Source organism: Procambarus clarkii, chromosome 9 (genome assembly GCF_040958095.1).
Source record: "Procambarus clarkii isolate CNS0578487 chromosome 9, FALCON_Pclarkii_2.0, whole genome shotgun sequence".
NCBI classification, from domain to species: Eukaryota; Metazoa; Arthropoda; class Malacostraca; order Decapoda; family Cambaridae; genus Procambarus; species Procambarus clarkii.
The window spans coordinates 3,112,335-3,182,262 of NC_091158.1; the positions used below are offsets into that span (position 1 = coordinate 3,112,335).

Consider the following 69,928-nt stretch of genomic DNA (forward strand, 5'->3'; position numbering starts at 1 on the left):
AAGAGAAAAAGTAAATTGGTTAGAGAGGCGGGACCCAAGCGCTCGTAGCTCCATTCTGCAGATAAACATTTTTTTTAATTTTGCCCCGAGGGGCGAGTATATTGGGCAGCGCCACTCATCCTGTGAGTGGACACACCGCCATGGTGACAGTATTGGGCAGCACCACTCATCCTGTGAGTGGACACACCGCCATAGTGACAGTATTGGGCAGCGCCACTCATCCTGTGAGTGGACACACCGCCATGGTGACAGTATTGGGCAGCACCACTCATCCTGTGAGTGGACACACCGCCATAGTGACAGTATTGGGCAGCACCACTCATCTTGTGAGAGGACACACCGCCATAGTGACAGTATTGGGCAGCACCACTCATCCTGTGAGTGGACACACCGCCATAGTGACAGTATTGGGCAGCACCACTCATCCTGTGAGTGGACACACCGCCATAGTGACAGTATTGGGCAGCGTCACTCATCCTGTGAGTGGACACACCGCCATAGTGACAGTATTGGGCAGCACCACTCATCCTGTGAGTGGACACACCGCCATAGTGACAGTATTGGGCAGCACCACTCATCCCGTGAGTGGACACACCGCCATAGTGACAGTATTGGGCAGCGCCACTCATCCTGTGAGTGGACACACCGCCATAGTGACAGTATTGGGCAGCGCCACTCATCCCGTGAGTGGACACACCGCCATAGTGACAGTATTGGGCAGCGCCACTCATCCTGTGAGTGGACACACCGCCATAGTGACAGTATTGGGCAGCGCCACTCATCCTGTGAGTGGACACACCGCCATAGTGACAGTATTGGGCAGCGCCACTCATCCTGTGAGTGGACACACCGCCATAGTGACAGTATTGGGCAGCATCACTCATCCTGTGAGTGGACACATCGCCATAGTGACAGTATTGGGCAGCACCACTCATCCTGTGAGTGGACACACCGCCATAGTGACAGTATTGGGCAGCACCACTCATCCTGTGAGTGGACACATTGCCATAGTGACAGTATTGGGCAGCGCCACTCATCCTGTGAGTGGACACACCACCATAGTGACAGTATTGGGCAGCGTCATTCATCCTGTGAGTGGACACACCGCCATTGTGACAGTATTGGGAAGCGCCACTCATCCTGTGAATGGACAACGCCACAGTGACAGTATTGGGAAGCGCCACTCATCCTGTGAATGGACAACGCCATAGTGACAGTATTGTGCAGCACCACTCATCCTGTGAGTGGACACACCGCCATAGTGACAGTATTGGGCAGCGCCACTCATCCTGTGAGTAAACACACCGCCATAGTGACAGTATTGGGCAGCGTCACTCATCCTGTGAGTGGACACACCGCCATAGTGACAGTATTGGGCAGCATTACTCATCCTGTGAGTGGACACACCGCCATAGTGACAGTATTGGGCAGCGCCACTCATCCTGTGAGTGGACACACCGCCATAGCAGCATGTACAACACTCCCCAATAGGAAGAAAACTACTTAGTGGGTTGTTCATCCTGTCACTTGTACCCAGACACAGCTGGGACTTGCTTAACTGTCTCAAGTGAACAGCTCCTCAAACAAGAAGATTAACATTCTTCAACCCTTAAAATATTACGTTATCATGCTGGTGCAAAATGGGGAAATCTTTTAAGAACAGTATCAATATTTGACAAATAGTGTTTTCCTAACTCAAACAATGTGGGGTTTATTATTCTACACATATTTATATGTGTAGAATAGATGTCTCTTAGATGTCCACATTCTCTCAGGTAATGATCAAGGCGGTGTCCATCACTCTCACCACTTATTCTCCAACTCCTCTGCTCCACTGTTGTTTCCATTCCGAATCTCCAAGGATATTTGTATCCAAGACGGATTCTCGCTATTACTGATTCTCTCCCTCGGCCATCTCCTCTTTGTCCATAATGACTGGGATTGCCAGCTGCAACCATGTTGCACCAGTGTACAGCTTCGCTGATTTGTTCTTCTATCCTCCTTTCCTCAGTTACCTTGTCATGGTGATGTTGCCTGACAATACCTCTAATTTGTAGTAGTCTTGGGTATGAAGTATTCAATATGGTCTCCTTCAGCGCCTTCAGCAGCCAGTACATCTGCTCGTTCATTCCCACATATTCCAACATGGGAGGGGATCCACAGAAACTTGACGACTCTTCCCTGATTGGTAAGTACTCTCACAGCTCTCTTAATTTAAGGGACTATTGCAAGATGTTCTGTTCGATTTTTACTAAGGCTTTGTAGTGCTGCTTGTGAATCAGTGCAGATCACTGCATGATTAGTGTTTCGTTCAAGGAATCTTAACGACATAACAATGGCATTTAGCTCTGCTTGCGCTGAAGAGTCATAGTTCTCAATACGTGCTGTTTCTTCATTTCCGCGTTGTAAGGCATTATTCCTAATTACAATGTATGCTGCACCAGCCCTGTCAGTGACAGGATTAGATGACCCGTCAGTGTAGATTTGATCTAGTTCATCTCCGGCTTCTTTATAAATTTCCTCGAGATACTTGTGCCTCATTTCTTGTGGTATCATGTTGAACTTTTTCGTTGCCATTTCATTGATGATGATCTTGCATGAGTCATCCTCCCAGGGAGGTAACCTCTCTACAGGCAGGAGCTCACGGGCTTGCTCAAGCAGGTGAAGTTCTTCCAGGTAGCAGACTGATCTGTGATGCCATTTTTTGCTTCTGTTTCCTCCAGTAAGTAACACATAATTCTGTTTTTCTTGGCAATATCATTGTAATGGGGATCTCTGCCTATCTTAATTGCAAGCTTAGCATTCAGTTCCTTAATTCTGCTTTTAAGACCGGGGAGGGACGACTCATCTCGCTGATTAGACGTTTTGGCAGTTCTTGGGACTCCAAGAATGATTGCCATGGCTTAATTTTGGATGCGTTCAAGTTTTTTCATATCGCTTTGGGAATAAGTGCTCAAAACTGGTGCGGCATTAATTTGTAGTTCTTCATTTTCTCCCCTCTTGTGATGGGAGTATGCCTTTGTCTTGTTTGTGGAGAGAGTGAAACCGAGCTCAATACATTTCCTTCCGAGGAGTTCAATGAACTGTTTAATTTTTCCCAAGGTGGGAGCTTGTATTAGGACATCATCTGCATATTCCACTTGTCGCGTTGCTTCCGGAAGTTCAATATTTGCATTGGCGTTCACAAGTATGTTAAATAGTGTTGGGCTTAAGACCCCTCCTTGCGGGAGCCCTGTGTTCCATACTCATTGTTCTCGAGATTGTTGAAGCAGATCTTGGCTTCCCTCCCTGTGAGGTTGTCTTAAAGCCATTTAAGGAGGAGAGGGGGAGAGGCTGGTTCAGTGGTCCAGAATATATATCTCTCGTTCTGTCGTAACCTGATACATCTGGGAAAGAAAGAGGACTCCGGAAGGCGCGAGAGAGAAGGGGAAAGATGGAAGAGAGGGAGAAAGAAGAAAGATGGAAGGGAGAATAAGGGAAAGAGTAATACAGAAATATCTATAGCCGTTTCAATGGTGGGGGTGGAAAGGGTAATGGCTGGTGGAGGTGGTAATGGCTTCAGAAACAGATCATCTAGATAAGCACAGTTTTTTTCGTAATCTAGAACTATTTACTCCTTGTTGTCTATGAAGGGGATGGAAAGAAGGTTGTCCCACCTTGAGTACTGCTCGGTGCTCTCTTCCCCTTTCACAGCAGGAGAGATTGCTGAAATAGAGGGAGTACAGAGAACATGAAGCGTTATACGGCATACAGAGACCACCTAAATTATTGGAACCATCTGGAAGGAGACGACAGAGGTATCAATTAATATATACATAGAAGATATTGGAGGACCAGGCCATAAATTTGCACAGAAGAATAACAACATATTGGAGTGAATGATATGGAAGGAAGTGCAGAATAGAACTAGTGAGTAGAGGTGCCATAGGCACAATCAGAGAACACTGTCTGAGCATCAGAGGTCCACGGCTGTTCAGCACCCTCGCAGCAAGTATAAGAAATATTGCCGGTAAAATGGTGGAAATCTTCAAGAAATAATTAGATAAGTTATTACAAGAAATGCAGACCGCTCCAAGCAACAGCCTGTTGGACCACGTCATAACAAGTCAAGCTTCGTCCCAGAAAGTGCTTGGGGAGTAGAAGAACTCCTGGAACTCACTCCAGGTAAACTCCAGGTGTGAGTATGGCTGAGCGAGGAGTGAAAGGGTTGCAAGGGGCTTCTGGCCACTTCGTACCCCCTACCACAATTAATTTAAATTTATTCGATTACTTTATTGTGGACATGTATGTACGAAGCGTCCCCATGTATCCTGGGAACCTACCTTCAACTGAGGCACATCACAGCCAATATTTACATTAAACTGGCGTGAGAATTTACTTACAAAATATGCACACATCAAAGTAAAATAGTAAAGATAATTACATTTTCTTACTCTTACGTTGCATTTTATTGATTCTTCCACAAATAACCGAGTTTGGGAATTAGTAAGTAATAGTGTCTTCATAACGTCTTTCTTGTTCTCACCTGTCTGACTTGACACTCATTGACTGTCTTAATGTGTCTTGTGAGTAACTCTGTATCTTGTGAGTAACTGTGTCTTGTGAGTAACTGTGTCTTGTGAGTAACTCTGTATCTTGTGAGTAACTGTGTCTTGTGAGTTACTCTGTGTCTAGTAACTGTGTGTCTAGTGAGTACCTGTGTGTCTAGTGAGTAACTGTGTGTCTAGTGAGTAACTGTGTGTCTAGTGAGTACCTGTGTGTCTAGTGAGTAACTGTGTGTCTAGTGAGTAACTGTGTGTCTAGTGAGTAACTGTGTGTCTAGTGAGTACCTGTGTGTCTAGTGAGTAACTGTGTGTCTAGTGAGTAACTGTGTGTCTCTATTTACAGGTAAGGACCGGAGAGGAGGCCGTGGTGACCCAAGGTGACAGTAAGTGTTGTGGTCATGGGAAGGTTCTGCTTTAATTATGTCAACACTCACCAAATATATGTGGTATATATTACATATGAATTATATGAGGGAACCAGATTAGAACAAAGGCAGAGAGGGAGGGAGAGAGTGGAGGGGAAGAGGTAGAAGTGGGAGAGAGGGAGAGTGGAGTGGGAGAGGGAGAGTGGAAGGGGGAGAGGGATAGTGGAAGGGGGAGAGAGAGGGAGAGTGAGGGACAGGAAGGAAGGACTGAGAAGTGACTCAGAGCGCCAAGTACCGTATATAGAGCTTAGTGGGGTTACCTGTGTGCAGTATATGCTTATCTCATCTGTGCTGTAGTCTGACTCACTCATGCCTCGCTTTTGGTGGGGGGGGGGGAGCAAAGAGGATGGAGAGGCATACCTTACCTTGAGGTGCTTATCTTGTTATCTTGAGATGATTTCGGGGCTTTAGTGTTCCCGTGGCCCGGTCCTCGACCAGGCCTCCTGGTTGCTGGACTGATCAACCAGGCTGTTGAACGCGGCTGCTCGCAGCCTGACGTATGAGTCACAGCGTGGTTAATCAGGAATCCTTTGGAGGTGTTTATGAAGTTCTCTCTTGAGCACTGTGAGGGGTCGACCAGTTATGTCTCTTATGTGTAGTGGAAGCGTGTTGAACAGTCTCGGGCCTCTGATGTTGATAGTTCTCTCTCAGAGTACCTGTTGCACCTCTGCTCTTCAACGGGGGTATTCTGCACATCCTGCCATGCCTTCTGGTCTCATGTGATGTTATTTCTGTGTGCAGGTTTAGGACCAGCCCCATAGGTGAAGGGAAAGTTTAGAAGTGGGGAAATGGAGGGAAGCGGGAGGAGAGACAGGTGTACAGGTGACGGGAAGAGGAACAGGTATACAGGTGACGGGAGGAAGGACAGGTACCACTAGCCCTCCAGGTACACCAGCTATGGGTCTGGAGAGTCCTCATCTTGGAGTAATCCTTCTACTATTGGGTCCTCTAACATTAGGATGGTGTTCCACACCCTGATGGCCTGGTGCTGTAGTCTGATGTTTAGTGGCTGTGTTCAGAGCTTGTATGGGGTTGCTGTATTGTTTGGTCCTATAGTGGACGGTGTTTTCCTCTTTTTCCTAGAGACTTCTTGTGCACTGCTGGTAATGTTTGCATGTTTGTTTCCTTGAAGGTGTGTAGTGGTGCTGGATGGTATAAGACTGGAGCATTATGTTAGCGAAGCTCTATGATGAAATTCAAAACTTATGTTTTAATGTATTTTATGTGAAGATTTGAACTACACAAGTCTATCGCACTCACCTGAGTGCGTTACCAAGGTCTGAGTATATGGTTAGGATGAAACTCACATTTCAATGATTAATACGGTTTCATAATTTTTTTATAAATGGATGGCTTTGTTACGCTCTTACTAACGTTAGTGTCACCTTGTGGAGTGTGTGTGTGTGTGTGTGTGTGTGTGTGTGTGTGTGTGTGTGTGTGTGTGTGTGTGTGTGTGTGTGTGTGTGTGTGTGTGTGTGTGTGTGTGTGTGTGTGTGTGTGTGTGTGTGTGTGTGTGTGTGTGTGTGACGGTCCGCTTGTTAGTGGTTCGATGCTCCTCATACGCTGGACGGCTTGAGGACTCTTGGTGAAATGTTTGACATTCTTAAGGTATAAACAGTGATCCTGGAGCCGTGGGAGGGCTTCCTGCACCAAGCAACTCGCACGGAAGAATTGATTTCCGTTAGAGTTGCATGATCTGCGGCGGGAGTCTTTTTCTCTTGACAAAAATTAGATTTTTTTTAGGAATCAGCTCAGAGTCCTGGGCTTGTGTGTGTGTCGATTCACCTAGTTGTATTCACGTAGTTGTGTTTGCGGGGGTTGAGCTTTGCTCTTTCGGCCCGCCTCTCAACTGTCAATCAACTGTTTACTAACTACTTTTTTTTCCACACCACACACACCCACCCCAGGAAGCAGCCCGTGACAGCTGACTAACTCCCAGGTACCTGTTTACTGCTAGGTAACAGGGGCATTCAAGGGGAAAGAAACTTTGCCCATTTGTTTCTGCCTGGTGCGGGAATCGAACCCGCGCCACAGAATTACGAGTCCTGCGTGCTATCCACCAGGCTACTGTGTGTGTGTGTACTCACCTAGTTGTACTCATCTAGTTGTGTTTGCGAGGGTTGAGCTCTGGCTCTTTGGTCCCGCCTCTCAACCGTCAATCAACAGGTGTACAGATTCCTGAGCCTATCGGGCTCTATCATATCTACACTTGAAACTGTGTATGGAGTCAGCCTCCACCACATCACCCCTTAATGCATTCCATTTGTCAACCACTCTGACACTAAAAAAGTTCTTTCTAACATCTCTGTGGCTCATTTGGGCACTCAGTTTCCACCTGTGTCCCCTTGTGCGTGTTCCCCTTGTGTTAAATAGACTGTCTTTATCTACCCTATCAATTCCCTTCAGAATCTTGAATGTGGTGGTCATGTCCCCCCTAACTCTTCTGTCTTCCAGCGAAGTGAGGTTTAATTCCCGTAGTCACTCCTCGTAGCTCATACCTCTCAGCTCGGGTACTAGTCTGGTGGCAAACCTTTGAACCTTTTCCAGTTTAGTCTTATGCTTGACTAGATATGGACGCCATGCTGGGGCTGCATACTCCAGGATTGGCCTGACGTATGTGGTATACAAAGTTCTGAATGATTCTTTACACAAGTTTCTGAATGAATGTGTGTGTGGTTAGTTATGTTAGTAGCCTCATTTTCAGGGTCAAACTCACTTTCAGGCGTGATTGTCCAAGGATGGCAGGGGATGAGGGGGTAGGGAATGAGGCAGGGGATGTGGGGGTAGGGAATGAGGCAGGGGATGAGGGGGTGGGGAGTGAGGCAGGGGATGAGGCTGAGTGTGGAGTGATATGAGGCAGAAGTTAATGGAGGGTAGGGGAATGAGGGAGTAGATAAGAAACTGCGGAATGTGAGGAAAAAGAGGGGGGACAGGGGGGGATGAGGGAGAGATGAGAGATGTCGAGCCTGGCCTCAGGTGGGGCTCGGGGATTAGGAGAATTCCCAAGACCCTTCCTAGGAAAGACCCTCCCTGGGTAAGACCTTCTCCAGGTAAGAGATAGATAGGAAACGAAACAGAAAGGGAGGTACAGGGGTGAGGCAGGAGAATGCATAGAGGAAGGAGTGAAAGGGGGAAGAGCATGAGGGAAAATATGAGGAGAAAAGAGGACAAAAAGTGGAAGATAAAGCTGCTGGTAACTGCCACCACCGTCCATTAAGGATTATAGATAAACTGGAATTGTCTTTCAAACTCGTTATCTCTGTGTAGTGATAACATATAAGTGACGCTCCAGCTCCAGGGCCAGGTGGCACAGGTGTCCCACCCTTGTGGTGAGATCAGCGGGTGTGGGTGTACCACACCTGCCCTCCACACCTGCCCACCATACCTGCCCACCACTCTTGCCCTTCACATCTGCCCTCCAAACATCTGCCCACCACACCCTACCTTCACACACCTGCCCTCCACACACCTGTCCTCTACACCTGCTCTCCACACCTGCCCACCATACCTACCCACCACACTTGCCCTTCACACTTGCCCTCCACACACCTGCCCACCACACCCTCTACACTCCCGCCCTCCACACACCTGCCCTCTACACACCTGCCCTCCACACCTGCCCACCATACTTGCCCTTCACACCTGACCTCCACACACCTGCCCACCACCCCCTCCCTCCACACACCTGCACTCCACACACCTGCCCTCCACACACCTGCCTTCCACACACCTGCCCTCCACACCTGCCCTCCACACACCTGCCCTCCATACACCTGCCCTCTACACACCTGCCCTCCACACACCTGCCCACCACTCCCTCCCTCCACAAACCTGGCCTCCACACCTGTGTAATAAGTCTGAACTCTAGTAATAGCTCTGAACGCTACCCCTGTTATAATTCTCTGTCTCTCTTCACTCAATACCCCAGCTTAACACTGTTACAGCCTAGTATGACCCCTCACTGGACTGCCACGAATATAAGAGGAATATTAAATGAGGAAGATACATCAAGGACAAGGGCTATTAATTTATAAATAATAATTAAAATCATTGAAACACTGCCACCACCTTCCCGACCAGCCATACCTGAATGTGTCTATCACTGATCCCTCAGGAAGGCAAGGAATCAGTAATCATGGGACTCCCAGGTAATAGGAACTTCAGTAATAAATTTTGAGAATTACTTTGTTTAATTTACATTACTTATTTAAATCCAAAGGCAACTTTAATATCTATTAACTGTAGGAGAACATGGGGGGGGGGGGGTTTCCAATTCAACACATAAAAATGACAAAGTAGAGAAATATATCAACGGGGGAGTTAAGTGAATACCACTGGACAAGTTATACAATTTCTTTTATGAATCATGTAAATTAAAACAAGTTGAACATTTACCATATTCTATTTCCCTAGGGGCACAATGGGTATCTACTGAGGACATGAAATCAAGTGCACAATACCTTAACAACCGCACTGAGGCCAAGATGTTCATAGCTGCCCTCAGCCCCTTGGACGTGGGCTTGAGTACCCATTCCTAACACACTCCCAAGACACACTACCGAAATATTATTTTACCAGCTTATCGGTGGAAAGGATTGCTCCTCCCACCATCTAATACAGCCCCAGGGTTCCACCCCTTATTTTGGCAATGGCCAACCATTTAACACTAGGCCTGAGGTTTGGCTCTCTAGGGCCAATAAGGACTTGGCACTTATCTACCGCCAATCACCTTCCATGATCTGCCGTGGAAGGATACATGAATTCTTGAAGACTGAGTCAGCTCTCTCCAGCTATTCGAAGGGAACAAGGCGCCTCTATGGAGCCTAGTGCACCTCCTTTACCCAACTGATAAATTATGTTCAAGCCTGTCTCCTCCAAGATAAAGAGTAGGGACATTTGACTCGCCTGGTATGGGGAAGGAACCGGTGAGAGGGGAAGAGAGGGAATGAGAGGTGGATGGAAAGGGAAATCTGAGTGGGGAGAATTGAGTGGGGAAGCAAAAGGTACCACGAGGGCCAGCTAGAAGACCACTCTCAGGTCAACCTCTTGGCCCTTGACAAATAGCCGAAGGGGGGGGTGAAGGGGGGGAGACGAATGACCGGCAAGGGGAGGGGAGAAAGGGAGAAGGAAGAAGGGGAGAGGAGAGAACCAATGATCTGAGCACCAGATCATTACACCTGCCCTCCACACACCTGCCCTCCACACTTGCCCTCCACACACCTGCCCTCCACACACCTGCCCTCCACACTTGCCCTCCACACACCTGCCCTCCACTCACCGGCCCTCCACACCTACCCTCCACACCTGCTATCCACACATCTGCCCACCACACCTGAGTCATGTGTCTAGTACCACAGTCTCTCCCTCCACAACTTCCTGTAGTGCCGCATGCCACTCTGGGCTCATTTATTAATAAGATCACTGACGGTGTTACAGGCGGGGAATGAGGCAACGGGAGGATGAGGAAGGGAGGGGAATGAGGTAGAGGGTTATGAGGAAGGGCGGGGATTGAGGCACGTGGTGGGTGGGTGGGTGAGGGTAAGGTCCCAGGAAGGTGGTGGGTGGGTGGGTGACGGTAAGGTCCCAGGCAGGTGGTGGGTGGGTGGGTGAGGGTAAGGTCCCAGGCAGGTGGTGGGTGAGGGTAAGGTCCCAGGCAGGTGGTGGGTGAGGGTAAGGTCCCAGGCAGGTGGTGGGTGGGTGGGTGAGGGTAAGGTCCCAGGCAGGTGGTGGGTGAGGGTAAGGTCCCAGGCAGGTGGTGGGTGAGGGTAAGGTCCCAGGCAGGTGGTGGGTGAGGGTAAGGTCCCAGGCAGGTGGTGGGTGAGGGTAAGGTCCCAGGCAGGTGGTGGGTGGGTGGGTGAGGGTAAGGTCCCAGGCAGGTGGTGGGTGAGGGTAAGGTCCCAGGCAGGTGGTGGGTGGGTGGTGAGGTGGTCACATTTAGAGCACCAGCTGGCCGACCTCTCCCTCCCTGCTTCCTTCCTCTTCATCTTGTGCTCCCTAGAGTCGGTGTTGTGTGTGGGAGGAAGTCCCGGTGTTGCAACGTGGGGGGTGTGTGTTGGCTGGTAGTGTGTTGGCTGGTAGTGTGTTGGCTGGTAGTGTGTTGGCTGGTAATGTGTTGGCTGGTAGTGTGTTGGCTGGTAGTGTGTTGGCTGGTAATGTGTTGGCTGGTAGTGTGTTGGCTGGTAGTGTGTTGGCTGGTAGTGTGTTGGCTGGTAGTGTGTTGGCTGGTAGTGTGTTGGCTGGTAGTGTGTTGGCTGGTAATGTGTTGGCTGGTAGTGTGTTGGCTGGTAGTGTGTTGGCTGGTAGTGTGTTGGCTGGTAGTGTGTTGGCTGGTAGTGTGTTGGCTGGTAGTGTGTTGGCTGGTAGTGTGTTGGCTGGTAGTGTGTTGGCTGGTAGTGTGTTGGCTGGTAGTGTGTTGGCTGGTAGTGTGTTGGCTGGTAGTGTGTTGGCTGGTAGTGTGTTGGCTGGTAGTGTGTTGGCTGGTAGTGTGTTGACTGGTAGTGTGTTGGCTGGTAGTGTGTTGGCTGGTAGTGTGTTGACTGGTAGTGTGTTGGCTGGTAGTGTGTTGGCTGGTAGTGTGTTGGCTGGTAGTGTGTTGACTGGTAGTGTGTTGGCTGGTAGTGTGTTGGCTGGTAGTGTGTTGGCTGGTAGTGTGTTGGCTGGTAGTGTGTTGGCTGGTAGTGTGTTGGCTGGTAGTGTGTTGGCTGGTAGTGTGTTGGCTGGTAATGTGTTGGCTGGTAGTGTGTTGGCTGGTAGTGTGTTGGCTGGTAGTGTGTTGACTGGTAGTGTGTTGGCTGGTAATGTGTTGGCTGGTAGTGTGTTGGCTGGTAGTGTGTTGACTGGTAGTGTGTTGGCTGGTAGTGTGTTGGCTGGTAGTGTGTTGACTGGTAGTGTGTTGGCTGGTAATGTGTTGGCTGGTAGTGTGTTGGCTGGTAGTGTGTTGACTGGTAGTGTGTTGGCTGGTAGTGTGTTGGCTGGTAGTGTGTTTACTGGTAGTGTGTTGGCTGGTAGTGTGTTGGCTGGTAGTGTGTTGGCTGGTAGTGTGTTGGCTGGTAGTGTGTTGGCTGGTAGTGTGTTGGCTGGTAATGTGTTGGCTGGTAGTGTGTTGGCTGGTAGTGTGTTGGCTGGTAGTGTGTTGGCTGGTAGTGTGTTGGCTGGTAGTGTGTTGGCTGGTAATGTGTTGGCTGGTAGTGTGTTGGCTGGTAGTGTGTTGGCTGGTAGTGTGTTGGCTGGTAGTGTGTTGGCTGGTAGTGTGTTGACTGGTAGTGTGTTGGCTGGTAGTGTGTTGGCTGGTAGTGTGTTGGCTGGTAGTGTGTTGGCTGGTAGTGTGTTGGCTGGTAGTGTGTTGGCTGGTAGTGTGTTGACTGGTAGTGTGTTGGCTGGTAGTGTGTTGGCTGGTAGTGTGTTGGCTGGTAGTGTGTTGGCTGGTAGTGTGTTGGCTGGTAGTGTGTTGGCTGGTAGTGTGTTGACTGGTAGTGTGTTGGCTGGTAGTGTGTTGGCTGGTAGTGTGTTGGCTGGTAGTGTGTTGGCTGGTAGTGTGTTGGCTGGTAGTGTGTTGGCTGGTAGTGTGTTGGCTGGTAGTGTGTTGGCTGGTAGTGTGTTGGCTGGTAGTGTGTTGGCTGGTAGTGTGTTGGCTGGTAGTGTGTTGGCTGGTAGTGTGTTGGCTGGTAGTGTGTTGGCTGGTAGTGTGTTGGCTGGTAGTGTGTTGGCTGGTAGTGTGTTGGCTGGTAGTGTGTTGACTGGTAGTGTGTTGGCTGGTATGTGTTGGCTGGTAGTGTGTTGGCTGGTAGTGTGTTGACTGGTAGTGTGTTGGCTGGTAGTGTGTTGGCTGGTAGTGTGTTGGCTGGTAGTGTGTTGGCTGGTAATGTGTTGGCTGGTAGTGTGTTGGCTGGTAGTGTGTTGGCTGGTAGTGTGTTGGCTGGTAGTGTGTTGGCTGGTAGTGTGTTGGCTGGTAGTGTGTTGGCTGGTAGTGTGTTGGCTGGTAGTGTGTTGGCTGGTAGTGTGTTGGCTGGTAATGTGTTGGCTGGTAGTGTGTTGGCTGGTAGTGTGTTGGCTGGTAGTGTGTTGACTGGTAGTGTGTTGGCTGGTAAGTGTGTTGGCTGGTAGTGTGTTGGCTGGTAGTGTGTTGACTGGTAGTGTGTTGGCTGGTAGTGTGTTGGCTGGTAGTGTGTTGACTGGTAGTGTGTTGGCTGGTAATGTGTTGGCTGGTAGTGTGTTGGCTGGTAGTGTGTTGACTGGTAGTGTGTTGGCTGGTAGTGTGTTGGCTGGTAGTGTGTTGGCTGGTAGTGTGTTGGCTGGTAGTGTGTTGGCTGGTAGTGTGTTGGCTGGTAGTGTGTTGGCTGGTAGTGTGTTGGCTGGTAGTGTGTTGGCTGGTAATGAGTTGGCTGGTAGTGTGTTGGCTGGTAGTGTGTTGGCTGGTAGTGTGTTGGCTGGTAGTGTGTTGGCTGGTAGTGTGTTGGCTGGTAGTGTGTTGGCTGGTAGTGTGTTGGCTAGTAATGTGTTGGCTGGTAGTGTGTTGGCTGGTAGTGTGGTGGCTGGTAGTGTGTTGGCTGGTAGTGTGTTGGCTGGTAGTGTGTTGGCTGGTAGTGTGTTGGCTGGTAGTGTGTTGACTGGTAGTGTGTTGGCTGGTAGTGTGTTGGCTGGTAGTGTGTTGACTGGTAGTGTGTTGGCTGGTAGTGTGTTGGCTGGTAGTGTGTTGACTGGTAGTGTGTTGGCTGGTAATGTGTTGGCTGGTAGTGTGTTGGCTGGTAGTGTGTTGACTGGTAGTGTGTTGGCTGGTAGTGTGTTGGCTGGTAGTGTGTTGGCTGGTAGTGTGTTGGCTGGTAGTGTGTTGGCTGGTAGTGTGTTGGCTGGTAGTGTGTTGGCTGGTAGTGTGTTGGCTGGTAGTGTGTTGGCTGGTAATGTGTTGGCTGGTAGTGTGTTGGCTGGTAGTGTGTTGGCTGGTAGTGTGTTGGCTGGTAGTGTGTTGGCTGGTAGTGTGTTGGCTGGTAGTGTGTTGGCTGGTAGTGTGTTGGCTGGTAGTGTGTTGGCTGGTAGTGTGTTGGCTGGTAGTGTGTTGGCTGGTAGTGTGTTGGCTGGTAGTGTGTTGACTGGTAGTGTGTTGGCTGGTAGTGTGTTGGCTGGTAGTGTGTTGACTGGTAGTGTGTTGGCTGGTAGTGTGTTGGCTGGTAGTGTGTTGGCTGGTAGTGTGTTGACTGGTAGTGTGTTTGGCTGGTAGTGTGTTGGCTGGTAGTGTGTGGCTGGTAGTGTGTTTCACTGGTAGTGTGTTGGCTGGTAATGTGTTGGCTGGATAGTGTGTTGACTGGTAGTGTGTTGGCTGGTAGTGTGTTGGCTGGTAGTGTGTTGACTGGTAGTGTGGTTGGCTGGTAGTGTGTTGACTGGTAGTGTGTTGGCTGGTAGTGTGTTGGCTGGTAGTGTGTTTGACTGGTAGTGTGTTGGCTGGTAATGTGGGTAGGTGTTGACTGGTAGTGTGTTGTCTGGTAGTGTGTTGGCTGTAATGTCTTTGGCTGGTAGTGTGTTGGCTGTGAGTGTTGCTGGTAGTGTGTTGGCTGGTAGTGTGTGTCTGGTAGTGTGTTGGCTGGTAGTGTGTTGGCTGGTAGTGTGTTGTCTGTTAGTGGGTTGGCTGTAGTGTGTTGGCTGGTAGTGTGTTGGCTGTAGTGTGTTGGCTGGTAGTGTGTTGGCTGGTAGTGTGTTGGCTGGTAGTGTGTTGGCTGGTAGTGTGTTGGCTGGTAGTGTGTTGGCTGGTAGTGTGTTGGCTGGTAGTGTGTTGACTGGTAGTGTGTTGACTGGTAGTGTGTTGGCTGGTAGTGTGTTGGCTGGTAGTGTGTTGGCTGGTAGTGTGTTGGCTGGTAGTGTGTTGACTGGTAGTGTGTTGGCTGGTAGTGTGTTGACTGGTAGTGTGTTGGCTGGTAGTGTGTTGACTGGTAGTGTGTTGTCTGGTAATGTGTTGGCTGGTAATGTGTTGGCTGGTAGTGTGTTGGCTGGTAGTGTGTTGGCTGGTAGTGTGTTGGCTGGTAATGTGTTGGCTGGTAGTGTGTTGGCTGGTAGTGTGTTGGCTGGTAGTGTGTTGGCTGGTAATGTGTTGGCTGGTAGTGTGTTGGCTGGTAGTGTGTTGGCTGGTAGTGTGTTGGCTGGTAATGTGTTGGCTGGTAGTGTGTTGGCTGGTAGTGTGTTGGCTGGTAGTGTGTTGTCTGGTAGTGTGTTGGCTGGTAGTGTGTTGGCTGGTAGTGTGTTGGCTGGTAGTGTGTTGGCTGGTAGTGTGTTGGCTGGTAGTGTGTTGACTGGTAGTGTGTTGGCTGGTAATGTGTTGGCTGGTAGTGTGTTGGCTGGTAGTGTGTTGGCTGGTAGTGTGTTGGCTGGTAGTGTGTTGTCTGGTAGTGTGTTGGCTGGTAGTGTGTTGGCTGGTAGTGTGTTGGCTGGTAGTGTGTTGGCTGGTAGTGTGTTGGCTGGTAGTGTGTTGGCTGGTAGTGTGTTGGCTGGTAGTGTGTTGGCTGGTAGTGTGTTGTCTGGTAGTGTGTTGGCTGGTAGTGTGTTGGCTGGTAGTGTGTTGGCTGGTAGTGTGTTGGCTGGTAGTGTGTTGGCTGGTAGTGTGTTGGCTGGTAGTGTGTTGGCTGGTAGTGTGTTGTCTGGTAGTGTGTTGGCTGGTAGTGTGTTGGCTGGTAGTGTGTTGGCTGGTAGTGTGGTTGGCTGGTAGTGTGTTGTCTGGTAGTGTGTTGGCTGGTAGTGTGTTGGCTGGTAGTGTGTTGTCTGGTAGTGTGTTGGCTGGTAGTGTGTTGGCTGGTAGTGTGTTGGCTGGTAGTGTGTTGGCTGGTAGTGTGTTGGCTGGTAGTGTGTTGGCTGGTAGTGTGTTGGCTGGTAGTGTGTTGTCTGGTAGTGTGTTGGCTGGTAGTGTGTTGGCTGGTAGTGTGTTGGCTGGTAGTGTGTTGGCTGGTAGTGTGTTGGCTGGTAGTGTGTTGTCTGGTAGTGTGTTGGCTGGTAGTGTGTTGTCTGGTAGTGTGTTGGCTGGTAGTGTGTTGGCTGGTAGTGTGTTGGCTGGTAGTGTGTTGGCTGGTAGTGTGTTGTCTGGTAGTGTGTTGGCTGGTAGTGTGTTGTCTGGTAGTGTGTTGGCTGGTAGTGTGTTGGCTGGTAGTGTGTTGTCTGGTAGTGTGTTGGCTGGTAGTGTGTTGGCTGGTAGTGTGTTGGCTGGTAGTGTGTTGGCTAGTAATGTGTTGGCTGGTAGTGTGTTGGCTGGTAGTGTGTTGGCTGGTAGTGTGTTGGCTCGCAGTTCTTTTAAATTTTGTCCGAGGGACGAGTTTATTGGGCAGCGCCACTCATCCTGTGAGTGGACACACCGCCATAGTGACAGTATTGGGCAGCGCCACTCATCCTGTGAGTGGACACACCGCCATAGTGACAGTATTGGGCAGCACCACTCATCCTGTGAGTGGACACACCGCCATAGTGACAGTATTGGGCAGCGTCACTCATCCTGTGAGTGGACACACCGCCATAGTGACAGTATTGGGCAGCACCACTCATCCTGTGAGTGGACACACCGCCATAGTGACAGTATTGGGCACCGCCACTCATCTTGTGAGTGGACACACCGCCATAGTGACAGTATTGGGCAGCGCCACTCATCTTGTGAGTGGACACACCGCCATAGTGACAGTATTGGGCAGCGTCACTCATCTTGTGAGTGGACACACCGCCATAGTGACAGTATTGGGCAGCGGCACTCATCTTGTGAGTGGACACACCGCCATAGTGACAGTATTGGGCAGCGCCACTCATCTTGTGAGTGGACACACCGCCATAGTGACAGTATTGGGCAGCGTCACTCATCCTGTGAGTGGACACACCGCCATAGTGACAGTATTGGGCAGCGCCACTCATCCTGTGAGTGGACACACCGCCATAGTGACAGTATTGGGCAGCGTCACTCATCCTGTGAGTGGACACACCGCCATAGTGACAGTATTGGGCAGCGTCACTCATCCTGTGAGTGGACACACCGCCATAGTGACAGTATTGGGCAGCGCCACTCATCCTGTGAGTGGACACACCGCCATAGTGACAGTATTGGGCAACGCCACTCATCCTGTGAGTGGACACACCGCCATAGTGACAGTATTGGGCAGCGCCACTCATCCTGTGAGTGGACACACCGCCATAGTGACAGTATTGGGCAGCGTCACTCATCCTGTGAGTGGACACACCGCCATAGTGACAGTATTGGGCAGCACCACTCATCCTGTGAGTGGACACACCGCCATAGTGACAGTATTGGGCAGCGTCACTCATCCTGTGAGTGGACACACCGCCATAGTGACAGTATTGGGCAACGCCACTCATCCTGTGAGTGGACACACCGCCATAGTGACAGTATTGGGCAGCGTCACTCATCCTGTGAGTGGACACACCGCCATAGTGACAGTATTGGGCAGCGCCACTCATCCTGTGAGTGGACACACCGCCATAGTGACAGTATTGGGCAGCGTCACTCATCCTGTGAGTGGACACACCGCCATAGTGACAGTATTGGGCAGCGTCACTCATCCTGTGAGTGGACACACCGCCATAGTGACAGTATTGGGCAGCGCCACTCATCCTGTGAGTGGACACACCGCCATAGTGACAGTATTGGGCAACGCCACTCATCCTGTGAGTGGACACACCGCCATAGTGACAGTATTGGGCAGCGCCACTCATCCTGTGAGTGGACACACCGCCATAGTGACAGTATTGGGCAGCGTCACTCATCCTGTGAGTGGACACACCGCCATAGTGACAGTATTGGGCAGCACCACTCATCCTGTGAGTGGACACACCGCCATAGTGACAGTATTGGGCAGCGTCACTCATCCTGTGAGTGGACACACCGCCATAGTGACAGTATTGGGCAACGCCACTCATCCTGTGAGTGGACACACCGCCATAGTGACAGTATTGGGCAGCGTCACTCATCCTGTGAGTGGACACACCGCCATAGTGACAGTATTGGGCAGCGCCACTCATCCTGTGAGTGGACACACCGCCATAGTGACAGTATTGGGCAGCGTCACTCATCCTGTGAGTGGACACACCGCCATAGTGACAGTATTGGGCAGCGCCACTCATCCTGTGAGTGGACACACCGCCATAGTGACAGTATTGGGCAACGCCACTCATCCTGTGAGTGGACACACCGCCATAGTGACAGTATTGGGCAACGCCACTCATCCTGTGAGTGGACACACCGCCATAGTGACAGTATTGGGCAGCGCCACTCATCCTGTGAGTGGACACACCGCCATAGTGACAGTATTGGGCAGCGCCACTCATCCTGTGAGTGGACACACCGCCATAGTGACAGTATTGGGCAGCGCCACTCATCCTGTGAGTGGACACACCGCCATAGTGACAGTATTGGGCAGCGCCACTCATCCTGTGAGTGGACACACCGCCATAGTGACAGTATTGGGCAGCGTCACTCATCCTGTGAGTGGACACACCGCCATAGTGACAGTATTGGGCAGCGCCACTCATCCTGTGAGTGGACACACCGCCATAGTGACAGTATTGGGCAACGCCACTCATCCTGTGAGTGGACACACCGCCATAGTGACAGTATTGGGCAACGCCACTCATCCTGTGAGTGGACACACCGCCATAGTGACAGTATTGGGCAGCGCCACTCATCCTGTGAGTGGACACACCGCCATAGTGACAGTATTGGGCAGCGCCACTCATCCTGTGAGTGGACACACCGCCATAGTGACAGTATTGGGCAGCGCCACTCATCCTGTGAGTGGACACACCGCCATAGTGACAGTATTGGGCAGCGTCACTCATCCTGTGAGTGGACACACCGCCATAGTGACAGTATTGGGCAGCGTCACTCATCCTGTGAGTGGACACACCGCCATAGTGACAGTATTGGGCAGCGTCCACTCATCCTGTGAGTGGACACACCGCCATAGTGACAGTATTGGGCAGCGTCACTCATCCTGTGAGTGGACACACCGCCATAGTGACAGTATTGGGCAGCGTCACTCATCCTGTGAGTGGACACACCGCCATAGTGACAGTATTGGGCAGCGTCACTCATCCTGTGAGTGGACACACCGCCATAGTGACAGTATTGGGCAGCGCCACTCATCCTGTGAGTGGACACACCGCCATAGTGACAGTATTGGGCAGCGCCACTCATCCTTGTGAGTGGACACACCGCCATAGTGACAGTATTGGGCAGCAGCCACTCATCCTGTGAGTGGTCACACCGCCATAGTGACAGTATTGGGCAGCGCCACTCATCCTGTGAGTGGACACACCGCCATAGTGACAGTATTGGGCAGCGTCACTCATCCTGTGAGTGGACACACCGCCATAGTGACAGTATTGGGCAGCGCCACTCATCCTGTGAGTGGACACACCACCATAGTGACAGTATTGGGCAGCACCACTCATCCTGTGAGTGGACACACCGCCATAGTGACAGTATTGGGCAGCGTCACTCATCCTGTGAGTGGACACACAGCCATAGTGACAGTATTGGGCAACGCCACTCATCCTGTGAGTGGACACACCGCCATAGTGACAGTATTGGGCAGCGTCACTCATCCTGTGAGTGGACACACCGCCATAGTGACAGTATTGGGCAACGCCACTCATCCTGTGAGTGGACACACCGCCATAGTGACAGTATTGGGCAGCGTCACTCATCCTGTGAGTGGACACACCGCCATAGTGACAGTATTGGGCAGCGCCACTCATCCTGTGAGTGGACACACCGCCATAGTGACAGTATTGGGCAGCGTCACTCATCCTGTGAGTGGACACACCGCCATAGTGACAGTATTGGGCAACGCCACTCATCCTGTGAGTGGACACACCGCCATAGTGACAGTATTGGGCAGCGCCACTCATCCTGTGAGTGGACACACCGCCATAGTGACAGTATTGGGCAGCGCCACTCATCCTGTGAGTGGACACACCGCCATAGTGACAGTATTGGGCAGCGTCACTCATCCTGTGAGTGGACACACCGCCATAGTGACAGTATTGGGCAGCGTCACTCATCCTGTGAGTGGACACACCGCCATAGTGACAGTATTGGGCAGCGTCACTCATCCTGTGAGTGGACACACCGCCATAGTGACAGTATTGGGCAGCGCCACTCATCCTGTGAGTGGACACACCGCCATAGTGACAGTATTGGGCAGCGCCACTCATCTTGTGAGTGGACACACCGCCATAGTGACAGTATTGGGCAGCGCCACTCATCCTGTGAGTGGTACACACCGCCATAGTGACAGTATTGGGCAGCGCCACTCATCCTGTGAGTGGACACACCGCCATAGTGACAGTATTGGGCAGCGACCACTCATCCTGTGAGTGGTCACACCGCCATAGTGACAGTATTGGGCAGCGCCACTCATCCTGTGAGTGGACACACCGCCATAGTGACAGTATTGGGCAGCGTCACTCATCCTGTGAGTGGACACACCGCCATAGTGACAGTATTGGGCAGCGCCACTCATCCTGTGAGTGGACACACCGCCATAGTGACAGTATTGGGCAGCGCCACTCATCCTGTGAGTGGACACACCGCCATAGTGACAGTATTGGGCAGCGCCACTCATCCTGTGAGTGGACACACCGCCATAGTGACAGTATTGGGCAGCGCCACTCATCCTGTGAGTGGACACACCGCCATAGTGACAGTATTGGGCAGCGCCACTCATCCTGTGAGTGACACACCGCCATAGTGACAGTATTGGGCAGCGCCACTCATCCTGTGAGTGGACACACCGCCATAGTGACAGTATTGGGCAACGCCACTCATCCTGTGAGTGGACACACCGCCATAGTGACAGTATTGGGCAGCGTCACTCATCCTGTGAGTGGACACACCGCCATAGTGACAGTATTGGGCAACGCCACTCATCCTGTGAGTGGACACACCGCCATAGTGACAGTATTGGGCAGCGTCACTCATCCTGTGAGTGGACACACCGCCATAGTGACAGTATTGGGCAGCGCCACTCATCCTGTGAGTGGACACACCGCCATAGTGACAGTATTGGGCAGCATCACTCATCCTGTGAGTGGACACACCGCCATAGTGACAGTATTGGGCAGCGCACTCATCCTGTGAGTGGACACACCGCCATAGTGACAGTATTGGGCAGCGTCACTCATCCTGTGAGTGGACACACCGCCATAGTGACAGTATTGGGCAGCGTCACTCATCCTGTGAGTGGACACACCGCCATAGTGACAGTATTGGGCAGCGTCACTCATCCTGTGAGTGGACACACCGCCATAGTGACAGTATTGGGCAGCGCCACTCATCCTGTGAGTGGACACACCGCCATAGTGACAGTATTGGGCAGCGCCACTCATCTTGTGAGTGGACACACCGCCATAGTGACAGTATTGGGCAGCGCCACTCATCCTGTGAGTGGACACACCGCCATAGTGACAGTATTGGGCAGCGCCACTCATCCTGTGAGTGGACACACCGCCATAGTGACAGTATTGGGCAGCGCCACTCATCTTGTGAGTGGACACACCGCCATAGTGACAGTATTGGGCAGCGCCACTCATCCTGTGAGTGGACACACCGCCATAGTGACAGTATTGGGCAGCGCCACTCATCTTGTGAGTGGACACACCGCCATAGTGACAGTATTGGGCAGCGCCACTCATCTTGTGAGTGGACACACCGCCATAGTGACAGTATTGGGCAGCGCCACTCATCTTGTGAGTGGACACACCGCCATATTGACAGTATTGAGCACCACCACTCATCCTGTGAGTGGACACACCGCCATAGTGACAGTATTGGGCAGCGTCACTCATCTTGTGAGTGGACACACCGCCATAGTGACAGTATTGGGCAGCGCCACTCCCCCTGTGAGTGGACACACCGCCATAGTGACAGTATTGGGCAGCGCCACTCATCCTGTGAGTGGACACACCGCCATAGTGACAGTATTGGGCAGCGTCACTCATCCTGTGAGTGGACACACCGCCATAGTGACAGTATTGGGCAGCGCCACTCATCTTGTGAGTGGACACACCGCCATAGTGACAGTATTGGGCAGCGCCACTCATCCTGTGAGTGGACACACCGCCATAGTGACAGTATTGGGCAGCGCCACTCATCCTGTGAGTGGACACACCGCCATAGTGACAGTATTGGGCAGCGCCACTCATCTTGTGAGTGGACACACCGCCATAGTGACAGTATTGGGCAGCGCCACTCATCTTGTGAGTGGACACACCGCCATAGTGACAGTATTGGGCAGCGCCACTCATCCTGTGAGTGGACACACCGCCATAGTGACAGTATTGGGCAGCGCCACTCATCTTGTGAGTGGACACACCGCCATAGTGACAGTATTGGGCAGCGTCACTCATCCTGTGAGTGGACACACCGCCATAGTGACAGTATTGGGCAGCGTCACTCATCCTGTGAGTGGACACACCGCCATAGTGACAGTATTGGGCAGCGCCACTCATCCTGTGAGTGGACACACCGCCATAGTGACAGTATTGGGCAGCGCCACTCATCTTGTGAGTGGACACACCGCCATAGTGACAGTATTGGGCAGCGCCACTCATCCTGTGAGTGGACACACCGCCATAGTGACAGTATTGGGCAGCGCCACACATCCTGTGAGTGGACACACCGCCATAGTGACAGTATTGGGCAGCGCCACTCATCTTGTGAGTGGACACACCGCCATAGTGACAGTATTGGGCAGCGCCACTCATCCTGTGAGTGGACACACCGCCATAGTGACAGTATTGGGCAGCGCCACTCATCTTGTCAGTGGACACACCGCCATAGTGACAGTATTGGGCAGCGCCACTCATCTTGTGAGTGGACACACCGCCATATTGACAGTATTGAGCACCACCACTCATCCTGTGAGTGGACACACCGCCATAGTGACAGTATTGGGCAGCGTCACTCATCTTGTGAGTGGACACACCGCCATAGTGACAGTATTGGGCAGCGCACTCCCCCTGTGAGTGGACACACCGCCATAGTGACAGTATTGGGCAGCGCCACTCATCCTGTGAGTGGACACACCGCCATAGTGACAGTATTGGGCAGCGTCACTCATCCTGTGAGTGGACACACCGCCATAGTGACAGTATTGGGCAGCGCCACTCATCTTGTGAGTGGACACACCGCCATAGTGACAGTATTGGGCAGCGCCACTCATCCTGTGAGTGGACACACCGCCATAGTGACAGTATTGGGCAGCGCCACTCATCCTGTGAGTGGACACACCGCCATAGTGACAGTATTGGGCAGCGCCACTCATCTTGTGAGTGGACACACCGCCATAGTGACAGTATTGGGCAGCGCCACTCATCTTGTGAGTGGACACACCGCCATAGTGACAGTATTGGGCAGCGCCACTCATCCTGTGAGTGGACACACCGCCATAGTGACAGTATTGGGCAGCGCCACTCATCTTGTGAGTGGACACACCGCCATAGTGACAGTATTGGGCAGCGCCACTCATCTTGTGAGTGGACACACCGCCATAGTGACAGTATTGGGCAGCGCCACTCATCTTGTGAGTGGACACACCGCCATAGTGACAGTATTGGGCAGCGCCACTCATCTTGTGAGTGGACACACCGCCATAGTGACAGTATTGGGCAGCGCCACTCATCTTGTGAGTGGACACACCGCCATAGTGACAGTATTGAGCAGCCAGCCACTCATCCTGTGAGTGGACACACCGCCATAGTGACAGTATTGGCAGCGCCACTCATCTTGTGAGTGGACACACCGCCATAGTGACAGTATTGGGCAGCGCCACTCATCTTGTGAGTGGACACACCGCCATAGTGACAGTATTGGGCAGCGCCACTCATCTTGTGAGTGGACACACCGCCATAGTGACAGTATTGGGCAGCGCCACTCATCCTGTGAGTGGACACACCGCCATAGTGACAGTATTGGGCAGCGCCACTCATCCTGTGAGTGGACACACCGCCATAGTGACAGTATTGGGCAGCGCCACTCATCTTGTGAGTGGACACACCGCCATAGTGACAGTATTGGGCAGCGCCACTCATCCTGTGAGTGGACACACCGCCATAGTGACAGTATTGGGCAGCGCCACTCATCCTTGTGAGTGGACACACCGCCATAGTGACAGTATTGGGCAGCGCCACTCATCTTGTGAGTGGACACACCGCCATAGTGACAGTATTGGGCAGCGCCACTCATCTTGTGAGTGGACACACCGCCATAGTGACAGTATTGAGGCAGCGCCACTCATCCTGTGAGTGGACACACCGCCATAGTGACAGTATTGGGCAGCGTCACTCATCTTGTGAGTGGACACACCGCCATAGTGACAGTATTGGGCAGCGCCACTCATCCTTGTGAGTGGACACACCGCCATAGTGACAGTATTGGGCAGCGCCACTCATCCTGTGAGTGGACACACCGCCATAGTGACAGTATTGGGCAGCGTCACTCATCCTGTGAGTGGACACACCGCCATAGTGACAGTATTGGGCAGCGCCACTCATCTTGTGAGTGGACACACCGCCATAGTGACAGTATTGGGCAGCGCCACTCATCCTGTGAGTGGACACACCGCCATAGTGACAGTATTGGGCAGCGCCACTCATCCTGTGAGTGGACACACCGCCATAGTGACAGTATTGGGCAGCGCCACTCATCTTGTGAGTGGACACACCGCCATAGTGACAGTATTGGGCAGCGCCACTCATCTTGTGAGTGGACACACCGCCATAGTGACAGTATTGGGCAGCGCACTCATCCTGTGAGTGGACACACCGCCATAGTGACAGTATTGGGCAGCGCCACTCATCCTGTGAGTGGACACACCGCCATAGTGACAGTATTGGGCAGCGCCACTCATCCTGTGAGTGGACACACCGCCATAGTGACAGTATTGGGCAGCGTCCACTCATCTGTGAGTGGACACACCGCCATAGTGACAGTATTGGGCAGCGCCACTCATCCTGTGAGTGGACACACCGCCATAGTGACAGTATTGGGCAGCGCCACTCATCCTTGTGAGTGGACACACCGCCATAGTGACAGTATTGGGCAGCGCCACTCATCCTGTGAGTGGACACACCGCCATAGTGACAGTATTGGGCATCGCCACTCATCCTGTGAGTGGACACACCGCCATAGTGACAGTATTGGGCAGCGCCACTCATCTTGTGAGTGACACACCGCCATAGTGACAGTATTGGGCAGCGCCACTCATCTTGTGATGTGGACACACCGCCATAGTGACAGTATTGGGCAGCGCCACTCATCCTGTGAGTGGACACACCGCCATAGTGACAGTATTGGGCAGCGCCACTCATCCTGTGAGTGGACACACCGCCATAGTGACAGTATTGGGCAGCACCACTCCTGTGAGTGGACACACCGCCATAGTGACAGTATTGGGCAGCGTCACTCATCCTGTGAGTGGACACACCGCCATAGTGACAGTATTGGGCAGCGTCACTCATCCTGTGAGTGGACACACCGCCATAGTGACAGTATTGGGCAGCGCCACTCATCCTGTGAGTGGACACACCGCCATAGTGACAGTATTGGGCAGCGCCACTCATCCTGTGAGTGGACACACCGCCATAGTGACAGTATTGGGCAGCGCCACTCATCCTGTGAGTGGACACACCGCCATAGTGACAGTATTGGGCAGCGCCACTCATCCTGTGAGTGGACACACCGCCATAGTGACAGTATTGGGCAGCGCCACTCATCCTGTGAGTGGACACACCGCCATAGTGACAGTATTGGGCAGCGCCACTCATCCTGTGAGTGGACACACCGCCATAGTGACAGTATTGGGCAGCGCACTCATCCTGTGAGTGGACACACCGCCATAGTGACAGTATTGGGCAGCGCCACTCATCCTGTGAGTGGACACACCGCCATAGTGACAGTATTGGGCAGCGCCACTCATCCTGTGAGTGGACACACCGCCATAGTGACAGTATTGGGCAGCGCCACTCATCCTGTGAGTGGACACACCGCCATAGTGACAGTATTGGGCAGCGCCACTCATCCTGTGAGTGGACACACCGCCATAGTGACAGTATTGGGCAGCGCCACTCATCTGTGAGTGGACACACCGCCATAGTGACAGTATTGGGCAGCGCCACTCATCCTGTGAGTGGACACACCGCCATAGTGACAGTATTGGGCAGCCCACTCATCCTGTGAGTGGACACACCGCCATAGTGACAGTATTGGGCAGCGCCACTCATCCTGTGAGTGGACACACCGCCATAGTGACAGTATTGGGCAGCGCCACTCATCCTGTGAGTGGACACACCGCCATAGTGACAGTATTGGGCAGCGCCACTCATCCTGTGAGTGGACACACCGCCATAGTGACAGTATTGGGCAGCGCCACTCATCCTGTGAGTGGACACACCGCCATAGTGACAGTATTGGGCAGCGCCACTCATCCTGTGAGTGGACACACCGCCATAGTGACAGTATTGGGCAGCGCCACTCATCCTGTGAGTGGACACACCGCCATAGTGACAGTATTGGGCAGCGCCACTCATCCTGTGAGTGGACACACCGCCATAGTGACAGTATTGGGCAGCGCCACTCATCCTGTGAGTGGACACACCGCCATAGTGACAGTATTGGGCAGCGCCACTCATCCTGTGAGTGGACACACCGCCATAGTGACAGTATTGGGCAGCGCCACTCATCCTGTGAGTGGACACACCGCCATAGTGACAGTATTGGGCAGCGCCACTCATCCTGTGAGTGGACACACCGCCATAGTGACAGTATTGGGCAGCGCCACTCATCCTGTGAGTGGACACACCGCCATAGTGACAGTATTGGGCAGCGCCACTCATCCTGTGAGTGGACACACCGCCATAGTGACAGTATTGGGCAGCGCCACTCATCCTGTGAGTGGACACACCGCCATAGTGACAGTATTGGGCAGCGCCACTCATCCTGTGAGTGGACACACCGCCATAGTGACAGTATTGGGCAGCCCACTCATCCTGTGAGTGGACACACCGCCATAGTGACAGTATTGGGCAGCGCCACTCATCCTGTGAGTGGACACACCGCCATAGTGACAGTATTGGGCAGCGCCACTCATCTGTGAGTGGACACACCGCCATAGTGACAGTATTGGGCAGCGCCACTCATCCTGTGAGTGGACACACCGCCATAGTGACAGTATTGGGCAGCGCCACTCATCCTGTGAGTGGACACACCGCCATAGTGACAGTATTGGGCAGCGCCACTCATCCTGTGAGTGGACACACCGCCATAGTGACAGTATTGGGCAGCGCCACTCATCCTGTGAGTGGACACACCGCCATAGTGACAGTATTGGGCAGCGCCACTCATCCTGTGAGTGGACACACCGCCATAGTGACAGTATTGGGCAGCGCCACTCATCCTGTGAGTGGACACACCGCCATAGTGACAGTATTGGGCAGCGCCACTCATCCTGTGAGTGGACACACCGCCATAGTGACAGTATTGGGCAGCGCCACTCATCCTGTGAGTGGACACACCGCCATAGTGACAGTATTGGGCAGCGCCACTCATCCTGTGAGTGGACACACCGCCATAGTGACAGTATTGGGCAGCGCCACTCATCCTGTGAGTGGACACACCGCCATAGTGACAGTATTGGGCAGCCCACTCATCCTGTGAGTGGACACACCGCCATAGTGACAGTATTGGGCAGCGCCACTCATCCTGTGAGTGGACACACCGCCATAGTGACAGTATTGGGCAGCGCCACTCATCCTGTGAGTGGACACACCGCCATAGTGACAGTATTGGGCAGCGCCACTCATCCTGTGAGTGGACACACCGCCATAGTGACAGTATTGGGCAGCGCCACTCATCCTGTGAGTGGACACACCGCCATAGTGACAGTATTGGGCAGCGCCACTCATCCTGTGAGTGGACACACCGCCATAGTGACAGTATTGGGCAGCGTCACTCATCCTGTGAGTGGACACACCGCCATAGTGACAGTATTGGGCAGCGCCACTCATCCTGTGAGTGGACACACCGCCATAGTGACAGTATTGGGCAGCCACTCATCCTGTGAGTGGACACACCGCCATAGTGACAGTATTGGGCAGCGCCACTCATCCTGTGAGTGGACACACCGCCATAGTGACAGTATTGGGCAGCGCCACTCATCCTGTGAGTGGACACACCGCCATAGTGACAGTATTGGGCAGCCCACTCATCCTGTGAGTGGACACACCGCCATAGTGACAGTATTGGGCAGCGTCACTCATCCTGTGAGTGGACACACCGCCATAGTGACAGTATTGGGCAGCCACTCATCCTGTGAGTGGACACACCGCCATAGTGACAGTATTGGGCAGCGCCACTCATCCTGTGAGTGGACACACCGCCATAGTGACAGTATTGGGCAGCGCCACTCATCCTGTGAGTGGACACACCGCCATAGTGACAGTATTGGGCAGCGCCACTCATCCTGTGAGTGGACACACCGCCATAGTGACAGTATTGGGCAGCGCCACTCATCCTGTGAGTGGACACACCGCCATAGTGACAGTATTGGGCAGCGCCACTCATCCTGTGAGTGGACACACCGCCATAGTGACAGTATTGGGCAGCGCCACTCATCCTGTGAGTGGACACACCGCCATAGTGACAGTATTGGGCAGCGCCACTCATCCTGTGAGTGGACACACCGCCATAGTGACAGTATTGGGCAGCGCCACTCATCCTGTGAGTGGACACACCGCCATAGTGACAGTATTGGGCAGCCCACTCATCCTGTGAGTGGACACACCGCCATAGTGACAGTATTGGGCAGCGCCACTCATCCTGTGAGTGGACACACCGCCATAGTGACAGTATTGGGCAGCGCCACTCATCCTGTGAGTGGACACACCGCCATAGTGACAGTATTGGGCAGCGCCACTCATCCTGTGAGTGGACACACCGCCATAGTGACAGTATTGGGCAGCGCCACTCATCCTGTGAGTGGACACACCGCCATAGTGACAGTATTGGGCAGCGCCACTCATCCTGTGAGTGGACACACCGCCATAGTGACAGTATTGGGCAGCGCCACTCATCCTGTGAGTGGACACACCGCCATAGTGACAGTATTGGGCAGCGCCACTCATCCTGTGAGTGGACACACCGCCATAGTGACAGTATTGGGCAGCCACTCATCCTGTGAGTGGACACACCGCCATAGTGACAGTATTGGGCAGCGCCACTCATCCTGTGAGTGGACACACCGCCATAGTGACAGTATTGGGCAGCGCCACTCATCCTGTGAGTGGACACACCGCCATAGTGACAGTATTGGGCAGCGCCACTCATCCTGTGAGTGGACACACCGCCATAGTGACAGTATTGGGCAGCGTCACTCATCCTGTGAGTGGACACACCGCCATAGTGACAGTATTGGGCAGCGCCACTCATCCTGTGAGTGGACACACCGCCATAGTGACAGTATTGGGCAGCGCCACTCATCCTGTGAGTGGACACACCGCCATAGTGACAGTATTGGGCAGCGCCACTCATCCTGTGAGTGGACACACCGCCATAGTGACAGTATTGGGCAGCGCCACTCATCCTGTGAGTGGACACACCGCCATAGTGACAGTATTGGGCAGCGCCACTCATCCTGTGAGTGGACACACCGCCATAGTGACAGTATTGGGCAGCGCCACTCATCCTGTGAGTGGACACACCGCCATAGTGACAGTATTGGGCAGCCCACTCATCCTGTGAGTGGACACACCGCCATAGTGACAGTATTGGGCAGCGTCACTCATCCTGTGAGTGGACACACCGCCATAGTGACAGTATTGGGCAGCGCCACTCATCCTGTGAGTGGACACACCGCCATAGTGACAGTATTGGGCAGCGCCACTCATCCTGTGAGTGGACACACCGCCATAGTGACAGTATTGGGCAGCGCCACTCATCCTGTGAGTGGACACACCGCCATAGTGACAGTATTGGGCAGCGCCACTCATCCTGTGAGTGGACACACCGCCATAGTGACAGTATTGGGCAGCGCCACTCATCCTGTGAGTGGACACACCGCCATAGTGACAGTATTGGGCAGCGCCACTCATCCTGTGAGTGGACACACCGCCATAGTGACAGTATTGGGCAGCGCCACTCATCCTGTGAGTGGACACACCGCCATAGTGACAGTATTGGGCAGCGCCACTCATCCTGTGAGTGGACACACCGCCATAGTGACAGTATTGGGCAGCCACTCATCCTGTGAGTGGACACACCGCCATAGTGACAGTATTGGGCAGCGCCACTCATCCTGTGAGTGGACACACCGCCATAGTGACAGTATTGGGCAGCGCCACTCATCCTGTGAGTGGACACACCGCCATAGTGACAGTATTGGGCAGCGCCACTCATCCTGTGAGTGGACACACCGCCATAGTGACAGTATTGGGCAGCGCCACTCATCCTGTGAGTGGACACACCGCCATAGTGACAGTATTGGGCAGCGCCACTCATCCTGTGAGTGGACACACCGCCATAGTGACAGTATTGGGCAGCGTCACTCATCCTGTGAGTGGACACACCGCCATAGTGACAGTATTGGGCAGCGTCACTCATCCTGTGAGTGGACACACCGCCATAGTGACAGTATTGGGCAGCGCCACTCATCCTGTGAGTGGACACACCGCCATAGTGACAGTATTGGGCAGCGCCACTCATCCTGTGAGTGGACACACCGCCATAGTGACAGTATTGGGCAGCGCCACTCATCCTGTGAGTGGACACACCGCCATAGTGACAGTATTGGGCAGCGCCACTCATCCTGTGAGTGGACACACCGCCATAGTGACAGTATTGGGCAGCCACTCATCCTGTGAGTGGACACACCGCCATAGTGACAGTATTGGGCAGCGCCACTCATCCTGTGAGTGGACACACCGCCATAGTGACAGTATTGGGCAGCGCCACTCATCCTTGTGAGTGGACACACCGCCATAGTGACAGTATTGGGCAGCGCCACTACATCCTGTGAGTGGACACACCGCCATAGTGACAGTATTGGGCAGCGTCACTCATCTTGTGAGTGGACACACCGCCATAGTGACAGTATTGGGCAAGCGCCACATCTCTGTGAGTGGACACATCCGCCATAGTGACAGTATTGGGCAGCGCCACTCATCCTGTGAGTGGACACACCGCCATAGTGACAGTATTGGGCAGCGCCACTCATCCTGTGAGTGGACACACCGCCATAGTGACAGTATTGGGCAGCGCCACTCATCTTGTGAGTGGACACACCGCCATAGTGACAGTATTGGGCAGCGGCCACTCATCTTGTGAGTGGACACACCGCCATAGTGACAGTATTGGGCAGCGCCACTCATCTTGTGAGTGGACACACCGCCATAGTGACAGTATTGGGCAACGCCACTCATCCTGTGAGTGGACACACCGCCATAGTGACAGTATTGGGCAGCGCCACTCATCCTGTGAGTGGACACACCGCCATAGTGACAGTATTGGGCAGCGCCACTCATCCTGTGAGTGGACACACCGCCATAGTGACAGTATTGGGCAGCGCCCACATCTCTGTGAGTGGACACACCGCCATAGTGGACAGTATTGGGCAGCGCACTCATCCTGTGAGTGGACACACCGCCATAGTGACAGTATTGGGCAGCGTCACTCATCCTGTGAGTGGACACACCGCCATAGTGACAGTATTGGGCAGCGTCCACTCATCCTGTGAGTGGACACACCGCCATAGTGACAGTATTGGGCAGCGTCACTCATCCTGTGAGTGGACACACCGCCATAGTGACAGTATTGGGCAGCGCCACTCATCCTGTGAGTGGACACACCGCCATAGTGAACAGTATTGGGCAGCGCCACTCATCTTGTGAGTGGACACACCGCCATAGTGACAGTATTGGGCAGCGCCACTCATCCTGTGAGTGGACACACCGCCATAGTGACAGTATTGGGCAGCGCCACTCATCCTGTGAGTGGACACACCGCCATAGTGACAGTATTGGGCAGCGCCACTCATCCTTGTGAGTGGACACACCGCCATAGTGACAGTATTGGGCAGCGCCACCATCCTTGTGAGTGGGACACACCGCCATAGTGACAGTATTGGGCAGCGTCACTCATCCTTGTGAGTGGACACACCGCCATAGTGACAGTATTGGGCAGCGCCACTCATCCTGTGAGTGGAACACACCGCCATAGTGACAGTATTGGGCAGCGTCACTCATCCTGTGAGTGGACACACCGCCATAGTGACAGTATTGGGCAGCGCCACATCATCTTGTGAGTGGACACACCGCCATAGTGACAGTATTGGGCAAGCGTCCACTCATCCTGTGAGTGGACACACCGCCATAGTGACAGTATTGGGCAGCGCCACTCATCCTGTGAGTGGACAACACCGCCATAGTGACAGTATTGGGCAGCGCCACTCATCCTTGTGAGTGGACACACCGCCATAGTGACAGTATTGGGCCAGCGTCACTCATCCTGTGAGTGGACACACCGCCATAGTGACAGTATTGGGCAGCGCCACTCCATCCTGTGAGTGGACACACCGCCATAGTGACAGTATTGGGCAGCGCCACTCATCCTGTGAGTGGACACACCGCCATAGTGACAGTATTGGGCAGCGCCACATCATCCTGTGAGTGGACACACCGCCATAGTGACAGTATTGGGCAGCGCCACTCATCTTGTGAGTGGACACACCGCCATAGTGACAGTATTGGGCAGCGTCACTCATCCTGTGAGTGGACACACCGCCATAGTGACAGTATTGGGCAGCGCCACTCATCCTGTGAGTGGACACACCGCCATAGTGACAGTATTGGGCAAGCGCCACTCATCCTAGTGAGTGGACACACCGCCATAGTGACAGTATTGGGCAGCGCCACTCATCTTGTGAGTGGACACACCGCGCCATAGTGACAGTATTGGGGCAGCGCCACTCATCTTGTGAGTGGACACACCGCGCCATAGTGACAGTATTGGGCAGCGCCACTCATCTTGTGAGTGGACACACCGCCATAGTGACAGTATTGGGCAGCGCCACTCATCTTGTGAGTGACACACCGCCATAGTGACAGTATTGGGCAGCGCCACTCATCCTTGTGAGTGGACACACCGCCATAGTGACAGTATTGGGCAGCGCCACTCATCTTGTGAGTGGACACACCGCCATAGTGACAGTATTGGGCAGCGCCACTCATCTTGTGAGTGGACACACCGCCATAGTGACAGTATTGGGCAGCGCCACTCATCCTGTGAGTGGACACACCGCCATAGTGACAGTATTGGGCAGCGCCACTCATCTTGTGAGTGGACACACCGCCATAGTGACAGTATTGGGCAGCGCCACTCATCTTGTGAGTGGACACACCGCGCCATAGTGACAGTATTGGGCAGCGCCACTCATCCTGTGAGTGGACACACCGCCATAGTGACAGTATTGGGCAGCGCCACTCATCTGTGAGTGGACACACCGCCATAGTGACAGTATTGGGCAGCGCCACTCATCTTGTGAGTGGACACACCGCCATAGTGACAGTATTGGGCAGCGCCACTCATCCTGTGAGTGGACACACCGCCATAGTGACAGTATTGGGCAGCGCCACTCATCCTGTGAGTGGACACACCGCCATAGTGACAGTATTGGGCAGCGCCACTCATCTTGTGAGTGGACACACCGCCATAGTGACAGTATTGGGCAGCGCCACTCATCTTGTGAGTGGACACACCGCCATAGTGACAGTATTGGGCAGCGCCACTCATCTTGTGAGTGGACACACCGCCATAGTGACAGTATTGGGCAGCGCCACTCATCCTGTGAGTGGACACACCGCCATAGTGACAGTATTGGGCAGCGCCACATCATCTTGTGAGTGGACACACCGCCATAGTGGACAGTATTGGGCAGCGCCACTCATCTTGTGAGTGGACACACCGCCATAGTGACAGTATTGGGCAGCGCCACTCATCTTGTGAGTGGACACACCGCCATAGTGACAGTATTGGGCAGCGCCACTCATCCTGTGAGTGGACACACCGCCATAGTGACAGTATTGGGCAGCGCCACTCATCCTGTGAGTGGACACACCGCCATAGTGACAGTATTGGGCAGCGCCACTCATCCTGTGAGTGGACACACCGCCATAGTGACAGTATTGGGCAGCGCCACTCATCTGTGAGTGGACACACCGCCATAGTGACAGTATTGGGCAGCGCCACTCATCCTGTGAGTGGACACACCGCCATAGTGACAGTATTGGGCAGCGCCACTCATCTTGTGAGTGGACACACCGCCATAGTGACAGTATTGGGCAGCGTCACTCATCCTGTGAGTGGACACACCGCCATAGTGACAGTATTGGGCAGCGCCACCATCTTGTGAGTGGACACACCGCCATAGTGACAGTATTGGGCAGCGCCACTCATCCTGTGAGTGGACACACCGCCATAGTGACAGTATTGGGCAGCGCCACACATCTTGTGAGTGGACACACCGCCATAGTGACAGTATTGGGCAGCGCCACTCATCTTGTGAGTGGACACACCGCCATAGTGACAGTATTGGGCAGCGCCACACATCTTGTGAGTGGACACACCGCCATAGTGACAGTATTGGGCAGCGCCACTCATCTTGTGAGTGGACACACCGCCATAGTGACAGTATTGGGCAGCGCCACTCATCCTTGTGAGTGGACACACCGCCATAGTGACAGTATTGGGCAGCGCCACTCATCTTGTGAGTGGACACACCGCCATAGTGACAGTATTGGGCAGCGCCACTCATCTGTGAGTGGACACACCGCCATAGTGACAGTATTGGGCAGCGCCACTCATCCTTGTGAGTGGACACACCGCCATAGTGACAGTATTGGGCAGCGCCACTCATCCTGTGAGTGGACACACCGCCATAGTGACAGTATTGGGCAGCGCCACTCATCCTGTGAGTGGACACACCGCCATAGTGACAGTATTGGGCAGCGCCACTCATCCTGTGAGTGGACACACCGCCATAGTGACAGTATTGGGCAGCGCCACTCATCCTGTGAGTGGACACACCGCCATAGTGACAGTATTGGGCAGCGCCACTCATCCTGTGAGTGGACACACCGCCATAGTGACAGTATTGGGCAGCGCCACTCATCCTGTGAGTGGACACACCGCCATAGTGACAGTATTGGGCAGCGCCACTCATCCTGTGAGTGGACACACCGCCATAGTGACAGTATTGGGCAGCGCCACTCATCCTGTGAGTGGACACACCGCCATAGTGACAGTATTGGGCAGCGCCACTCATCCTGTGAGTGGACACACCGCCATAGTGACAGTATTGGGCAGCGCCACTCATCTGTGAGTGGACACACCGCCATAGTGACAGTATTGGGCAGCGCCACTCATCCTGTGAGTGGACACACCGCCATAGTGACAGTATTGGGCAGCGCACTCATCCTGTGAGTGGACACACCGCCATAGTGACAGTATTGGGCAGCGCCACTCATCCTGTGAGTGGACACACCGCCATAGTGACAGTATTGGGCAGCGCCACTCATCCTGTGAGTGGACACACCGCCATAGTGACAGTATTGGGCAGCGCCACTCATCCTGTGAGTGGACACACCGCCATAGTGACAGTATTGGGCAGCGCCACTCATCCTGTGAGTGGACACACCGCCATAGTGACAGTATTGGGCAGCGCACTCATCCTGTGAGTGGACACACCGCCATAGTGGACAGTATTGGGCAGCGCCACTCATCCTGTGAGTGGACACACCGCCATAGTGACAGTATTGGGCAGCGCCACTCATCCTGTGAGTGGACACACCGCCATAGTGACAGTATTGGCAGCGCCACTCATCCTTGTGAGTGGACACACCGCCATAGTGACAGTATTGGGCAGCGCCACTCATCCTGTGAGTGGACACACCGCCATAGTGACAGTATTGGGCAGCGCCACTCATCCTGTGAGTGGACACACCGCCATAGTGACAGTATTGGGCAGCGCCACTCATCCTGTGAGTGGACACACCGCCATAGTGACAGTATTGGGCAGCGCCACTCATCCTGTGAGTGGACACACCGCCATAGTGACAGTATTGGGCAGCGCCACTCATCCTGTGAGTGGACACACCGCCATAGTGACAGTATTGGGCAGCGCCACTCATCCTGTGAGTGGACACACCGCCATAGTGACAGTATTGGGCAGCGCCACTCATCCTGTGAGTGGACACACCGCCATAGTGACAGTATTGGGCAGCGCCACTCATCCTGTGAGTGGACACACCGCCATAGTGACAGTATTGGGCAGCGCCACTCATCCTGTGAGTGGACACACCGCCATAGTGACAGTATTGGGCAGCGCCACTCATCCTGTGAGTGGACACACCGCCATAGTGACAGTATTGGGCAGCGCCACTCATCCTGTGAGTGGACACACCGCCATAGTGACAGTATTGGGCAGCGCCACTCATCCTGTGAGTGGACACACCGCCATAGTGACAGTATTGGGCAGCGCCACTCATCCTGTGAGTGGACACACCGCCATAGTGACAGTATTGGGCAGCACCACTCATCCTGTGAGTGGACACACCGCCATAGTGACAGTATTGGGCAGCGCCACTCATCCTGTGAGTGGACACACCGCCATAGTGACAGTATTGGGCAGCGCCACTCATCCTGTGAGTGGACACACCGCCATAGTGACAGTATTGGGCAGCGCCACTCATCCTGTGAGTGGACACACCGCCATAGTGACAGTATTGGGCAGCGCCACTCATCCTGTGAGTGGACACACCGCCATAGTGACAGTATTGGGCAGCGCCACTCATCCTGTGAGTGGACACACCGCCATAGTGACAGTATTGGGCAGCGCCACTCATCCTGTGAGTGGACACACCGCCATAGTGACAGTATTGGGCAGCGCCACTCATCTTGTGAGTGGACACACCGCCATAGTGACAGTATTGGGCAGCGCCACTCATCCTGTGAGTGGACACACCGCCATAGTGACAGTATTGGGCAGCGCCACTCATCTTGTGAGTGGACACACCGCCATAGTGACAGTATTGGGCAGCGCCACTCATCCTTGTGAGTGGACACACCGCCATAGTGACAGTATTGGGCAGCGCCACTCATCTTGTGAGTGGACACACCGCCATAGTGACAGTATTGGGCAGCGCCACTCATCTTGTGAGTGGACACACCGCCATAGTGACAGTATTGGGCAGCGCCACTCATCTGTGAGTGGACACACCGCCATAGTGACAGTATTGGGCAGCGCCACTCATCCTGTGAGTGGACACACCGCCATAGTGACAGTATTGGGCAGCGCCACTCATCTTGTGAGTGGACACACCGCCATAGTGACAGTATTGGGCAGCGCCACTCATCCTGTGAGTGGACACACCGCCATAGTGACAGTATTGGGCAGCGCCACTCATCTTGTGAGTGGACACACCGCCATAGTGACAGTATTGGGCAGCGCCACTCATCCTGTGAGTGGACACACCGCCATAGTGACAGTATTGGGCAGCGTCACTCATCCTGTGAGTGGACACACCGCCATAGTGACAGTATTGGGCAGCGGCCACTCATCCTGTGAGTGGACACACCGCCATAGTGGACAGTATTGGGCAGCGCCACTCATCCTGTGAGTGGACACACCGCCATAGTGACAGTATTGGGCAGCGCCACTCATCCTGTGAGTGGACACACCGCCATAGTGACAGTATTGGGCAGCGCCACTCATCCTGTGAGTGGACACACCGCCATAGTGACAGTATTGGGCAGCGTCACTCATCCTGTGAGTGGACACACCGCCATAGTGACAGTATTGGGCAGCGTCACTCATCCTGTGAGTGGACACACCGCCATAGTGACAGTATTGGGCAGCGCCACTCATCCTGTGAGTGGACACACCGCCATAGTGACAGTATTGGGCAACGCCACTCATCCTGTGAGTGGACACACCGCCATAGTGACAGTATTGGGCAGCGCCACTCATCCTGTGAGTGGACACACCGCCATAGTGACAGTATTGGGCAGCGTCACTCATCCTGTGAGTGGACACACCGCCATAGTGACAGTATTGGGCAGCACCACTCATCCTGTGAGTGGACACACCGCCATAGTGACAGTATTGGGCAGCGCTCACTCATCCTGTGAGTGGACACACCGCCATAGTGACAGTATTGGGCAACGCCACTCATCCTGTGAGTGGACACACCGCCATAGTGACAGTATTGGGCAGCGCCACTCATCCTGTGAGTGGACACACCGCCATAGTGACAGTATTGGGCAGCGCCACTCATCCTGTGAGTGGACACACCGCCATAGTGACAGTATTGGGCAGCGCCACTCATCCTGTGAGTGGACACACCGCCATAGTGACAGTATTGGGCAGCGTCACTCATCCTGTGAGTGGACACACCGCCATAGTGACAGTATTGGGCAGCGCCACTCATCCTGTGAGTGGACACACCGCCATAGTGACAGTATTGGGCAGCGCCACTCATCCTGTGAGTGGACACACCGCCATAGTGACAGTATTGGGCAGCGCCACTCATCCTGTGAGTGGACACACCGCCATAGTGACAGTATTGGGCAGCGTCACTCATCCTGTGAGTGGACACACCGCCATAGTGACAGTATTGGGCAGCGCCACTCATCCTGTGAGTGGACACACCGCCATAGTGACAGTATTGGGCAGCGCCACTCATCCTGTGAGTGGACACACCGCCATAGTGACAGTATTGGGCAACGCCACTCATCCTGTGAGTGGACACACCGCCATAGTGACAGTATTGGGCAGCGCCACTCATCCTGTGAGTGGACACACCGCCATAGTGACAGTATTGGGCAGCGCCACTCATCCTGTGAGTGGACACACCGCCATAGTGACAGTATTGGGCAGCGTCCACTCATCCTGTGAGTGGACACACCGCCATAGTGACAGTATTGGGCAGCGCCACTCATCCTGTGAGTGGACACACCGCCATAGTGACAGTATTGGGCAGCGCCACTCATCCTGTGAGTGGACACACCGCCATAGTGACAGTATTGGGCAGCGCCACTCATCCTGTGAGTGGACACACCGCCATAGTGACAGTATTGGGCAGCGCCACTCATCCTGTGAGTGGACACACCGCCATAGTGACAGTATTGGGCAGCGCCACTCATCCTGTGAGTGGACACACCGCCATAGTGACAGTATTGGGCAGCGCCACTCATCCTGTGAGTGGACACACCGCCATAGTGACAGTATTGGGCAGCGCCACTCATCCTGTGAGTGGACACACCGCCATAGTGACAGTATTGGGCAGCGTCCACTCATCCTGTGAGTGGACACACCGCCATAGTGACAGTATTGGGCAGCGCCACTCATCCTGTGAGTGGACACACCGCCATAGTGACAGTATTGGGCAGCGCCACTCATCCTGTGAGTGGACACACCGCCATAGTGACAGTATTGGGCAGCGCCACTCATCCTGTGAGTGGACACACCGCCATAGTGACAGTATTGGGCAGCGCCACTCATCCTGTGAGTGGACACACCGCCATAGTGACAGTATTGGGCAGCGCCACTCATCCTGTGAGTGGACACACCGCCATAGTGACAGTATTGGGCAGCGCCACTCATCCTGTGAGTGGACACACCGCCATAGTGACAGTATTGGGCAGCGCCACTCATCCTGTGAGTGGACACACCGCCATAGTGACAGTATTGGGCAGCGCCACTCATCCTGTGAGTGGACACACCGCCATAGTGACAGTATTGGGCAGCGCCACTCATCCTGTGAGTGGACACACCGCCATAGTGACAGTATTGGGCAGCGCCACTCATCCTGTGAGTGGACACACCGCCATAGTGACAGTATTGGGCAGCGCCACTCATCCTGTGAGTGGACACACCGCCATAGTGACAGTATTGGGCAGCGCCACTCATCCTGTGAGTGGACACACCGCCATAGTGACAGTATTGGGCAGCGCCACTCATCCTGTGAGTGGACACACCGCCATAGTGACAGTATTGGGCAGCGCCACTCATCCTGTGAGTGGACACACCGCCATAGTGACAGTATTGGGCAGCGCCACTCATCCTGTGAGTGGACACACCGCCATAGTGACAGTATTGGGCAACGCCACTCATCCTGTGAGTGGACACACCGCCATAGTGACAGTATTGGGCAGCGCCACTCATCCTGTGAGTGGACACACCGCCATAGTGACAGTATTGGGCAGCGCCACTCATCCTGTGAGTGGACACACCGCCATAGTGACAGTATTGGGCAGCGCCACTCATCCTGTGAGTGGACACACCGCCATAGTGACAGTATTGGGCAGCGCCACTCATCCTTGTGAGTGGACACACCGCCATAGTGACAGTATTGGGCAGCGCCACTCATCCTTGTGAGTGGACACACCGCCATAGTGACAGTATTGGGCAGCGCCACTCATCCTGTGAGTGGACACACCGCCATAGTGACAGTATTGGGCAGCGTCCACTCATCCTGTGAGTGGACACACCGCCATAGTGACAGTATTGGGCAGCGCCACTCATCCTGTGAGTGGACACACCGCCATAGTGACAGTATTGGGCAGCGCCACTCATCTTGTGAGTGGACACACCGCCATAGTGACAGTATTGGGCAGCGCCACTCATCCTGTGAGTGGACACACCGCCATAGTGACAGTATTGGGCAGCGCCACTCATCCTGTGAGTGGACACACCGCCATAGTGACAGTATTGGGCAGCGCCACTCATCCTGTGAGTGGACACACCGCCATAGTGACAGTATTGGGCAGCGCCACTCATCCTGTGAGTGGACACACCGCCATAGTGACAGTATTGGGCAGCGCCACTCATCCTGTGAGTGGACACACCGCCATAGTGACAGTATTGGGCAGCGCCACTCATCCTTGTGAGTGGACACACCGCCATAGTGACAGTATTGGGCAGCGCCACTCATCCTGTGAGTGGACACACCGCCATAGTGACAGTATTGGGCAGCGTCCACTCATCCTGTGAGTGGACACACCGCCATAGTGACAGTATTGGGCAGCGCCACATCATCCTGTGAGTGGACACACCGCCATAGTGACAGTATTGGGCAGCGTCACTCATCCTGTGAGTGGACACACCGCCATAGTGACAGTATTGGGCAGCGCCACTCATCCTGTGAGTGGACACACCGCCATAGTGACAGTATTGGGCAGCGCCACTCATCCTGTGAGTGGACACACCGCCATAGTGACAGTATTGGGCAGCGCCACTCATCCTTGTGAGTGGACACACCGCCATAGTGACAGTATTGGGCAGCGCCACTCATCCTTGTGAGTGGACACACCGCCATAGTGACAGTATTGGGCAGCGCCACTCATCCTGTGAGTGGACACACCGCCATAGTGACAGTATTGGGCAGCGCCACTCATCCTTGTGAGTGGACACACCGCCATAGTGACAGTATTGGGCAGCGCCACTCATCCTGTGAGTGGACACACCGCCATAGTGACAGTATTGGGCAGCGCCACTCATCCTGTGAGTGGACACACCGCCATAGTGACAGTATTGGGCAGCGCCACTCATCCTGTGAGTGGACACACCGCCATAGTGACAGTATTGGGCAGCGCCACTCATCCTGTGAGTGGACACACCGCCATAGTGACAGTATTGGGCAGCGCCACTCATCCTGTGAGTGGACACACCGCCATAGTGACAGTATTGGGCAGCGCCACTCATCCTGTGAGTGGACACACCGCCATAGTGACAGTATTGGGCAGCGCCACTCATCCTGTGAGTGGACACACCGCCATAGTGACAGTATTGGGCAGCGCCACTCATCCTGTGAGTGGACACACCGCCATAGTGACAGTATTGGGCAGCGCCACTCATCCTGTGAGTGGACACACCGCCATAGTGACAGTATTGGGCAGCGCCACTCATCCTGTGAGTGGACACACCGCCATAGTGACAGTATTGGGCAGCGCCACTCATCCTGTGAGTGGACACACCGCCATAGTGACAGTATTGGGCAGCGCCACTCATCCTGTGAGTGGACACACCGCCATAGTGACAGTATTGGGCAGCGCCACTCATCCTGTGAGTGGACACACCGCCATAGTGACAGTATTGGGCAGCGCCACTCATCCTGTGAGTGGACACACCGCCATAGTGACAGTATTGGGCAGCGCCACTCATCCTGTGAGTGGACACACCGCCATAGTGACAGTATTGGGCAGCGCCACTCATCCTGTGAGTGGACACACCGCCATAGTGACAGTATTGGGCAGCGCCACTCATCCTGTGAGTGGACACACCGCCATAGTGACAGTATTGGGCAGCGCCACTCATCCTGTGAGTGGACACACCGCCATAGTGACAGTATTGGGCAGCGCCACTCATCCTGTGAGTGGACACACCGCCATAGTGACAGTATTGGGCAGCGCCACTCATCCTGTGAGTGGACACACCGCCATAGTGACAGTATTGGGCAGCGCCACTCATCCTGTGAGTGGACACACCGCCATAGTGACAGTATTGGGCAGCGCCACTCATCCTGTGAGTGGACACACCGCCATAGTGACAGTATTGGGCAGCGCCACTCATCCTGTGAGTGGACACACCGCCATAGTGACAGTATTGGGCAGCGCCACTCATCCTGTGAGTGGACACACCGCCATAGTGACAGTATTGGGCAGCGCCACTCATCCTGTGAGTGGACACACCGCCATAGTGACAGTATTGGGCAGCGCCACTCATCCTGTGAGTGGACACACCGCCATAGTGACAGTATTGGGCAGCGCCACTCATCCTTGTGAGTGGACACACCGCCATAGTGACAGTATTGGGCAGCGCCACTCATCCTGTGAGTGGACACACCGCCATAGTGACAGTATTGGGCAGCGCCACTCATCCTGTGAGTGGACACACCGCCATAGTGACAGTATTGGGCAGCGCCACTCATCCTGTGAGTGGACACACCGCCATAGTGACAGTATTGGGCAGCGCCACTCATCCTGTGAGTGGACACACCGCCATAGTGACAGTATTGGGCAGCGCCACTCATCCTGTGAGTGGACACACCGCCATAGTGACAGTATTGGGCAGCGCCACTCATCCTGTGAGTGGACACACCGCCATAGTGACAGTATTGGGCAGCGCCACTCATCCTGTGAGTGGACACACCGCCATAGTGACAGTATTGGGCAGCGCCACTCATCCTGTGAGTGGACACACCGCCATAGTGACAGTATTGGGCAGCGCCACTCATCCTGTGAGTGGACACACCGCCATAGTGACAGTATTGGGCAGCGCCACTCATCCTGTGAGTGGACACACCGCCATAGTGACAGTATTGGGCAGCGCCACTCATCCTGTGAGTGGACACACCGCCATAGTGACAGTATTGGGCAGCGCCACTCATCCTGTGAGTGGACACACCGCCATAGTGACAGTATTGGGCAGCGCCACTCATCCTGTGAGTGGACACACCGCCATAGTGACAGTATTGGGCAGCGCCACTCATCCTGTGAGTGGACACACCGCCATAGTGACAGTATTGGGCAGCGCCACTCATCCTGTGAGTGGACACACCGCCATAGTGACAGTATTGGGCAGCGCCACTCATCCTGTGAGTGGACACACCGCCATAGTGACAGTATTGGGCAGCGCCACTCATCCTGTGAGTGGACACACCGCCATAGTGACAGTATTGGGCAGCGCCACTCATCCTGTGAGTGGACACACCGCCATAGTGACAGTATTGGGCAGCGCCACTCATCCTGTGAGTGGACACACCGCCATAGTGACAGTATTGGGCAGCGTCCACTCATCCTGTGAGTGGACACACCGCCATAGTGACAGTATTGGGCAGCGCCACTCATCCTGTGAGTGGACACACCGCCATAGTGACAGTATTGGGCAGCGCCACTCATCCTGTGAGTGGACACACCGCCATAGTGACAGTATTGGGCAGCGCCACTCATCTTGTGAGTGGACACACCGCCATAGTGACAGTATTGGGCAGCGCCACTCATCTTGTGAGTGGACACACCGCCATAGTGACAGTATTGGGCAGCGCCACTCATCCTGTGAGTGGACACACCGCCATAGTGACAGTATTGGGCAGCGCCACTCATCCTTGTGAGTGGACACACCGCCATAGTGACAGTATTGGGCAGCGCCACTCATCTTGTGAGTGGACACACCGCCATAGTGACAGTATTGGGCAGCGCCACTCATCTTGTGAGTGGACACACCGCCATAGTGACAGTATTGGGCAGCGCCACTCATCTTGTGAGTGGACACACCGCCATAGTGACAGTATTGGGCAGCGCCACTCATCTTGTGAGTGGACACACCGCCATAGTGACAGTATTGGGCAGCGCCACTCATCCTGTGAGTGGACACACCGCCATAGTGACAGTATTGGGCAGCGCCACTCATCTTGTGAGTGGACACACCGCCATAGTGACAGTATTGGGCAGCGCCACTCATCTTGTGAGTGGACACACCGCCATAGTGACAGTATTGGGCAGCGCCACATCATCTTGTGAGTGGACACACCGCCATAGTGACAGTATTGGGCAGCGCCACTACATCTTGTGAGTGGACACACCGCCATAGTGACAGTATTGGGCAGCGCCACTCATCCTGTGAGTGGACACACCGCCATAGTGACAGTATTGGGCAGCGTCCACTCATCCTGTGAGTGGACACACCGCCATAGTGACAGTATTGGGCAGCGCCACACATCTTGTGAGTGGACACACCGCCATAGTGACAGTATTGGGCAGCGCCACTCATCTTGTGAGTGGACACACCGCCATAGTGACAGTATTGGGCAGCGCCACTCATCCTGTGAGTGGACACACCGCCATAGTGACAGTATTGGGCAGCGCCACTACATCTTGTGAGTGGACACACCGCCATAGTGACAGTATTGGGCAGCGCCACTCATCCTGTGAGTGGACACACCGCCATAGTGACAGTATTGGGCAGCGCCACTCATCTTGTGAGTGGACACACCGCCATAGTGACAGTATTGGGCAGCGCCACTCATCTTGTGAGTGGACACACCGCCATAGTGACAGTATTGGGCAGCGCCACTCATCTTGTGAGTGGACACACCGCCATAGTGACAGTATTGGGCAGCGCCACTCATCTTGTGAGTGGACACACCGCCATAGTGACAGTATTGGGCAGCGCCACTCATCCTGTGAGTGGACACACCGCCATAGTGACAGTATTGGGCAGCGCCACTCATCTGTGAGTGGACACACCGCCATAGTGACAGTATTGGGCAGCGCCACTCATCCTGTGAGTGGACACACCGCCATAGTGACAGTATTGGGCAGCGCCACTCATCCTGTGAGTGGACACACCGCCATAGTGACAGTATTGGGCAGCGCCACTCATCCTGTGAGTGGACACACCGCCATAGTGACAGTATTGGGCAGCGCCACTCATCCTGTGAGTGGACACACCGCCATAGTGACAGTATTGGGCAGCGCCACTCATCCTGTGAGTGGACACACCGCCATAGTGACAGTATTGGGCAGCGCCACTCATCCTGTGAGTGGACACACCGCCATAGTGACAGTATTGGGCAGCGCCACTCATCCTGTGAGTGGACACACCGCCATAGTGACAGTATTGGGCAGCGCCACTCATCCTGTGAGTGGACACACCGCCATAGTGACAGTATTGGGCAGCGCCACTCATCCTGTGAGTGGACACACCGCCATAGTGACAGTATTGGGCAGCGCCACTCATCCTGTGAGTGGACACACCGCCATAGTGACAGTATTGGGCAGCGCCACTCATCCTGTGAGTGGACACACCGCCATAGTGACAGTATTGGGCAGCGCCACTCATCCTGTGAGTGGACACACCGCCATAGTGACAGTATTGTGCAGCGCCACTCATCCTGTGAGTGGACACACCGCCATAGTGACAGTATTGGGCAGCGCCACTCATCCTGTGAGTGGACACACCGCCATAGTGACAGTATTGGGCAGCGCCACTCATCCTGTGAGTGGACACACCGCCATAGTGACAGTATTGGGCAGCGCCACTCATCCTGTGAGTGGACACACCGCCATAGTGACAGTATTGGGCAGCGCCACTCATCCTGTGAGTGGACACACCGCCATAGTGACAGTATTGGGCAGCGCCACTCATCCTGTGAGTGGACACACCGCCATAGTGACAGTATTGGGCAGCGCCACTCATCCTGTGAGTGGACACACCGCCATAGTGACAGTATTGGGCAGCGCCACTCATCCTGTGAGTGGACACACCGCCATAGTGACAGTATTGGGCAGCCACCACTCATCCTGTGAGTGGACACACCGCCATAGTGACAGTATTGGGCAGCGCCACTCATCCTGTGAGTGGACACACCGCCATAGTGACAGTATTGGGCAGCGCCACTCATCCTGTGAGTGGACACACCGCCATAGTGACAGTATTGGGCAGCGCCACTCATCCTGTGAGTGGACACACCGCCATAGTGACAGTATTGGGCAGCGCCACTCATCCTGTGAGTGGACACACCGCCATAGTGACAGTATTGGGCAGCGCCACTCATCCTGTGAGTGGACACACCGCCATAGTGACAGTATTGGGCAGCGCCACTCATCCTGTGAGTGGACACACCGCCATAGTGACAGTATTGGGCAGCGCCACTCATCCTGTGAGTGGACACACCGCCATAGTGACAGTATTGGGCAGCGCCACTCATCCTGTGAGTGGACACACCGCCATAGTGACAGTATTGGGCAGCGCCACTCATCCTGTGAGTGGACACACCGCCATAGTGACAGTATTGGGCAGCGCCACTCATCCTGTGAGTGGACACACCGCCATAGTGACAGTATTGGGCAGCGTCACTCATCCTGTGAGTGGACACACCGCCATAGTGACAGTATTGGGCAGCGCCACTCATCCTGTGAGTGGACACACCGCCATAGTGACAGTATTGGGCAGCGCCACTCATCCTGTGAGTGGACACACCGCCATAGTGACAGTATTGGGCAGCGCCACTCATCCTGTGAGTGGACACACCGCCATAGTGACAGTATTGGGCAGCGCCACTCATCCTGTGAGTGGACACACCGCCATAGTGACAGTATTGGGCAGCGCCACTCATCCTGTGAGTGGACACACCGCCATAGTGACAGTATTGGGCAGCGCCACTCATCCTGTGAGTGGACACACCGCCATAGTGACAGTATTGGGCAGCGCCACTCATCCTGTGAGTGGACACACCGCCATAGTGACAGTATTGGGCAGCGCCACTCATCCTGTGAGTGGACACACCGCCATAGTGACAGTATTGGGCAGCGCCACTCATCCTGTGAGTGGACACACCGCCATAGTGACAGTATTGGGCAGCGCCACTCATCCTGTGAGTGGACACACCGCCATAGTGACAGTATTGGGCAGCGCCACTCATCCTGTGAGTGGACACACCGCCATAGTGACAGTATTGGGCAGCGCCACTCATCCTGTGAGTGGACACACCGCCATAGTGACAGTATTGGGCAGCGCCACTCATCCTGTGAGTGGACACACCGCCATAGTGACAGTATTGGGCAGCGCCACTCATCCTGTGAGTGGACACACCGCCATAGTGACAGTATTGGGCAGCGCCACTCATCCTGTGAGTGGACACACCGCCATAGTGACAGTATTGGGCAGCGCCACTCATCCTGTGAGTGGACACACCGCCATAGTGACAGTATTGGGCAGCGCCACTCATCCTGTGAGTGGACACACCGCCATAGTGACAGTATTGGGCAGCGCCACTCATCCTGTGAGTGGACACACCGCCATAGTGACAGTATTGGGCAGCGCCACTCATCCTGTGAGTGGACACACCGCCATAGTGACAGTATTGGGCAGCGCCACTCATCCTGTGAGTGGACACACCGCCATAGTGACAGTATTGGGCAGCGCCACTCATCTTGTGAGTGGACACACCGCCATAGTGACAGTATTGGGCAGCGCCACTCATCTTGTGAGTGGACACACCGCCATAGTGACAGTATTGGGCAGCGCCACTCATCCTGTGAGTGGACACACCGCCATAGTGACAGTATTGGGCAGCGCCACACATCTTGTGAGTGGACACACCGCCATAGTGACAGTATTGGGCAGCGCCACTCATCTTGTGAGTGGACACACCGCCATAGTGACAGTATTGGGCAGCGCCACTCATCCTGTGAGTGGACACACCGCCATAGTGACAGTATTGGGCAGCGCCACTCATCCTGTGAGTGGACACACCGCCATAGTGACAGTATTGGGCAGCGCCACTCATCTTGTGAGTGGACACACCGCCATAGTGACAGTATTGGGCAGCGCCACACATCTTGTGAGTGGACGCACCGCCATAGTGACAGTATTGGGCAGCGCCACTCATCTTGTGAGTGGACACACCGCCATAGTGACAGTATTGGGCAGCGCCACTCATCTTGTGAGTGGACACACCGCCATAGTGACAGTATTGGGCAGCGCCACACATCTTGTGAGTGGACACACCGCCATAGTGACAGTATTGGGCAGCGCCACACATCTTGTGAGTGGACACACCGCCATAGTGACAGTATTGGGCAGCGCCACTCATCTTGTGAGTGGACACACCGCCATAGTGACAGTATTGGGCAGCGCCACTCATCTTGTGAGTGGACACACCGCCATAGTGACAGTATTGGGCAGCGCCACTCATCTTGTGAGTGGACATACCGCCATAGCAGCATGTACAACACTCCCCAGTAGGAAGAAAACCCGCTGGGTTGTTCATCCTGTCACTTGTACCCAGACACAGCTGGGACTTGCTTAACTTTCTCCAGTGAACAGCTTATCACACAAGAAGATTAACATCTGTCAACTCTTAAAAGCTTATGTTATCTTGCGGGTGCAAAATGGGGGAATCTTTTAAGAACAGTATAAATATTTGACAAATAGTGTTTTCCTAACTCAAACAATGTGGGGTTTATTATTCTACACATATTTCTAATGTCTCTCAGGTGTTCACATTCACGTAAATAGTGTTCAAGGCGGTGTCCGTCACTTTCATCACAGATTCTGCAACTTAGCTGATCAACTGTTGTTTTCATTCCGTATCTCCATGGATATATATATCCAAGACGGATTCTCGCTATTACTGATTCTCTCCCTCGTCCTCCTCCTCTTCGGCCATATTGACTGGGATTGCTAGCTGCAACCATGTTGTACCATCGTACAGATTCACTGGTTTGGTCTTCTATCCTCCTTTCCTCAGTTACCTTGTCACGATGATATTGCCTGACAATACCTCTAATTTGTAGTAAAGTCTTGGGTATGAAGTATTCAATATGGTCTCCTTCAGCGCCTTCAGCAGCCAGCACATCTGCTCGTTCATTCCCACATATTCCAACATGGGAGGGGATCCACAGAAACTTGATGACTCTACCCTGATTGGTAAGTACTCTCACAGCTCTCTTGATTTAAGGTACTATTGCAAGATTTTCTGCCCGATTTTTACTTAGGCTTTGCAGTGCTGCTTTTGAATCAGTGCAAATCACTGCACCATTAGTGTTCCGTTCAAGAAACCTTAACGCCATAACAATGGCAGTTAGTTCTGCTTGCGTTGAAGAGGCATAGTTCTCAATACGCGCTTTTTCTTCATTTCTGCGTTGGAAAGCATTATCCTTAATTACAGTGTATGCTGCACCAGCCCTGCCATTGACAGGATTAGATGACCCGTCAGTGTAGATTTGATCTAGTTCATCTCCGGCTTCCTTATAAATTTCCTCGAGATACTTGTGCCTCATTTCTTGTGGTATCATGTTGGATTTTTTCGTTGCCATTTCATTGATGATAATCTTGCATGAGTCATCCTTCCAGGGAGGTAACCTCTCTACAGGCAGGAGCTCACGGGCTTGCTCAAGCAGGTGAAGCTCTTCCAGGTAGCAGACTGTCTGTGATGCCATTTTTTGCTTCTCCTGTTTCCCGCTGAAAGTAGCACAGAGCTCAGTTTTTTCTTGGCAATATCATTGTAATGGGATCTCTGGTTATCCTAATTGCAAACTTAGCATTCAGTTCCTTAATTCTGCTTTTAACACTGGGGAGGGACAACTCCTCTCGTAGATTAGACGTTCATATTGCTTTGGGAGTAGGTGCACAAAACTGGTGCGGCATAGTCTATGACGGAGCGCACATAGGCTATGTACATCATTTTAAGCACGGCAATAGAGGCTCCATGTCCATTCCAGGTCATGGCTTTCAGTGCCCTGAGTCGACTTTTGCATGTTCCTATGAGTTGGTTGAGCTCCTCTTTCTTCCCCTTGTTAGAGCCGACAGTGACGCCAAGGTACCGATAGTGGTCAACCCATTCAAGTGTTACACCATTAATTTGTAGTTCTTCATTTTCTCCCCTCTTGTGATGGGAGTATGTTTTTGTCTTGTTTGTGGAGAGAGTGAAACCGAGCTCAATACATTTCCTTCCAAGGAGTTCAATGAACTGTTTAATTTTAAATGTAGTTATACATAGTAGTTAAATGTAGTTATACATAATTGTATATACAATTATAGGGCCTCGTAGCCTGGTGGATAGCGCGCAGGACTCGTAATTCTGTGGCGCGGGTTCGATTCCCGCACGAGGCAGAAACAAATGGGCAAAGTTTCTTTCACCCTGAATGCCCCTGTTACCTAGCAGTAAATAGGTACCTGGGAGTTAGTCAGCTGTCACGGGCTGCTTCCTGGGGAGTGTGTGTGTGGTGTGTGAAAAAAAAAAAAAGTAGTTAGTGTAGTTAGTAAACAGTTGATTGACAGTTGAGAGGCGGGCCGAAAGAGCAAAGCTCAACCCCCGCAAACACAACTAGGTGAAAACAACTAGGTGAAAACAACTAGGTGAAAACAACTAGGTGAAAACAACTAGGTGAAAACATAATTAAGTTGCCACTGATGACGTGCGGTATCGAAAGTATTGCTAAGTTCCAAGTATACAATGTTATAGTCCTTAGCATTATCAGCCGCCTTAAATGTGCTAGGTCAAATGACAGCAAGCTATGCATTTGTAAACCCGGGCTGGGTACACTGTATCGTACCGGGCTGTTTAAGATGGTATTTGATGGATCAAGACACTTCACACTACGGCTGTTAAACCAATTGGCTGATTTGTGAGTGTAAGTGATCTTGAACATTGACACCAGCGTGCAGCCGTTCACGCGTCAGACAACACTCAGGTGACTCATTAAATATTCATAATAGTGATTCACTTACAAGCTCACAGGGAAGGCAGCCAGACGTGCGCCCAGGGACTAGCAGCCTCCAGTGGGAAGGAAGATCGAGAAAGCTGAATTTGTTCTCCCCGGAAAGATCTGGGAAGATGTTTGTTCAGAAACACGGTTATTGACTTGGGTGAAGAGGTTGCCGTGCAGCATATTGGAGGTGGGCTGGTTATGTTGTCTCACCAGTGTGGATGAGTTGGGTGAATGTTGCCTCTTATAGTCCCCTGAGGCTTTCTGTAGCCTCATCTTATTCCTGTGGTGTGACCCTTGTCTAACTACCCCAAGCTTCATGGACTACCCAAGCTTCATGATATACCCAAGCTTCATATATCCAAGCTTCGTGATATACCCAAGCTTTATGGTATACCCAAGCTTCATATATCCACGCTTCCTGATATACCCAAGTTTCATATACCCAAGCTTCATGATATACCCAAGCTTTATGGTATACCCAAACTTCATGGTATACCCAAGCTTTATGGTATACTCAAGCTTCATGATATACCCAAGCTTCATATATCCAAGCTTCCTGATATACCCAAGTTCCATATACCCAAACTTCATGATATACCCAAGCTTTATGGTATACTCAAGCTTCATGATATACCCAAGCTTCATATATTCAAGCTTCCTAATATACCCAAGCTTCATATACCCAAGCTTCATATACCCAAGCTTCATATACCCAAGCTTCATATACCCAAGCTTCATATACCCAAGCTTCATATACCCAAGCTTCATATACCACAAGCTTCATATACCCAAGCTTCATATACCCCAAGCTTCATATACCCAAGCTTCATATACCCCAAGCTTCATATACCACAAGCTTCATATACCCAAGCTTCATATATCCAAGCTTCATATACCCAAGCTTCATATACCACAAGCTTCATATACCCAAGCTTCATATACCCAAGCTTCATATACCCAAGCTTCATATACCACAAGCTTCAAATACCCAAGCTTCATATACCCAAAGCTTCATATACCCAAGCTTCATATACCCAAGCTTCATATACCCCAAGCTTCATGGTATACCCCAAGCTTCATATACCCAAGCTTCATATACCCAAGCTTCATATACCCCAAGCTTCATATACCCAAGCTTCATATACCCAAGCTTCATATACCCCAAGCTTCATGGTATACCCCAAGCTTCATATACCCAAGCTTCATATACCCAAGCTTCATATACCCCAATCTTCATATACCCAAGCTTCATATACCCCCAAGCTTCATATACCCCCAAGCTTCATATACCCAAGCTTCATATACCCAAGCTTCATATACCCAAAGCTTCAAATACCCAAGCTTCATATACCCAAGCTTCATATACCCAAGCTTCATATACCCAAAGCTTCATATACCCAAGCTTCATATACCCAAGCTTCATATACCCCAAGCTTCATATACCCCAAGCTTCATGGTATACCCCAAGCTTCATATACCCAAGCTTCATATACCCAAGCTTCATATACCCCAAGCTTCATACACCCAAGCTTCATGGTATACCCCAAGCTTCATATACCCAAGCTTCATATACCCAAGCTTCATATACCCAAAGCTTCATATACCCAAGCTTCATATACCCAAGCTTCATATACCCAAAGCTTCATATACCCAAGCTTCATATACCCCACGCTTCATACACCCAAGCTTCATATACCCCAAGCTTCATATACCCAAGCTTCATATACCCCAAGCTTCATGGTATACCCCAAGCTTCATGGTATACCCCAAGCTTCATATACCCAAGCTTCATATACCCCAAGCTTCATGGTATACCCCAAGCTTCATGGTATATCCCAAGCTTCATATACCCAAGCTTCATGGTATACATTTAAGTCTGACATATCAGACCTCCTGAGAGTTTGGTCTTGACCTGAGCGCCTGGCACCGTGCCCCCCCCCCCGCCGCTACAGGAACAGTGTCCCTGTCTATGTCAGTGTCCCTGCCAGTGTCAGGGACACTGTCTATGTCAGTGTCCCTGCCAGTGTCAGGGGCACTGTCTATGTCAGTGTCCCTGCCAGTGTCAGGGACACTGTCTATGTCAGTGTCCCTGCCAGTGTCAGGGGCACTGTCTATGTCAGTGTCCCTGCCAGTGTCAGGGGCACTGTCTATGTCAGTGTCCCTGCCAGTGCCAGGGGCACTGTCTATGTCAGTGTCCCTGCCAGTGTCAGGGGCACTGTCTATGTCAGTGTCCTTGCCAGCCAGTGTCAGGGGCACTGACTGTGCAGAATCATTCCCTGACATGCAGGAGGGGGTGGGCCCTGGAGGGGGGAGAGAATGAACACTTGAACGTTACGTATACGTCAACTCACAGAAGAAACTGTGGGGACATGATCACCATGTATAAAATGAATGATGGAGACAAATACAAGTGAGGAGGAGCGCCAGTAAGAACTAGCGTAGACGGTTACAATTGCAGCCTGTCCTCCTAACGTATCCCAACGTCAAGAAACTGTCGTACTAAGGTGCCCTTATCCTAACCTACCAGAGGACCCAAAACAGAAAATGGACAATATGTCATTTTCGTAGAGTATATTTCAAAATACAACGTTCTCTTAGGAGAACGAGTTGACAAATGACAAAACCGCTGATGACGTAAACAGAAATGAAAATACACTTTTGCAAGTAAATATGACAATAAATTTACGGGCTATTCATGCCCGTGCCACCCTTCGGGTGGCTTAATCTTTATCAATCATCAATCAATCGAAAAGAAAGTACTGAGCCTACCTTGTGGTTACCCTGCGATGATTTCGGGGCTCATCGTCCCCGCGGCCCGGTCCACGACCAGGCTTCCTGGCATAGAAGTCTATGTGGCAACAGCGCGCACACTTTAGCAAACACAGGCATAGACATGGAATCAAGTACAAAATAGTGTGTGTGGATACCATTGTAAGCTTCCCCCAACTCTCTATGATAAAGAATATATGAAAGATAAGCCACCTTGAACTCAGCTTTCCATCTTTGTACTCACCTAGTTGTACTTGCGGGGGTTGAATTCTGGCTCTTTGGTACCGCCTCTCAACTGTCAGTCAACTGGTGTAAAGGTTCCTGACCCAACTCGGCTCTATCATATCTACACTTGAAACTGTGTATGGAGTTTATCACATCACTGCCTAATGCAGTCCACCTGTTAACTAAACTACTCTGACACTGAAAAAGTTCTTTCTAACGTCCCTGTGGCTCATGTGGGTACTCCTAGTGGTCCCATTCCACCTGTGTCCCCTAGTGCGTGTGCTCCTGGTGTTAAATAGCCTGTCTTTATCTACTCTATCGATTTCTTTGAGACTCTTGTGTGTGTGGTGATCGTGTCCCCCCTAACTCTTCTGTCTTCCAGCGACGTGAGGTTTAGTTCCCGTAGTCTCTCCTCGTAGCTCATACTTCTTAGCTCGGGTACTAGTCTGGTGGCAAATCTCTGAATCTTTTCAGCTTAGTCTTATGCTTGACTAGATATGCACTCCATGCTGGAGCCGCATACTCCGGGATTGGACTGACATATGTGGTATACAAAGTTCTGAAGGATTCCTTACACAAGTTTTTAAAGGCCGTTCCTATGTTGGCCAACTTGACATATGCCGCTGATGTTATCCTCTTGATATGGGCTTCAGGGGACAGGTCTGGCGTGATATCAACCCCCAGGTCTTTCTCTCTCTCTCTGACTCTTGAAGTATTTCATCTCCCAAATGTTACCTTGAATCTGGTCTCCTTCTCCCTATTCCTAGTTATCTTCATTACATTACATTTGCTTTTGTTAAACTCTAACAACCATTTGTTCGACCATTCCTGCAACTTGTTCAGGTCTTTTTGAAGCCTCAAGCTGTCCTCCTATGTCTTAATCCTTCTCATAATTTTGGCATCCTCAGCAAACATTGAGAGAAATGAGTCTATACCCTCTGGGAGATCATTTACGTATATCACAAACAGGATAGGTCCGAGTACAGAGCCCTGTGGGACTCCACTGGTGACTTCACGCCAATCTGAGGTCTCACCCCTCAGAGCTCCACAGAGCCCTGTGTAGCCACACTCAGGTAATTACACCCTGGTAATGATGCCCACACAAAAATACACAAAACTACTTAGCGTACTCATTCGTGCATGCTGAGGACGCTGACACGACCCGTGAGACACACTTAAGGAATCTCGGGAATGTTGATTAAAACTTAAACCTTCCGTGTCCTGGAGGGAGGGGGGGGGGAGCCTTCACACCCTCCTGGAGGGAGGGGGGGGGGGAGCCTTCACACGCTCCTGGAGGGGGGGGGGGAGGGGGAGCCTTCACACGCTCCTGGAGGGGGGGGAGCCTTCACACGCTCCTGGAGGGGGGGGGGAGCCTTCACACGCTCCTGGAGGGGGGGGGAGCCTTCACACGCTCCTGGAGGGGGGGGGAGCCTTCACACGCTCCTGGAGGGGGGGGGGAGCCTTCACACGCTCCTGGAGGGGGGGGAGCCTTCACACGCTCCTGGAGGGGGGGGGGAGCCTTCACACGCTCCTGGAGGGGGGGGGGAGCCTTCACACGCTCCTGGAGGGGGAGGGGGAGCCTTCACACGCTCCTGGAGGGGGGGGGGAGCCTTCACACGCTCCTGGAGGGAGGGGGGGGGGGAGCCTTCACACGCTCCTGGAGGGAGGGGGGGGGGGAGCCTTCACACGCTCCTGGAGGGGGGGGGAGCCTTCACACGCTCCTGGAGGGAGGGGGGAGCCTTCACACGCTCCTGGAGGGAGGGGGGGGGGGAGCCTTCACACGCGCCAACACCAACAAAAAATTGTACTTGGAAATTATATTAACCTTCTACGTTCCCTGTACCTGCCGCTCTACTCATCTACCTTCACCTGCCGCTCTACCCATCTACCTTCACCTGCCGCTCTACCCATCTACCTTCACCTGCCGCTCTACTCATCTACCTTCACCTGCCGCTCTACCCATCTACCTTCACCTGCCGCTCTACCCATCTACCTTCACCTGCCGCTCTACCCATCTACCTTCACCTGCCGCTCTACCCATCTACCTTCACCTGCCGCTCTACCCATCTACCTTCACCTGCCGCTCTACTCATCTACCTTCACCTGCCGCTCTACCCATCTACCTTCACCTGCCGCTCTACCCATCTACCTTCACCTGCCGCTCTACCCATCTACCTTCACCTGCCGCTCTACCCATCTACCTTCACCTGCCGCTCTACTCATCTACCTTCACCTGCCGCTCTACCCATCTACCTTCACCTGCCGCTCTACTCATCTACCTTCACCTGCCGCTCTACTCATCTACCTTCACCTGCCGCTCTACTCATCTACCTTCACCTGCCGCTCTACTCATCTACCTTCACCTGCCGCTCTACTCATCTACCTTCACCTGCCGCTCTACTCATCTACCTTCACCTGCCGCTCTACTCATCTACCTTCACCTGCCGCTCTACTCATCTACCTTCACCTGCCGCTCTACTCATCTACCTTCACCTGCCGCTCTACTCATCTACCTTCACCTGCCGCTCTACTCATCTACCTTCACCTGCCGCTCTACTCATCTACCTTCACCTGCCGCTCTACTCATCTACCTTCACCTGCCGCTCTACTCATCTACCTTCACCTGCCGCTCTACCCATCTACCTTCACCTGCCGCTCTACCAATCTACCTTCACCTGCCGCTCTACCCATCTACCTTCACCTGCCGCTCTACCCATCTACCTTCACCTGCCGCTCTACCCATCTACCTTCACCTGCCGCTCTACCCATCTACCTTCACCTGCCGCTCTACCCATCTACCCCACCACCTTCTCCTGACATTCACCGCAACAACACACCAGCACTAACCTCACCAGTAACCCTCACCACTCTCCCACCACCTTTTAACCTTTCCTGCACGCTCACCGCTCTCCCTCCTCCCTCCCTCACACTGGCTTCCCCCTCTCCCCCCTCCCTCCAACCCCACCCCCGGCATACCACATAACCCCACCTCACCCCTAACACCACCTTCCAACCATGGAGGAGAGAGGAAACATAGGGTACATGATTACAACATGCAAGATACCGGGGCAAATTGACAAGGTGGACAAGGACATCTTCTTTAAAGTGAGACAAAGTACAATGAGAAGACAGAAGTGGAATGTGGACGCGCAGAGGGGTCGAGGAGAGGTATTGAGATACCTGGTACCTTGTACGACCCGTACAAGGTACCAGTGTTCCACACAGTCACTGAGAAGTAATATTATTATTATTATTCTACCACAGACGTGGCCACACATTTACAATGCTAACCAGCATATATATTTTTTCTTCTATAGTAAGTATTGATATGGCTTCAGAACACCCTGGTGGCAGATTTTAGAACCATTCTTCTATCCTCACGTCCTGATGTTTGGGGGTAGCCACACTAAGCACAGTTGCACACAAGAGCCACACAATTGAGTAGTGTAATTGATGCAACTGTTGTTTCGTTCTAAGTATTGACACTCAAAGATATTTTATTTAGATTTCGACTGTCGAAAAACTATATGTGGTGTACACTTTGAGCATCGTAAACTATATGTGGTGTACACTCTGAGCATCGTAAACTATATGTGGTGTACACTCTGAGCATCGTAAACTATATGTGGTGTACACTCTGAGCATCGTAAACTATATGTGGTGTACACTTTGAGCATCGTAAACTATATGTGGTGTACACTTTGAGCATCGTAAACTATATGTGGTGTACACTTTGAGCATCGTAAACTATATGTGGTGTACACTTTGAGCATCGTAAACTATATGTGGTGTACACTTTGAGCATCGTAAACTATATGTGGTGTACACTTTGAGCATCGTAAACTATATGTGGTGTACACTTTGAGCATCGTAAACTATATGTGGTGTACACTTTGAGCATCGTAAACTATATGTGGTGTACACTTTGAGCATCGTAAACTATATGTGGTGTACACTTTGAGCATCGTAAACTATATGTGGTGTACACTTTGAGCATCGTAAACTATATGTGGTGTACACTTTGAGCATCGTAAACTATATGTGGTGTACACTTTGAGCATCGTAAACTATATGTGGTGTACACTTTGAGCATCGTAAACTATATGTGGTGTACACTTTGAGCATCGTAAACTATATGTGGTGTACACTTTGAGCATCGTAAACTATATGTGGTGTACACTTTGAGCATCGTAAACTATATGTGGTGTACACTTTGAGCATCGTAAACTATATGTGGTGTACACTTTGACCATCGTAAACTATATGTGGTGTACACTTTGAGCATCGTAAACTATATGTGGTGTACACTTTGAGCATCGTAAACTATATGTGGTGTACACTTTGAGCATCGTAAACTATATGTGGTGTACACTTTGGGCATCGTAAACTATATGTGGTGTACACTTTGAGCATCGTAAACTATATGTGGTGTACACTTTGAGCATCGTAAACTATATGTGGTGTACACTTTGAGCATCGTAAACTATATGTGGTGTACACTTTGAGCATCGTAAACTATATGTGGTGTACACTTTGAGCATCGTAAACTATATGTGGTGTACACTTTGAGCATCGTAAACTATATGTGGTGTACACTTTGAGCATCGTAAACTATATGTGGTGTACACTTTGAGCATCGTAAACTATATGTGGTGTACACTTTGAGCATCGTAAACTATATGTGGTGTACACTTTGAGCATCGTAAACTATATGTGGTGTACACTTTGAGCATCGTAAACTATATGTGGTGTACACTTTGAGCATCGTAAACTATATGTGGTGTACACTTTGAGCATCGTAAACTTAGCAGTTTTAAAAGTTGCAAAATGTTCATTAAATAAGTTACTTGTTGTGACACCAGGTTTCAAATTGGTAGTTGGTCTGATAGTTTTGTTTTATGAGTTGATAGCACCACCACTATTACCACCGCCACCACCACTACCAAAACTACCACCACTATTGTCCCCAAAACGCCTACTACCACCACAACCACCCCCATGACTACCACCAACATTACCACAATCACCGTTGCTACCATAACCACCGCATTACCACAACCACCATTACAACAACCACCATTACCACCACGTGCACCCCTGCACCACTATCTGCCTCCTCATACCCGATCACACTTCTTACATTTTGGGAGTTAAGAAGATGGAGAAGTGCAGGTGAAGATAAAGTATATACATGGGCGGTATAGTGAGTTATGAGAGGAGGCGGACTGACCGCCTCGCTGACACCAGGCGGACTGGCCGCCTCGCTGACACCAGGCGGACTGACCGCCTCGCTGACACCAGGCGGACTGGCCGCCTCGCTGACACCAGGCGGACTGACCGCCTCGCTGACACCAGGCGGACTGACCGCCTCGCTGACACCAGGCGGACTGGCCGCCTCGCTGACACCAGGCGGACTGGCCGCCTCGCTGACACCAGGCGGACTGACCGCCTCGCTGACACCAGGCGGACTGACCGCCTCGCTGACACCAGGCGGACTGACCGCCTCGCTGACACCAGGCGGACTGGCCGCCTCGCTGACACCAGGCGGACTGACCGCCTCGCTGACACCAGGCGGACTGACCGCCTCGCTGACACCAGGCGGACTGGCCGCCTCGCTGACACCAGGCGGACTGACCGCCTTGCTGACACCAGGCGGACTGACCGCCTTGCTGACACCAGGCGGACTGGCCGCCTCGCTGACACCATGCGGACTGGCCGCCTCGCTGACACCAGGCGGACTGACCGCCTTGCTGACACCAGGCGGACTGGCCGCCTCGCTGACACCAGGCGGACTGGCCGCCTCGCTGACACCAGGCGGACTGACCGCCTTGCTGACACCAGGCGGACTGGCCGCCTCGCTGACACCAGGCGGACTGACCGCCTTGCTGACACCAGGCGGACTGACCGCCTTGCTGACACCAGGCAGACTGACCGCCTCGCTGACACCAGGCGGACTGACCGCCTTGCTGACACCAGGCGGACTGACCGCCTTGCTGACACCAGGCGGACTGGCCGCCTTGCTGACACCAGGCGGACTGACCGCCTTGCTGACACCAGGCGGACTGACCGCCTTGCTGACACCAGGCGGACTGACCGCCTTGCTGACACCAGGCGGACTGGCCGCCTTGCTGACACCAGGCGGACTGACCGCCTCGCTGACACCAGGCGGACTGACCGCCTTGCTGACACAAGGCGGACTGACCGCCTCGCTGACACCAGGCGGACTGGCCGCCTTGCTGACACCAGGCGGAGGTCCTGAGGTCCCGGGTTCGATCCCCGGTGGAGGTGGAGACAAATGGGCAAAATGTTTCTTTCACCCTGATGCCCCTGTTACCTAGCAGTAAATAGGTACCTGGGAGTTAGACAGCTGCTACGGGCTGCTTCCTGAGGGGGGGGGGAGGGTGTAACAAAAGGGGGCGTATTACGGAAAAATGCGATAAATGAAAACGGATTCGTTTTCAATCAAACTTTTTCGACTTAACAAAAAGGAGGCCTGGTCGAGGACTGGGCCCCATGGATGCTAAGCCCCGAAATCTTCTCAAGATAACCTCAAGATAGGTCTTCGCAAAAGAACAGGAAGAACCCCTTGCACTAAATGAAGAGGAGGAGGCAAACCAAGCAACCTTGGAGGAATTTGACCTCACCAGTGATGAGGTCAACAGGAATCTGTTGGAGCTGAATGTGACAAAGGCTGTTGGGCTTGACAGAATCTTACCATGGATACCAAAAGAAGGTGCAGAGGCACTAAGTGTGCCACTCTCTATGGTGTATAATTGGTGGCATTAGAAGAAAAACAGAATGCAGATGTGGTATACACGGATTTCGCAAAGGCATTCAATAAATGTGACCATGGAGTGATAGCACACAAAATGAGGTCAATGGGAATAACTGGTAGAGTAGGACGCTGGATACTCAGCTTTCTGTCGAACAGAACACAGAGAGTAACTGTCAACCATATAAAATCGAGTCCAAGCGCAGTTAAAAGCTCGGTACCTCAGGGTACAGTCCTTGCACCACTGCTTTTCCTTATTCTCATATCAGATATAGACTCAAATACAAGGCACAGCTTCGTATCATCATTTGCAGATGACACAAAAAATCAGCATGAAAATTACCTTTCGATTGAAGTTTTCGGACTGGGCAGCAGAAAATAACATGACGTTCAACAGCGATAAATTCCAGGTACTCAGATACGGTAAAAATGAGAACCTTAAACATAATAACATAATAGAGGGTACAAAACGCAATCAAATTTGCCCATAATAGGAAAGCTACATATAAAGGATTTGGGAATTATGATTTCTGACGACCTAAATTTTAGGGAGCATAACCAAGCAAATATTGCGACAGCCAGAAAAATGATAGGATGGATTACGAGAACTTTCAAATCCAGGGATCCCATCACAATGGTTGTACTCTTCAAGTCACTTGTGTTGTCCCGTCTTGAGTACTGATCAGTTCTCACTTCCCCCTTCAGAGTAGGAGAGATTGCTGAAATAGAGGGAATACAGAGAACATATACGGCACGCATAGACGAGATAAAACACCTAAATTATTGAGATCGTCTCAAAGCTCTCCGAATGTACTCACTAGAAAGACGACGGGAGAGATATCAAATAATATACACCTGGAAGATACTGGAGGGCCAAGTACCAAATCTACACAGTAAAAAAAAACGTACTGGAGTGAACGATATGGAAGAAAATGCAGAATAGAACCAGTCAAGAGCAGAGGTGCCATAGACACAATCAGAGAACACTGTATAAACATCAGAGGTCCGCGGTTGTTCAACGTCCTCCCAGCAAGCATAAGAAATATTGACGGAACAACCGTGGACATCTTCAAGAAAAAACTAGATAGTTTCCTCCAAGGAGTGCCGGACCAACCGGGCTGTGGTGGGTATGTGGGCCTGCGGGCCGCTCCAAGCAACAGCCTGGTGGACCAAACTCTCACAAGTCAAGCCTCGGGCCGGGCTTGGGGAGTAGAAGAACTCCCAGAACCCCATCAACCAGGTATCAAGCAGGTAACCAGGTATAACAGGTCACTGGAAACAGGAGACCTACCGGAAAGCTGGAAGACAGCTAATGTAGTCCCAGTATACAAAATGGATGACAGGCAAGAGGCACTGAACTACAGGCCAGTTTCCCTAACTTGTATACCATGTAAGGTGATGGAGAAGATCGTGAGGAAAAGGCTCGTAGAGCATCTGGAGGGTTAAGCTTTGTAACGCACCACTAGCATGGGTTCAGAGATGGTAAATTGTGCCTCACAGGTTTAATAGAATTCTATGACCAAGCAACAAAAATTAGGCAAGAAATAGAAGAGTAGGCAGACTGCATTTTCTTGGACTGTCAGAAAGCCTTTGACACAGTGCCCCATAAAAGGCTGTTTAAAAAGTTGGAGCAACAGGCAGGAGTAAAAGGTTAGGCTCTCTAGTGGATAAGGGAGTAACTAAGCAACAGGAAACAGCGAGTAACTGTGAGGGGGGGGGGGAGAACATCAGAGTGACGAGATGTCACCTGCGGGGTCCCACAGGACTCTGTACTTGGACAGATCCTGTTTCTAATATATATAAACGATCTTCCAGAGGGTATAGACTCAATCCTCTCAATGTTTGTTGATGATACAAAAATTATAAGAAGAATCAAGACAGTTGAAGACAAACAGAGACTACAAGATGACCTGGACAAACTGGAGGTATGGTCTAAAAAATGGCTGCTAAAGTTAAACTCAAGAAAGTGTAAAGTAATGAAATTAGGCGAAGGAAGCAGAAGGCTGAACACAAGATACCATCTGGGAGGTGAAATCCTGCAAGAGTCAAATAGAGAGAAAGATCTGTGGGTTGATATCACACCGAACCTGTCCCCAGAGGCCCACATCTAAAGGATATCATCAGCGGCATATGCTAGACTGGCCAACATAAGAACTGCCTTTTAGAAACTTTTGTTAGGAATCGTTTAGGACTCTATATACCACTTATGTCAGACCAATCCTGATATATGCAGTTCCAGCCTGGAGTTCATACAAAGTTAAACACAAGACAAAGTTAGAGAAGATTCAGCGGTATGCAATCAGACTCGTCCAGGAATTGAGGGGTATGAGCTACGAGGAAAGGCTAAAGGAACTCAACCTCACGTCCCTGGAAAACAGAAGAGTAAGGGGAGACATGATAACCACCTACAAAATTCTCAGGGGAATCGACAGGTTGGACAAAGACAAACTCTTTAGGACAGGTGGAACACGAAAAGGGGGACACAGGTGGAAACTTAGTACCCAGATGAGCCACACAAGAATTTTTAGTGTCATAGATGGAATGCATTAGGCAGTGATGTGGTGGAGGCTGACTCCATACACAGTTTCATGTGTAGATATGATAGAGCCCAATAGGCTCAGGAATCTGTACACCAGTTGATTGACGGTTGAGAGGCGGGACCAAAGAGCCAGAGCTCAACCCCCGCAAACACAACTATGTGAGTACATGTTCTGAGGTACCTAAGGGCCTTTTGTGTTAGTGTTAGTGGTGGTCAGCTGTGTTGTTGGTGTTAGTGGTGGTCAGCTGTGTTGTTGGTGTTAGTGGTGGTCAGCTGTGTTGTTGGTGTTAGTGGTGGTCAGCTGTGTTGTTGGTGTTAGTGGTGGTCAGCTGTGTTGTTGGTGTTAGTGGGGCCCTGCCTCCCTACACCACGTCCCTCAAGGAATTTTATAGTGGGTGGTGAGGGTTGGGAGAGGTAGTGGGTACTCCCTGGGGGGAGGGGTGATGTTAGTGGGGTGATGGATGGTACCTGAGGGGAGGTAGTGGGGGCCCCTGGTGGAGGGGGTGTCACCTGACCGCCCCCCCCCCTCCCCTGTACGCTTGGCTGTCGGCCAACAGGTTCCTGGGCGCCACGCTGTCTAGCCTGCTCTAGTCTGTCTGGGCCGCCGCCCTCCCTGGCCCACCCCCCTGCCCTCCCCGCCCTCATTCCTGGCCCACCTGCCTTCTTGGCCCACATTACTTCCTGCCTCGCTCCCCTTCCTGGTTTCACCTACGCCCTGGCCCAGTCTTCTTCCTCTCTCGCCCTCTTTCTTCCTATCCACCTGTCTGTCAAGAGAGCGGGAGGGACAGACGGACGAGAGTGAGAGACAGGGACGAGGGGGGGGGGGGATGGCGCGGTGTGGGGGGGGGGGGATGGCGCGGTGTGGGGGGGGATGTGGTCGTCACGGTGGGATGTTCAAAACGCCTTTGATAATACTGTGTTTATACAACATTGGCCGGCGACCCTTAATCTGGGGCTCAGAGCGGCTTATTCAGAGACTGTCCTCAGGGGAGGGGGAGGGGGAGGGGAGATTAGGTAAGGGAAGCCAGGAGGTGAAGCAGCGAAGGCCGGGAGAAAAAATGAATGAAAGCTAAAAAGAGTACAGGTAAAGATGAGATTTATAGGGAATCCTAATAAGGGAAAAAAGGCAAGCGAGAATTAAAGTTTGAGAGAGAGAGACAGAAAGAGAGAGAGAGAGAGAGAGAGAGAGAGAGAGAGAGAGAGAGAGAGAGAGAGAGAGAGAGAGAGAGAGAGACAGAGAGACAGACAGAGAGACAGAGAGAGTTAATTTAGTTCATTTATTATGCCCCCCATACCCATCTTGTGGGCGGTAGTGGAAAGAGTTACAGAGGCACATAATGGGCTCAGGGACTGAACCCCACAATTCATTTAGCTAAGCAAATTACAAACTTGATGAGCTAGTTACAAAATTCAGTATAAGTCGTCACATCAACAATGGGTTCGAGATCGATCACAAGTACAGTTTCTAAATTAAGCAACTGACATATGTGGAGAGCTAGTGTCAAAATTGATATGTTTGTCCTGCACACCGCCCCCCCCCCTTCCAGTGGGCAGAGGTGGATAGGTGCGTTATCCACTGCTGTGGATAACCCACAGGATACCATAACCTGTGGATAACTCAATCTCTGAAAACCCGAAATCGACCCACCTCAGAGCAGAGTATGTGTCCCTAATGCAGGGGACATTCTTCTGGAAGCACTATTATCGGCAACAGGCACGCAGCTAGACCCAGAATTCCCTTGTGTAGCAGTGGGAGACAGAGAGAGAGAGAGAGAGAGAGAGAGAGAGAGAGAGAGAGAGAGAGAGAGAGAGAGAGAGAGAGAGAGAGAGAGAGAGAGAGAGAGAGAGAGAGAGAGAGAGAGAGAGAGAGAGAGGTTTCACTCTCAACAACCAAGAGGAAAGCACACCTTCTCGACAAGAGTAAAGATAACAAAGATTTGTAAATTAATTGTATCACTCTGGAGTTGGTTTGCCACTATGGCCACCCTGGGATTACTACGGGGTCTTGCCTGGGAATGGAGAAGCTTGACCACCTTCTGGGTGTGTGCAAGTGCTCTCAGAATACTGTGAAGGGTCACGGCGCTTCCTTGACCATACTTACCATGATGTAGATAGTGTATGTGTTCTCATGCGCGCACTCAAGTAAACTGAATAGGCTTGATAATATACAAACTAAAGCCATGGCAATTATATATATATATATATATATATATATATATATATATATATATATATATATATATATATATATATATATATATATATATATATATATATATATACTGTATACTGGCTACTAGGTACGACATATATATATATATATATATATATATATATATATATATATATATATATATATATATATATATATATATATATATATATATATATATATGTCGTACCTAGTAGCCAGAACGCACTTCTCAGCCTACTATGCAAGGCCCGATTTGCCTAATAAGTCAAGTTTTCATGAATTAATGTTTTTTCGACTACCTAGCCTACCTAACCTAACCTATAAAGATAGGTTAGGTTAGGTTAGGTAGGGTTGGTTAGGTTTGGTCATATATCTACGTTAATTTTAACTCCAATAACAAAAAATTGACCTCATACATAATGAAATGGGTAGCTTTATCATTTCATAAGAAAAAAAATTAGAGAAAATATATTAATTCAGGAAAACTTGGTTTATTAGGCAAATCGGGCCTTGCATAGTAGGCTGAGAAGTGCGTTCTGGCTATTAGGTATATATATATATATATATATATATATATATATATATATATGTCGTACCTAGTAGCCAGAACGCACTTCTCAGCCTACTATGCAAGGCCCGATTTGCCTAATAAGCCAAGTTTTCAAGAATTAATTGTTTTTCGACGACCTAACCTACCTAACCTAACCTAACCTAACTTTTTTGGCTACCTAACCTAACCTAACCTATAAAGATAGGTTAGGTTAGGTTAGGTAGGGTTGGTTAGGTTCGGTCATATATCTACGTTAATTTTAACTACAATAAAAAAAAATTGACCTCATACATAATGAAATGGGTAGCTTTATCTTTTCATAAGAAAAAAATTTGAGAAAATATATTAATTCAGGAAAACTTGGCTTATTAGGCAAATTTGGCCTTGCATAGTAGGCTGACAAGTGCGTTCTGGCTACTAGGTACGACATATATATATATATATATATATATATATATATATATATATATATATATATATATATATATATATATAACTGAAAACTCACACCCCAGAAGTGACTCGAACCCATACTCCTAGAAGCAACTCAACTGGTATGTACAAGACGCCTTAATCCACTTGACCATCACGACCGGACAAAATGAGGTGATAGCCGAGGCTATTTGAACCACCCCACCGCCAGCACTCGGATAGTAATCTTGGGCATAGCATTTTACCAAATCACCTCATTCTTTGGGGCACACGTGAGGAACACAAATGCGAACAAGCCTGAATGGTCCCCAGGACAATATGCAACTGAAAACTCACACCCCAGAAGTGACTCGAACCCATACTCCCAGAAGCAACTCAACTGGTATGTACAAGACGCCTTAATCCACTTGACCATCACGACCGGACAAAATGAGGTGATAACCGAGGCTATTTGAACCACCCCACCGCCGGCACTCGGATAGTAATCTTGGGCATAGCATTTTACCAAATCACCTCATTCTTTGGGGCACACGTGAGGAACACAAATGCGAACAAGCCTGAATGGTCCCCAGGACAATATGCAACTGAAAACTCACACCCCAGAAGTGACTCGAACCCATACTTCCAGAAGCAACTCAACTGGTATGTACAAGACGCCTTAATCCACTTGACCATCACGACCGGACAAAATGAGGTGATAGCCGAGGCTATTTGAACCACCCCACCGCCGGCACTCGGATAGTAATCTTGGGCATAGCATTTTACCAAATCACCTCATTCTTTGGGGCACACGTGAGGAACACAAATGCGAACAAGCCTGAATGGTCCCCAGGACAATATGCAACTGAAAACTCAGTTGCATATTCTGGGGACTGTCCATTGTTCGCATTTGTGAAGATGTATTCTAGATCACTCCTGAAGATGTATTCTAGATGTATGAAGATCACTCCTTCTGAAGATGTATTAATATACGAAAGTACTTAAGGAAATTCCTGTTTCATTTTTCCTCCGTGGTCTGACATTGTCATATATATATATATATATATATATATATATATATATATATATATATATATATATATATATATATATATATATATATATATATATATATATATATATATATATATATATATATTGGTGTATACTGGCAGCAGGTTTTCTTTCAAACATGTTTCATTGAATATGACCGCATATTCTGTATTTATTATTTTCTGGTTTAGGGCTTCTATCCCTCTAACTATTTTCTTAGCATCAGGGCTTAATTGGAATAGGAGTTCTCCAAAACTCATTTTCGTACTTTTAAGGTGAAGAAAAGAAGTGATTTACTATAGAGTGTATTACACTTATTTGTATAATTTGCACGACGTTTCGAACCTCCATGGTTCATTCTCAAGTGAACAGATCTTACAATACTAGTTGATTTTATACCCGCATTAGGTCAGGTGATAATACAATGAAGGTGAAAAACATGGGGGGATACATAAGGGATAAACATAGGGGCTGCAGAAGGCTTATTGGCCCATACGAGGCATCTCCTATCTAAACACAAAGATTAATCCAGTGTAATTGGCCTGTTATGTTGGACATTGTCTTCTGTGTTGGCATCGATATGTTCTTGTCTTGTCCTTACTCTCATGGTGGGTAGAGTAAATAGTTCCGTGATTTGGGTGTTCATGGTAGGTCGCTCTATTCTTATGTGAATTGCCTCAAGAATTTGTAATCTTCTTGAATCTTGGGTTTTGTCTATTATGCAAGTATTCTTGTTCAACATTTCTCTTGTTAGAGTAATGTCATGGGCTTGTCTCATGTGATTCCTAGGGGCACCAGATTGAAGATGGCATGTCAAACGCCTCGTCAGCTTGGTCGACGTCATACCTATGTACTTACATTGAAGGTTACATCCTTCGTGGGGGCAAGTGTACATGTATACAACGCTTGACTGCTGTAGAGGGTTCTCCGTCGGCTTCGGGCTGTTTTTGATAAGGAGTTCGGAAGTCTTCTTGGTTTTGTAGAATATTATCAGGTTTATGTTTTGGTTAGGAGTAGTGCTTTTTACTCCTTTACGGATTATTTCTTTCATTATTCTTTCCTCTTTTATATGTTCACTGTGCATGGTTGATTTGTAATATAATTTTATTGGGGGTGTTGTGGTTTCTGTTCTAGGTTCTGAATTATACCAACGGTCCAAGTGTCTTCTTATAGCAGCGTTTATTTCCGCGTTGCTATATCCGTTGTTCACCAATACCTGAGTGATTGGTGAACAATCACTGCTACCAATATATATATATATATATATATATATATATATATATATATATATATATATATATATATATATATATATATATATATATATATTGGTAGCAGTCTTTCCTGTAGACATATATTATTAAATAAGACCGAAAAAGGTAAGATTAATAATTCTAACACGAATTTTCTCAATATTTCTTATGTTTCTTTTCACTGTCGATGGTAATTGAAAAGACGCGACACTTGAACGCGTTTCGTAATAACTTATTACATTTTCAAAGACTTTAGTTTACACACACACAACTATAACCTGCAAACACTAAACAGAGTTCTACTATGCTATAATTCAAACGGCTTTTCATTTTATATACCTGCATTTGGGTGAGGTGATATGTTACAACAGTTTTGGATGAGGTGAAAACAAACTTTCAACACAAGATAGAACACGAAATATTGGGTAATATTGGGTACATTTTAAGGGAAGAAGGGAAGTAAATGCAAAGCACCTATTGGCCCATATTTCTTGATGCTTCTATATTGGTGCGGAGTCTTGAAGTGGGTAGAATATAGTTGTGCATTAATTGGCTGTTGATTGCTGGTGTTGACTTCTTGATGTGTAGTGCCTCGCAGATATCAAGCCGCCTGCTATCGCTGTATCTATCGATGATTTCCGTGTTTTTTGTTAAGACTTCTCTGGTGATGGTCTGGTTGTGGGAAGAGATCTTCTGATTTGGGTTTGTGGGTATAACTTTCCTATTAATAATATCTTTCAGGAAACTTTCCTCTGTTTTGTGAGCCGTTGAAAAGAAGTTGCTGTAAAACAGCCTAATAGGAGGTACAAGTGTTGTGCTAGTTAACTCTTCAGAGGTTGCATGGCATTTCACCTTTCTTTTAATTACGTCTTCAACATAACCGTTAGAGAAGCCATTGT

The 69,928-nt window shown here is 51.4% G+C and overlaps 1 protein-coding gene across 1 annotated transcript; it reads left to right on the plus strand.

Moving 5' to 3' along the window:
- The first annotated feature begins 9,104 nt into the window (after nt 1-9,104).
- On the plus strand, nt 9,105-53,174 carry LOC138362762 (uncharacterized). Its single transcript, XM_069321315.1, has 3 exons — nt 9,105-9,117; nt 9,383-9,483; nt 51,576-53,174. Exons 1-3 carry the CDS (start codon nt 9,105-9,107, stop codon nt 53,172-53,174), a joined length of 1,713 nt encoding a protein of 570 aa, XP_069177416.1.
- Nucleotides 53,175-69,928: the final 16,754 nt, after the last annotated feature.

Bases quoted from the DNA above. Each gene is read 5' to 3' on its own strand.
- LOC138362762 (XM_069321315.1), top strand. The intron at 9,484-51,575 runs GTGGGCTTGAGT...AACTACCCCAAG, and splicing joins CTGCCCTCAGCCCCTTGGAC to CTTCATGGACTACCCAAGCT.